This window comes from Rhinolophus hipposideros (genome assembly GCF_964194185.1).
Source record: "Rhinolophus hipposideros genome assembly, chromosome: 21".
NCBI lineage: Eukaryota > Metazoa > Chordata > Mammalia > Chiroptera > Rhinolophidae > Rhinolophus > Rhinolophus hipposideros.
The window spans coordinates 9,639,970-9,710,187 of record NC_138067.1 but is presented as its reverse complement, the minus strand read 5'-3'; the positions used below and the strand labels follow the sequence as shown (position 1 = coordinate 9,710,187).

Below are 70,218 nucleotides of genomic sequence, written 5' to 3'. Positions count from 1 at the left end.
TGTTTTTGTTTTGAAGTACAATGATTTCCAAATTACATTAAAATTTTTAAAAAGATTAAAAAATCATTATATATAGCATACTACAATTTGTGAGAAGGGGGGAGTTTGAGTCAACTTTACCCAGCTCTCAAGGACCCAGGAAACCCCAGACAGCATGTGGCTTACATAATCACACTTTTTCTATGGGTAACAAGTCCCATATATAATCAAATGCTTGCCTGCCTCACCACTTACACCTGTTGTGAAATGCGGTGGATGGTGGCCTGAGGGACCAAAGAGGCACCGACAGCCAGACTGATCAATTCTTCAGAATTGATGTTTTTTTTTTGTTTCTCCAATCATCTGGGTGCTTTCCTTGCAGACTGAGTTTCAGCCAAGGTAAACTTTGGGCTACCAACCAACACTCAAAAACTAAATCCCGTAAAGAAAACCAATAGTTGGGCAGCCAGTTTGCTTAGTATGGTTAGAGTGCGGTGCTTATAACAACAAGGTCACCAGTTTGATTCCCACATAGGCCAGTGAGCTGTGCCCTCCACAACTAGATTGAAAACAACGATTTGACATGGAGCTCATGGGTCCTGGAAAAACACACTGTCCTCCAATATTCCCCAATAAAACTTGAAAACAAAAAAACAAAAAAAACCCAATAGTTTACATCCTGGGTATGCCTGCAAAAAGTTTTTACAAAGTATCTGCACTTAATCCTTAGGACAACTCTGTGTAGAAGGCAGAGGAGAGATTCTGGGATGGCAAATTAGTGTCCTAGCTTTGTTACAGCTGTAAGAAAGACCCACAAACTGGGTGGATTAAAATGATGGAAATTTATTCTCTTATAATTCTGGAGGCCAGATGTCTGAAATCAAGGTGTCAGCAGCGCCGTGGTCCTTCTGAAACCTTTAGGGGAGGACCTTCTCTTCCCTCTTCCACTTCTAGTGGTTGCCGCCAATTCTCGGTGTTCTTGGCTTGTAGACATCATTCCAATCTCTGCCTCTCGTCACATGGTATACTTCCTGTGTGTCTCTACTTTCATATGCCCCTCTCCTCTCTTACAAAAACACCAGCCATACTGAATGAAGGGCCCATCTGCTCCAGCATGACCTCATCTTAACTAATCACATCTGCTCTGAACTTATTTCCAAATAAGGTCACATTCTGAGGGTCCAGGGGTTAAAACTTCAACATATCTTTTTTAGGCACACAATTCAATCCATAACAGAATGGCAAAAACACACTAAGAAGTTTTGCTGAATTTTCCTCAAAGGGGAAGAGGGTATGCGTGTTGGGGTGTAGGGAGACTGACCTGGCCCTGCATACAACTAGTCACCTCTGAGTCTGGCTGAGGAAAAAAGAAGCCACAGCACATTGTGAAACTTTCAAAGAACTTTCCCTTTTGCTCGTCTGCTTTTATCAAGACTACATTGCTCCTCATGCTCGTGCGTTATTTGAGGTTGATCATGCATGGGGCATACCTCCTACCTCATCTCATCCAACCCACGAGGCACACTTTGAAGGACAAAACATCATCCTCATTTTACAGGTGAGAAACTGAGGTCGTGGGAGATGAAATACAGACATACCTCATTGTATGGTGCGTTGTTTTATTGTGCTCTGCAGATACTGCGTTTTCATCAACATTGAGGCAAGACCCTCCACCAGCAAAACGGTTATGACTCACTGGGGGCTCAGATGATAGTTAGCATGTTTTAGCGATAAACTATTGTTTGATTAAGGCATGTACTTTTTTTTAGACACAATGCTATTACACATTTAATAGGCTATAGTATAGCATAAACATAACTTTTCTGTGCACCAGGAAACCAAAAAATGCATGTGACTCGCTGTATTGCAGTGGTCTGGAATGAAACCTGCAATATCTCTGAGGTATGCCTGTAGTTAGTCCATGGTCATCCAGCAAATACAAGGTGCTGACAGCCTCGGTCTGTCTGTTTCCCATGCTGGGCGCCAGTCAAGCTGGTGCCCTGCTTGGAGACAAGGCAGGTGGGCATAACCAATGGCCAGTTGGCACTGTCGTTCAGTAAGGTTTCAGGAAAGCACGCTGGATGGAGAGCTTGTGATGGGGAACCTGGATTTATCTTGAAGGCACCAGCTTTACTTCTCCCTGTATTCTCCAGCAGGAGACCAAGCCTAGTGCTTTCCTGGATTTATTGCTTCTTAGAGGAAAGGAAAAGCAATTTGGAGAGATGAGGCTCCAGGTTCTGGTGTAGGGTATACCCCACCTCCTGCCTCTCCCAGGTTTGTGAGACCAAGAAGTACAGGTTTTTAAACTGCTTTTTAAAGTCTACAGAACCCCCAACTTTTCAAAGAGGAAAAGTAAGAAGCTGACTTACAAAATGGAGGCAAATGGTGCTGAAGGGGGGTGAGGGGGTGCTCCCCCATCTCCCTAAATGGCCACCCCAGCAAACTCCAGGTGGCGGGGGACAGAGAAATGGCTGAAAAAGACATGGAAATGCAGAAAGCAAGTAACCAAACGACACCCATGTAGTCACCTATTATGAGGTTAAGATGTTCATTAGAAATAGTCTGTGAAGTTGGACATTAAGCAATTATTGTTAAAATGTTTCAAGTATGCTGATGGTATTGTGGTTATGATTTTTTCCCAGACTCCTTATCATTTTGTACATTCTGAAATATTTCGGTAGAGATGCTGTGATGTCCGGGGGGTGTGGTAGAGACAAAGCCCTGGGTCAGTGACTGTTGAAGTGTAAGGTGGTGGTTACGTGGGGCTGCGTTCTACCAAAACCAGCAAGTCCATATGGCTCCACCTAATTCTACTCCTTCTCCTTTTGTATCCGTTTGGAATTGTCCATAATAAAAAGTTTTTTTTTTTTTAGACTAAAAAGTCTGCGTTGTGCATAATAAGCAGCGTAAGTTCTGTAATTCTTTTAAAAGCAACTAAAAGTTGAAGCTCCGGGAGGTGACCGGAGCTTTGGAGGGTGAGGATGGGCAGGATGGGGAGCGCAGCCGGGATCGCAACCCCCAACCCGGTGACCCCGACTGCTTTCCCCTGCGGCTCACAACTCATCCTCCAAACTCCCGCAGGGTAGCAGGCTGCGCGCTGCCCGGGCCGCGGGCGCGCCATCTGTCCCCCGGGTCATCAGTCCGTCCACCGCGTCCACCCCGCAGCCGTTGGGACCTCCTCCTCCAGAGCCACGGGCACCCCTGCTCCCCACGCCGTTTGGCATTCGCACCCGCACCTTCCAGCGCGCCCCCTTTCTGGCCCGGCCGCCCCGCAGCCCCCTCTGCACTCACCCGCTGCGCTCCTCTTGCCTCACCGCACTCTGCACGAAACTGAAAGCAGGCGCCCAGAGCTGCCGAGCCAACGCTTGGAGACGGCAGCCGCTGCCGGGAAATCACGTGGATTGTAGGTGCCAGCCCTGGCGTGGGTGCAGCGCAGTGTGGACGAGGCGGGGTTGACCCACCCGCTACTCAGGGCTCGCGCCCAGGCGCCTCCTGGAGCTGGGCGGCTTTTGCCGACAGGACCCAGACACACGAGGGGTGGGATGGGGGGCGCGCTTGCCCCTTTCGTGGGTGCGCAACTGAGACAGAGGGGTGCGGGTTGGCTCTCCACAGAGCGCATATGGGAGGGGTTCAGGGAGCTTCAGGAGGACCCCGGGCTGAGTTCAACTGTCCTTGCCTCCTTGGACACTAGGAGGGATGGGACAGGATGGAAAAGAGGAGATGCTCTGTGCAGCAGGAGGAGACTGAGAACCAGTGGTCCTGTTTCCAGTCCTGCCTGCTCTTCAGGATGAAAGGAGTGTAGAAGGGGATAACAGTAACTGGTCTCATTAACAGCTCTTGGGCGTCTAACAGGTACCAAACACTATTTACCAATTCATCTCATCTTAGCTTCAAAACAACCCTAAAATGAAGGTGCAAGTATTACCCCATTTTGCACATGAACAAACTGAGGCTCAGATAAGAGAAAGGTGACAGAACTTGCCCAAGTCACACAAGGGACACGAGACAGCTCTCTGCCAAGCTCTACCCCAGCCCTGGCCTCCTGGCCATCTCTCCTGGTGCTAAAATAAAGGCCAGGCCCCTCAGGCATCTTCATGATGTGGCCCGGATCTCATCTCATGTCTCACTCTCCCCTCTCTGCTCTCCACTGCAGAAGTGCAGGGAGCAGGGGGCCCCAAGGAATCCCGAGGTCAGACCTTGCTATTGATCCTCTGAAAACCAGGAAAGTCCCCCAGCACTTGCGACTTTGGGGTCCCATGGGCACTTCCTCTTCGAGATTCTCCTTTATCCACATTCCCAACAACGACTTCCTGGTTGGTAGGGAATGAGCATGCACCAGGACTTTCCCACATAGCTCACTTCCTCCACCTCCAAAATGAAACCATCGTCAAAGCAAGGTAGGACTTCATCTGTGGCAGTTGGGGTTATCTGCATTTTCACATTTTACAAATAGCCTAGAATGGCACTACCCATCGACCAACAGCATCGGCACCACCCAGGCGGTATCTTGTTAGACATGCAGATTCTCAAGCCCCACCCTAGGCCTACCGAATCGGAAAGTCTGGAGGGGGGGGGGGGCTCCAGGAATCTGTGTTTTAACAATCCCTGCATGTGATTCTGACGCATGCCACAGTTTCAGACCCATAGCACTAGGTAACTTTCAAACAGCTTCTTGAGTTATGAGCTGTATAAGCACCTTCCCTAACCACCCATTTTGACTTCATAGCGCCAGGCACAATTAGTGATTAATAGTCTTCTGTTTGGCTACTTAGTTATTGTCTATCTCTGGCAATTACACGATAAGCTTCCTGAAGTCAGGAACCATACCAGTGTGGCCTGGAGTGAAAACTCAACAGATATTGTTGAAAATACATACATACACATACATATACCGACATAAAAGTGTCAGGGCACAGAAACTGTTGACTCTGGTGTAAATGTGACATGTATGACCCCAACAAGTATCCGTCTGGTTCTGAAGTTCTTTCTGTACCATGACCGCGTGGGCTCAGGCGACCCTCGAGGTCTCCTACTCTCTGCCATTTTAGTATGGGCTCAGTTTAATGCCTCCCCAATCCCACCATTCCATATCAGTGCCAACAATGGCATCTCTCCCACACCCTAACCCCAAAGACTTCTGTAGCTTCTCCTGCTTCCTTCTGGCCTTCAAGGCTCTATGATGCAATCTCAAGCTACTTCCTGGCCTGATCTGCAATTCCTTCACCCCAAAACAACCCCTCCGCTCAGCCACACTGGGGTTCCCGGGGCTCAGGTCCTATGGACATTCTTCCCCTGGCCAAGACACCCTCCCATGGCTCCCTTCCTGTCCTTTGAAACCCAGTTAAGACCACCTTCTAGAAGCACTCCAACACACAGAAGTCTTGGTTATCAGACTCCTAAAAAGTGCTTCTGTCCATACTTAGACTCAAAGCAAGAAGGGAACCCCTCCGGAGCCAGAAACAAGGAGGCACTCCAGGAGAAGTCAGGGGAGGGGGAGTGAAACAGGACATTCTAAGAGAGGGGTTACAGGTGTTTGCCCTGGATTGAATCTGGGGACAGAAAAGGTCATCAGTGGAAAAACTGGTGAAATTCAAATCAAGTTTGGAGTTTGGTTCAATATCAGTGTAGTAACGTTCATCTCTTAGTCATGACAAATGAACCGTGGCTATGAATGACTGTGAATTTTTTCTTTATACTTTTCTCTATTTCCCATAAAGTGCCTGCATTACTTTAGTTTTCATGCATTAAGAAGTACCGAAGATATGCAAAAGGCATTCGGCATAGTACTTATTAGCAATTCCTTATGTACAATGATTAAATCAAACAAGCTCCGAAACTAGCAAATTTTTTTTTTTAAGTTTGTCAGCAAATCTGGCCATTTGGATGGGAGGCTATTTATAGTATTTATCTTGCTTCATGTGAATATTCATAGGCGGAGGAATATCCATGTATTTGATGGTGGGGTGCCACCCCAGGTCCCATCGGGTTGTCCTGCAATATGCCCAGTGTACACGCACTGCCCTGCTTTTCTCAAACCCACACGATTCTGAATCAGGAAAGTCCTGTGTTCCCGAATGGATATGGACAGGGGGCTGTGGAACCTATGTAACAAACACCACGTCCTACCACCCAGCTTAAGAAATAAAATATTACTAAAACTGCCGAAACCCCCATGCGTGTCCTCCTACGATCACTAGTATCACCTGGTTTTAATCATCAGGACAGCCATGCGCTGGAAACAACCAATGGCAGCAGAGGTGGTGACGAGTATTTGGAGGTTCCAGAGCCCACCTGTGGGTTGGGTCCCACACTCCTTGCCTCCCTCCATACCCACCTTACCTCTTCAAAGGTGTATGCCACAACAAGTTGCCTGCCTGGGTGTGGGAAGGGGAATTACATCGTCACGGGAGAAGTGGCCATTACAGCCTTGTGCAGACAGGAGATCTTGAGCATCTTGAGGGAGTGGACAGTTACTTGGGCATGGTGGGTGGGGAAGCTGTGGAAAGCTGTGGGAAACATGCAGGGGTCTCCTGGCTAGGACAGGGAGCTATCAGAACAGCTGTGGCCACTTCCCCTGGAGATGGAAGGGATAAAGCCATCTTGGGGTTCCCACAGCTGGGAAAGGAAGCAGCAGCCTGGGGCAGTAGCTGGGGCCCAGGCTGGGCTCTGAGGCTTGAGCCAGCGGCCCCATCCAACCACTGATGGCTCTTGCTCTCTCTGGCCCTTGGTTTCTCTTCCCTGTGATAGTGAAGCAATCCTCTGTGCTGCCCACCCCTCAGGGTGTGGTAAACATGCCTTTCCTTAGCTTTTTGTGCCTTGTCTTCTTCATCTGCATAATGGGGATAATAATAGTACCTACCTCGAAGGGTTGCTGTGAGGATTAAATGAGATAATCCATGTAAAGGGTTTAGAACAGGACATGCTGCCTGGGAACCCTCCAAAACATACTGCTATTGCTTTTTTTAAAAACAATATTCATGGAATACCAACTAGGCTTCAGCCCTAAACGTGGTAGAGACCATGCCTATTGGGAGAGCCAAATAGAGATGGTCTCTATGTTCAGGAAGCTCAATGTTTATCAGATAATCCCAGACCTAAATGTAAAATGGCACCTGAGGAGTATTTTAAAGGAGAGATGCACCAGGCTGTGGTTTGAGAGCCTTTGCGAGGGAATCTGACCTAGTCGGGTACCGGGGAGGCTTTTCCTGAGGATGAGGCAGAATCAGATGGCGGAAGGGAGAGGGAGAGCATTCTGGGCACATGCAAAGTCCCTGTGGAGGGAGCATGGCCAATGCAGGAATGGGCAGGCAGCCAGGTTTTGGGGACTGTGGCCTGAGATGGCCTGGGCAGGTTTGTAAGACCAGAGATTTGCAGACTGTTGGGCTGAGCTCAAGGAGACCTCACCCCATCAAACAACCAACGGCTGTCTTACAGCAAACAGTTTCATTTAATACATAGCTGAGCTCAAACAAAAAGCAGGGACAATCCCAGATACTGGAGACAAAAAAGGGAACTGAGAGCCCAAACTGTAAGTAAGGTGGATGTGGGTCCAAACCACACCAGTCTGGGGTTTGAACACACTCAGAAGGAAAGGAGTATGAGGAGGAGACGAAATGAAGACATTCTCTTCTCAGAACGAAAACACCTCCTCTTGGTAAAAAGGAGATAAAACAACTTTACCCACCAAAGGAAGCCACAGGAGTGTTGGGTTGGGGGTGGGGAGATATAAATTGAAAACCCAAACCCATGCACATGCAGCTCCTAAGTATACATTCATATTGCTAGCCTGGTGCAGGACTTCCTGCGCTGAGAAATTAACCTAAAAATATGTCCAGAGTAGGCCATGTTGTAACCAGTGGGGTTCAAGGTACAAGCAAGGACAAAATTATTCTCTAAGGAAATGTAGAGAATACAGGGAGTGGAGTGTGTCCAAAGAAAGACAAAAGTCCACTAAAGATGAGCTTCCAAGTTACCACACATCAAACCACCAAGGAAATCATCCACCAGATGAGAGATCTAGGAACCATAACCAATAAGAAGATAAGCACCCCAAGGAATGGACATAATAGAACAACGTAGAAGAAACAACAAAGGAACTGATTTTCCAATGACTAAAGAAATGGAGCCATAATGAAATCATAGGCCTGGGGATAGGGGAGAGAACAGACTGGAAATTGAACTTAATAATAGAATTTGTAGAAATAAAAATTATTGATGTTAAGATGAAAAACGCAGGGAGTGAGTAAATAGAGTAGAGCTGTAAAAAGCAAGAGTGAATTGAAAGAGATATTTGAAGAAATGACCCAGAATTTAGCAGAGCTACAAACTATAAGAGAGCAACTAAGAGACAAATAACATGGGATGAGGAGGCCCAACATCTGTCTAATAGAAATTCAAGAAGTTAAGAATGGCAAAAATAAAAGACGGACAATCATTGGAGAGAGAGTGACTGAGAAATTTCCAGAGGTGATAAAAGACAGCAACCCTTAAACGGAACAATGACTCTGGGTCCAAAACAACTCGATTGAGAGGTAGATAGATAGGGGCCAGAAAGTGCAGGAGCCCATATCAGAGAATTTTGCCTTTATCCTAAGTCTCTTATCCTTGATGCGTTTTAAGCAGACATGTGAATGATGGATCAGTTTTGCTGCTTGAGGCTGCTGTGAGGACCAGCTTGTAGGGGATGTCAGGATACAAGGAGACCCACTGGGAAACTATAGATGGGTCCCCACAGAGATAACGGTAGGCTGGCCTCAGGTGGAGATGGAGACAGAGAAAAGGGGACCGACTCTAGGAGTATTGAGGGAATGAAATGGATAGGACTGTAATGGGGATGAGGGAGAAGAGAAGGTCAAGGGCACGCCAGGATTCTGAGCTGCAGACCTGGAGGGATAGAGATGTTCACAGCTGAATCCGTGGGCTGGAAAGGGTAGGCTGCAGTTCACAAGGGAAGAGGACCAAACTCTCTTGGAACAGGAGACACACATCAGGCAGGTGAGTGAGTCAGTAGGGCTGGGAGCAGGAAGACGAGGGAGGGGTTCTGTTGAGGGCACTGCCCAGTATTCTGGGAAGTAGGGGGCGAGGCTATTTGGAGAGGGAGGTGGGAGACAGACAGGAGGGAGCAGCTAGAAATTGGAAGGTGGGAGACACTGGGGTTGCCATTGCTGTGGGTGGGGAAGTAGGTTGACCAGAGAGCTGAGGGAGGCTCACAAGGAAAGGGTGAGGGTCTGTGAGGTAGAGAATCATGGATTCTTAGTGGAACCTGGCACTAAGGAGTGGATGATGGACATCATTACCACTGGACAGAGAAGGCCGAGGCGGGGACCTCCAAGGAGCCTGCCTGGGTTGGCTATGGAATTAGAAGGAACCAACAGTCACATCCTATCTCTGGGGCCCTCTGAGCCTGGGGTTGATCATGGGGTTCCAGCCCCCCACGAGTCCCTGTGGCCTGGCTAATGCCCATCCGGCAGGGGCATGGAGTGTCGTCCTTGGGGACATCAGGGCAGGTTCAAGCCCAACTCTGCCACTTCCTAACAGCTGTCTTGGTTGTAAGTAAGGATCATGAAAGTGCTTTACTCAGAGGGTTGTCAGAGGGTTGCAAAACGGAGGTAACAATAGGACACGGAATGAAGTAATATCCATAAAGCATCGAGCTCAGTGCCCCACACTTAGGAGCTTAGTGTAAGCTGTTGCTCTCAGTGTTATTAGCTATGTGGGGGTTTCTGAAACAAGAGCAGGACTGGGTGTGCGTGAGATAAAACCCAAGTTGGGGGTGGGCAGTTATCTCCTGAATTTCCTGGTTGGTGCAAAAGCCCACCAGGGTCTCCAGCGTTGCCTAAGAAGAGACGGAGAAAGGGTAGGGGTAGCAGGAAGGTCACTCCTCAGAAGGAAACTGCAGGGAGAGGGCAGGGTGTCTTCTGAAAACTTCTGTGGATGAAATTACTCTGGAGAAAGCTGGAGGCAGCCTGGACACCTGTGCTGTCCTTCCCAATTATCCCTACTGGGCCTCCGAGCCAGCTTCTGGAAGACTGTGAACACCATGTTTCCCGGAAAATAAGACCTACCCTGAAAATAAGCCCCAGTTAAAATCGTCAGCCAGACGAACGCATTTAGTATGTTATGATGATGTTCCAGAAGAAGATGACATGACTATATTGGAATAAATGTAGATTGTTGTACGTGAAAAAATAAGACATCCCCTGAAAATATGCCCTAATGTGTCTTTTGGAGTGAAAATTAATATAAGACCCGGTCTTATTTTAGGGGAAATACGCTGTAAGACCCAGTCTTATTATCGAGGAAACACAGTACTGGGATGCTAGTAGATATGAGTTTCTCTTTCCTTCCTAACCTTTCTGTGCCTCAGTTTGCACGTACGTAAGAATAGGAATAATAACAAAATCTACCTCCTAGGGTTGGTTGTGAGGATTTAAACAATTACCTCATACAAAGGGCTTGGAAAATTGCTCGGCACAGAGCAAGTTCTCAGTAACTGTTAGAGACGATTTTTTCCAGCCTTTTAGGTGAAGGGGTGAGATTCCCCCAGGTCTGGCTGCCCACACGCATGCCCTGTCTGGAGTTGACCCTGGAGGGGCAGCGGAAACACCACCCTCTCACACTCTTGGGGCTCACGCTAACAGGATGGGGCATGAGCAGAAATGGGAGCTACAGAGACTGTGTACTGACTCACACTCCCCTTGGATCAGTAACAGCTTCTGGAAAGATGTGTAGCAGTTAGGGGCATCGGGACACACTGCCAGAGTTACAGGCTGCAGAGTCCCCCAACACCACATGGGTCAGCCTTGGCCTCTGGGCAGTGTCCGTGTGCTGCCCAGGCCAAGCAGGAGCTTAGCCAGCTCTGCTCTCCCCCACCCCACAGACTTCCCAGGCTGGGCCTTCTTCGGTGGCCTCGAAACGCTCTGTGGGCATGGCCTGCCCTCCCCACTGAAGCCAATGCCTGGAGTCCAGCACCTTGCCTCCCCAGAAGGAGCAGGACACTTATTCAGCTGTGTGTTCATCTCAAAGTTGATAGACTGATCAACTTTCAACCTGCAAAGAGCTGAGGACCCAGAGGACCCTCATTCTGCCCTCAGCCCAGAGAAGGCCTGGGAGTGACAGGTCAGCCGAATGGGGACGCTTATCTGTAGGTGCACTTGGAGATCACAGATGCGTTCTGAATGGAGACATCGATGGATTTGTCTTCCATCAACTCTTCCCGGCAGCTGGCGATGGACAAGTGGCTGACCTAGACGCTGGGAGAACAAAGGAAAGTAAGGCAGAGCGTCGTGGGGCCTGGGAAGGGGCAAGGGGTGTTTTTGCCACATCTCCACTTCTGTCAGCCTGCCCTGCCAAGGGCCTAGAGTGGGCGAAACCTCATCCGTCCTCCTGGAGCTAAGAGTCCAGATGGAGGGTCATCCTCGCTGATGGGGCGATCCAGGAGTCCCAAGGAGCGAGGCTCCAGCTTTGCCTCTAGGACCGGCGATGGCGCCGTAGACAGGATAATGCTCACCCCCCCAAATGTCCACATCCTCACCCACACCACCTGTGAATGTGTTACCTTGTAGGCCAAAGGAACTTTGCAGATCTGATGAAGTTGAGGCCCTTGAGGCTCAAGATTTCCCCAGATTACCCAGGTGGGCCCAGTGTCAACGCAAGGGTGACTGACAGTGGAGGGGGGGGCCAAAGAGGAGTGTCAGAGGGAGATGTGACTAGGGAAGAAGATCAGAGAGACGCAACATTGGCGGCATTGAAGGTGGATAGAGAGGAAATGAGCCAATGGATGGAGGAAGCTTCTAGAAACTAGGAAAAGCAAGGAAACTGACTCTCTCTTAGAGCCTCTAGACAAAACACAGTGCTGCTGACATCTTCATTTTAACCCCGTGAGATTCTGACCTGTAAGACAGACTGGTGTGGTTTTAAGCCTCGACATTTGTGTTAATTTGTGACAGCAGCAAAAAGGAAACTGACACAGAGGGTTTCTCTGAGGAGGCGACACCGAGTAAAGTGTGCAAGAGCTGAGCAGGATGGATGGGAGTTTGGAGGGGGTCAGTGGGAGGCTCTTCCACTCAGGACGGTGGTCTCAGCCAGACCGAGGCAAGCCGTGAACGCAGGTGAGGAATCAGGCCTTGGGTGTCAGGGGTGGGCACGATCAGATGTGAGTCTCAGTGAAGCCCCGGAAGCAAAGACCAGAGGGCAGAAGCTAGAGCAAGGAGGTAGGAGGTTGCTGGAACACGTGTACTCTGGATGCATTGCTGGGCCAGCTGCAGCCTGCAGAATATGACACAGAAGCAGCTACAGTGTCCCAAGTAGCCACCGTGTGACAAGGGCTGTGCTGAGGGTTTGCCTGCATTTCTTAGTTTGATCCTCACAACCACCCCTGTGAGGTGGTCACTATTATTGTACCCACTGAACAGAGAGGACATGGCTCAGAACACTGACGAGGCTTAAAAGGCTTTCGCAAAGCTGGGATTTGATCCCAGGTCTGTCCCAACCCAGATGCTGTACATAAGCCATGGTCATAGGCTGTGCCAGCAAGGAGAATCCAGGTGTACCTGTTATTTCCCTCTCTGTTCTGTTCAATTCTATTCTAGTCCTTTTTGAGAGACTTGTAGAAAGAATTCTCATTGCACCCATTACTCAGCTTCACCCAATATCAATCACGGCCAATCATATTTGATCTCTACTCCACCTATGTCTGTTTTGGATATCAGTTACATAGCAATGAAATCTATTCCATGGCCATCTGGGCTTAGGGAATTATTAAGGATAATAATAGAAGATTTATTAAGGATAATACGTCTTTTCACTTCAGGCATCTTTGCCATCTCTGACCTCTGTAACGTAGGTCTAGGATGGCTCATTTTAAGAAAGGGAACTGAAGCCCAAGGCCACACAGAGAGTGAAAGGCTGGGGCAGCCCCACTGGACCTGGGACACCCCTACTTGAACCCCTGTGACAGGAGATTCTCCCCAGAAGACAAAGCGGCATTCTAGCATCACCGCCGCCCTCTAGTGGCTATAAAACGTTTACACTGACTCCAGCACCAGGTGACCCGTGTAAAGCAGGATCTACTATATTGAGCCCGGTTTGTGGGGCCTGCGGAGGAGGAGGCTGGTTTTTGGGAAAAGATAAGGTCCGTAAAGAGTGCCTTTACAACCCCTGGGGCCTCAGACAGACACACAGACTCCCACGGCTCCCATGCAGCCAGAGGGGGCCAGAGAGTGAATGTGTTTCAGGGACCAAGCTTTGTGCCAAGACCTGGGTTTTGGCCCCTGAGCCGGGCTCACTGTGTGACCTCCAGGCTGCTTAAGCTCTATGAGCTCACGTTTCCTCGTTTGGTAAGCAGGGCTGTCAGGGGGAATGTGATGGATGTAAAATGAGACAGTGTTTGTAAAGGTTCCTGGCCCTCAGCAAACCTTCAGCCCAAGTCAAGTCAGGAGGAGATCCATTTTGCCAAGAAACCTTTCTCCCTTGCCTCCCTTTACCCCAAATAAGACCCCCATCTGCCTAGGGCAGTGGAAAAGGGTCCTGTCAAGGCCTGAATCTTACTGGGGCTGTTGGAGTTATTGATATACTCCAATAAATGCCCACGGGGCACTTGTGGGGGCGTTGAAGAAGCGTGGCTGTGAGGAAGGGGTGGGGAATAGGAGTACCAGGCTTCTGCCCCTGGTACCAAGTCAGGTGGACAGGCCTGAATTCTCTGGGGGTGAGGGATGTGGGGACAGAGCCCCACAGAGCAGTTTCCAGGCTTTCGGCCTCACATACAAAAGTACTGGCTCAGGTAGTAAATGGCCATCACCTGTGATTGCATGGCCATCAGCTGTGGCTAGTTGGCCGTCAGCTGTAACCAATGAGCCATTGGCCACTAATATAACTGCTGTGGCTACGCTAGCAGAGAGAAATGGGGGGCTAGCAAGAAGATGATGGCTGGCAAGCGTGGACTGCTGTTAGGACGGTGTGTTGCAGATTATGTAGATCCTGCTTCCTGTGTCTCCAGCCCAGCCGCCAGCGAGAATATAGTGGTTTGATTCCCCTATCTGTGGCTCCGTGGGTGTGCCTGTTTGGCTTCACCATATCCTGCGTTCTTATGTGGGAAGCGGTTGCTGAGACCCCGCCGGACACCACTCCCTGTGCCCTTATTGCATTGAGCAAGAAGCTGAGGCCCTGAGAAGGGAGGGGAGCTGGCCAAGGCCACACAGCAGTCAGTGACAGAGTCTCCCCAGCCTGGAATAATCCCCACCATAGAATGACCCCCAACATCAAATATACACTGACTTCCTAGCTTCACCCCTTAACCTGACCCTCCAACCTGGCTCTGCTCTGAACCTTAACGTGAACCCCAGGCAAACACAAACCCCTACATGTGGCTGTTTGTGTCCCCATAGGGACCTACTCACCAAAGAGCCTGACCATGGAGGTGAGGTCAGGAGTGGGTGAGGATAGCTAGGCTCCACCCATCTCACCACCAGCACTCCCCTGTCTCTGGGCTGAGGTGTGGCAGCCTTGCGCCAGAGTAGGCTCTGGCCCGTGAGGCTCCTGCTCAGTGGGTGCCCTCAAAAGGAGCCCTGGGTGAACAGGCAAGAAAAGCCTGCACAGAGCCGTGGCGGTGGTACTTACACCCTGGGAGAGCAGGCTTGCTAATGCGTCTTTAGGGCGGGCCGCAGGGCCAGGGTCAGGAGAGAGGCGGCAAGCATGGTTCTTGGGCAGCAGAGGCCTGGAGCTTGCCTATGGGCATCCGCCGGCCCCCACGTGGCATAAAGCACTTCCAGGGCAGCAGAGTCTTCCCTGATTGCTGCAGCCCCTCAGGCCTCCTTTGTTTCAGAGTCGGACATTTAACCAGCATACCCCAACTTCCGCTCCTCTCCCCTGACCATCCGCATCATTTTACCATCTCCTACTTATCTGGATAATTGCTTCTTTAATGCTTAACAAAAAAAAATGTATTCTTTCTTTTCACTTAAATAAATGTATCTAAGAATAAACTTCATCGCTTACTTGCCATAGATAGAAAGAGACCAAAAGATAATGGCAATGAGATAAAGACATTAAATCTTGCCAGATACTGCTTGAGAATGACCCTAAGTTGGAGGCCTGCTGTTGCATATCAATTAAAACTCAGCTTAAAAAGGAAGAGGGCTTCGTGGGTGTTAAAGATACTCTAGCATCAAGCCTTCCTCTTGCCGGAACTTGGAATACCGGGGAATTCCACGGTGTTAATGCTGCATCTGTGGGCCACGCAACCGCATCTTGCACCCCCACGAGGTATGTGTCTCCCACTTGGGGATCTTCTGGTTCAGAGATCACTGCCTTTAGCCTCCCTATTCCCTTACTGTATTGAGCAAGAGGCTGAAGCCCAGAAAGGGGAGGGGCGCTGTCCAAGGCCACACAGCAGCCAGTGACAGAGCCTCCCCATCCTGGGCTTTCTTCACCCGCAATGTGGGTGCTCAAGCCTTGGGACATTGACCAGCCCTCTCCCAGCACTGTTGCCTTCCTTAGAGGTTCCAAAACCCTCACCATCACTAACAGTCTGTCTTTGGGGCAGGATAAGGTGAGGGGCTCATAAGGAAAATACCCCCGGCCCCTTCAAGTGTTCTTTGCTGTGACCGTTGCCCAGAATCAGAATTTTGTGGATGTCTGGACTCAGCCTTTGCCTGGTATGCACTAAGTCACCTAAGTTCCCATATCCTTAACTTCCAGAAGGAAGAGAGACAGGAGAACAACTCTGAGTGAGTGCTTATCACACCCAGGCCACGCTGCACACCCACCACACAGTGGCCCCTGGAGATCTGTTGACAGGTGAACAAACACAGGGAGGGAGGTGCAGGCACTCACCTGACACCCTACAGATGCAACTGGAGAAGTCTGGGGTACCTAAGTCCAGGGGGGCAGGAGGCCTGGGGAAACGCTGAGAGAGTGGAGTACAGACCTCCATTGAAACCAAGCCCACATCCTAAGATAGTGACAGAAGCGGGGCTGATAATAATGACCATGGCTCTGAGTGCCAAGGTCTCAGTCTTTGTGTTAGTTTCTACCCGACCCTCTATAATATGCCATTCTTGACCACCTGTCTTTGTCTTCCCCTGCCATTCTGAGTTCTTGTCTGTACCAGTCATTGGACATAGCACCGTCTACCATGGATGAACTCTTGAGCTGTTCAAATTTTAATATTAATCTATTAAGTTTTAAAATATAAAATGGGTACCTGCATAGTCAAGATAATATAAAGGAAATCAAATCACTTGTTAGTCCTTCCACCCTGAAACAATCTTATTTTGGGGAGTGGCGAGGGGGTCTTTCCTTTAGCAAGCCTTTTATTCCTCTGCACATTTCTTCATTCAACAAATATTCACGGAGCATCTATTCAATAGATGACCTCAGGCAGGGATACAGTGGTAGGGGAACCAGATAGCCGCTGGCCCCTCCTCTCACAGGCCCATATTGTGGTGGGAGATAGAGCAACGGTCTGAGGCTCAAGTATTGTGGTCTCACCCCCACGTCTCAGAACGAGGAGGCGATGTGACTATTTGCTAAATAATAAAATCCACTGTTCATTGAGCTCTTCTTATGGGCCTGCTGGACTGTGAGCTCCTTGAGCCAGAATCGTAGCTGCATTGTATCCTGATGTATAATAGTAGGTGCTTGCCACATGGTTCACAGCAGTCTTTCCAGGTAAGGAATGAAGGTTGCTTCCTGGGAGATGCAAAGAAGGAAACTCAAAGAATTTTGGGGATCTCGAGAAGAACTCAGTATTTCAGGTAACGTGTGGTGGCAACTCCTTGCCTTGGCTTTTCTGGCCTTGATAGTCTTTTTAAGTCAATCTGAAGATTCCTTATGAAAAACTCCAGCAAAACAGATTTCAAAGAGCCTTTGCAGTTAATTACTATTCTTACTGGGTTTATATAAATAATCAGGCCAAGTTTATTGAAACTAGACTTATTTTGCACATAAATTAGTCTTAATTTGGCTATCTTTGGTAATAAAAATGGGATGATTTTAGAGAGAAAATCAGTAGAAATTTCAGTAGAAATTATAAATACCTTTGTAGACGTTAGATTTTAATGTTGTTCATTGTCTTTGAATTTTTTTTCCTACTTATAAACTGGACCGGATCCTGAATTTTTCTAGTTTTCTTAAATATTTGGTGGCAACCCTCCAAAAAACATTTTCATTTTCCCATCCTTTGACTTGGAATCATTCAGCACTAAAATTGCTCTTTCCCCAAAGCCATGCAGGTTAACGTAAGACAGCTTGATACAGACTTCAGAGAAATCACCACGGCAGCTCATCTACGGACAATCTTTGTGCCTGTTGCAGAAAGATCGCCCAGAGACATTCCAGCAGCAGACCAGGAGAATCTATCAGACTAACTGCCTGCCTTCAGTCCATCTGAAGATGATCCAAGACAGACATCTAGAAATCTCCTTGACTGCCTGCCTTCAGAACTCAGAAGCCGAGGTTATAGTCTGCTCCAATCATTAGCCATTGTTTTTCTTTTGTTTCCATAGCAATGCCTCCTATTAAATGCCTCATTGCATGTACCATACCAGCATCACCACCTCCTGAAACGAAACACAACTTTAACTGAACTGAACTTTTCTCAGGACTGAGACTGGTTTAATGAGATACAGAACGATCTACCAACACAACTTTTGGAATGTAAAACTTCCAGGGAAGTTTCAGAGGAGGGAACTGTGGGGGTTCAGAGGTAGTCACCCCAAGGTATGCCACTGTGGTATGCAGACTGTTTTGGGCTAAAGGCAACTTTAGCCATAGGCCCAAGAGAAACTTCTGCCCCTCCCTTAACTACACAGAAGAACTTGAATTAGGGGACTTGCCCATAATAAGAGATTATCAAAGGTAACCTTTTTTGACCTATCTATAGGGCAGGACAAACTTCTATTTACTAAGTAAGCTCTGTTCTTCTTATCACCCTGCAAGGACACTTTGAAGTCCCCAAGGCACCTTACCTCATCCCTGGCTCAGAATGTCTTGTATACCTCAATTCCCCTTTCCATCTCTGAACCTCTCCTGCATGTGGGGTCTCTGACTCATGTCCACGGGGTTCCCACATACATGTATGTAATAAATGTGGTTATTTTCTCTTGCAAAAAAAAAAAAAGGCCTTAGTATGAACCCTTAATCGTCACTTTCATAAATCATCAAGTTTGTCAGGATTCCTGCTTTTTGGCAGGAGGGGCAAATCTCATCTCTGCGTTTTTGCTTTTGCTGAGACCCTTCTCTCCAGCTCCTCAGACTCCTTCCATTAATTCTGACCCACTTAGTCACTCGAAAAACTTGAAAATCTCCAATCCCAAGTCATTTCTCCCTTCAAGCAAAGACTGGCGTCATAGCTTGTCAATAATTACTGCCTTCCTTGTTCTGGAGGTAGTTATTTGAAACTATACCATTTAACTCCTTACATAATTATCTTAGTTGGCTTTTTAAAACACAACCACACATAAAATACCTTTGTATCTACCCAGCATCTTGTTATGGATTGTTCAATGAATGTTTATTTGATGTAATGATGTTTCCAATAATGATTAATTTAAATGATCACAGCCATGATACAAGACGTTGATTTACCATATTTTGCCGTGTATAATGCACATTTTTGCCCAAATTTGTGAGGGAAAAATAAGGATGCATATTATACACAGGTAGTACTAATTGGGTATCTATATAAATGTTTGTAATTCCTTTATTTGTTTATGAGTTAAAAGTGTAACTCTAGAAATCAATAACGATATCCCTGTGCAAACCAGTACCCTGGAATGCAATAATCGGTTTTGTTTAACTTATGACAAACTTGCAATGACAAGGAGTTCTCGGCCTCTGTGATGCAAATATCATAAATTTGTTACTGGTACGAACTTCTTGTACCTTGTATTTGTTCTTGTGTTTTGTGATCATTTGTTACATAAAATTTATTGTACCATAATATGTTAAAAAAATAAATGATAAAAATTCCTTTATAATACAAAAAACAAGTACCTAAATGTAAACAAATAAAAATTTGAATTAAAAAATTAAAATGGGGGCGGCCAGATAACTCAGTTGGTTGGAGTGTGAGCTCTCAACAATAAGGTTGCCGGTTCAATTCCTGCACGGGATGGTGGGCTGTGCCCCCTGCAACTAGATTAAAAGGACAGCAACTTGACTTGGAGTTGATGGGTCCTGGGGAAAAAGACAGTTCCCCAATAAAGTCCTGGAAATACACACTGTTCCCACAATAAAGTCCTATTCCCCTTCCCCAATAAAATCTAAAAAAAAAAATTAAAATGATTTTTTTTCTTGAAAGTTTGGGCTGAAAATGTGGGTGTGCATTATACATGGGAGCGCATCATACCCGGAAAAATATGGTACTTTGTCCAAAACAGCACCATTCAGGCCTTGAGCATTCTACCTATAACATTATTCATGTGAAAAATACACAGAACTTTGCTTTTAAGATTAGTCTCAAAACTAGTAACTAAAGAAAGGATTAGAACCACAAAAGTAAGCCCAGCTTACAAAAGCACAACATTTGAGGAGGTAAAAAAAAAATTCCTTAGCATTGCCAAGGTGGAAGATACTTAATGCCACTAAATTTAAATTTGCGGAATTTAACTTTGATGGGCTACTATGTAAACCAGTACTGTTTAAATCAGGAAATGGGGCAAACTTAAGTATATTCTTAGTAAATTAAAACTTTCATGGCCTTACCTTATCACTCTTCAGTAATACAAATCGGCCTTTTATAAAAAGAAGCAGAGCATTCAGGTTACTTAAAAATCAGCAACTATTGAGGCTCTAGCGACAATGGACACGGAGTGAACTGGTAAGAGTCGCTGCTGGGATCATTCATAGTAAAACTTTATTGAACAGAAACCCCAGCAAAGGTTTTCACCTCTGCAAAGTTCTCCTTGGTTTAAAGTAAAGCACTGCATTTGAAAAAGCAATTATACAGAAGTCTTTCCTAGAAAAGTCCTGCTAAAACATGTCTAGCAATTTCATTTGATTATATAAAGTAGTACACTTAGTGTAATTTGAACATTCCAACAGGAATCAAATCGTACCAGCAGAACCATTTCTGCATCTATGACATCTATGTACAAACATACATGCAGACACACACATCTGGAAAAGTTCCTCAGGCATAAACATGCGACACTAATACCTTCTACTTACAATGCCTATTAAACTACATACAGTATATATTAAAGCTCTTCAGAATAAAGACATGAGAAGCCTTGGGCATTTTTTGTTCATCAATTTGTATAACGGCTTCACGTCTTACTTTCTGCTTTTGCTTGATCACAAAAGCATATCCTCCTCCTTGTTGGTTCTTTTACTAATCCTGTGCCATTGCGACATCCAGGTGAGGAAATCTAGCTGGAGTCAAATGATCCAGTCCACGCCTATCAAAGCCTCCAGCAGCCAGAGAGCAAATGGCATCAGTTTGCTATGGCTGGGGGCCCTTCTGGAAGAAGAGAGGCAAAGAAAGTCTTGAAGACGAGCCAGGCTGTGCTCATAAATGAAGGGCTGGTCTGCTCACCATCCAGTACGTCCCTGTCTGGAGGGAGCTGATTTGGGTCTTCAATTTCAGGATCAGGGCCTTCCTATAGGCAATTAGACACAATGAGAAAACAATTAGAACCGTGATATACACCAAATGATGTCAGGCAGTGGCAGAGTAAACCCTTCGGCCATTGCGTCCGATGCGAAGCAGCCAGGCAGGCAGGCCCCCAGGGCTGGATGGAGTTCTTTCCTGCGTAGCACAACTGCGCTGCTGACATTCTCACCGCTTAGATTTCCAGCAGCAAATATCAGAACAAATGAAGTAACCAGATCTGCAACTATTATTAAATGAGTAATTAAGTTAACCTCTTCATTAAATATGGATACTCTTCTAATTTTGGCAGTGTTGAGTTCAAAAAAACTAAAAATGGAAACCCAGGGTTCTAAAATCAGACACTAGGGTGCCAATGTATATTATAAAACAATACCCTTTAGAAGTATGCATTAAACTGCCTCATAAAAATTCTATTTCTGTGTGTAATTTCCAGGAAATCTATTCTGTGAGACATGCTTATGCTCTTAATAGTAACTATCCGTTAGCAGTTTCCATGGTCTAACACATTCTTTTAGACCAAGGAATACTTAAAATAGTGAGTTTAAAAAAATCATCATTTACATATGCCACAATACAAATTGCCACAGCCACAGGACAAAAATACCTGATAGATGATGCCATGACACATTTCATGCTTTAAAAACAGCTACTGTTCTAAGAATAGATTTGGAAAACACAAAAAAAGCAAAAAAAAAAAAAAAATCACGTGAAATATTTAGCCTAATAAAAATGGTAAACCACGACACCAGATCGTTCAATGAGGCGAGAGCCTAGCACCTCACGTGAAGCGTGCTGGACTGCACCGGAATAACATACCTGTAAGTTATTGTTGGGGTCCTGATGTACAGCTTCATGAACAGGACCATCATTCGGGAAGTTCTGAATTGGCCGCTGTCTAAACGGAAACCACCCAACGTGATGCCTTCAAAGGAAGCACATAAAAGTCCATCTTAGCTAACATCACGGTGAGATTTACTCGAGAATTGAAGGCCCCCCTCGTTGGCCTCCTCCAATCGGAGCAGCACCCTGACTAGAAGCTCACGGCAAGGCCCGTCGCAGACACCCTCTATCACACCATCTCCTGGACTTTCTCACTGGCCTGTCAGGCTCTGAAGGCAGAGGCTGTGTTTCATTCACCATTGTACATTCAGCAACATACACCGCACCTGCCATGTAGTACGTGCTCCCTAAGTGCTTGAATCATGTAAAGCATAATTTGTAGTAAAGGAGGGAAAAGAGGAAAACAAAATCATCTGCTTACAGGTACATGACCACGGTGGCCCCCATAACCATGAGGAATCTGCTCAAGGAGGAGTAGAAGTAGAGGATACTGAGAAAAACGGAAAACGTAGCTGCCGAATAGATCCAATCCAACCAATCTCGATTTATCTCATCATCTTCTTCCACGATAGGGCCGCCTTGTGCGTTCATCCGCAAATTTTGGTTGGCCCCAGGATTCACCACCACTTGAGGAGCAGCATTCTGATTGGCTGGCTGGTTTTCAGCTGGAAACTGGTTGTGAATAGGGGCTGGAGCAGGTGCAGAGACCACAGGTATCTCTTGTGCACTTGGTGAAGGAACAAAAGTCCCCGATGCAGCAGTGGCCGCTAAACTAAAATAGACATGACAGAGGCAGATACGTACTGTGAGAACAAAGCTCCGTGAAGACTGTGGTTTACATCACAGGTCACCAATCTACTCAGGCTCTTCTACAGTTAAGGATTGTAAGTAGGTACATACAAACTTAAGTTTTCTTTAACTTAGTGAAGAACTTCTCTACTAACAGTCATATCTATACATGGCTTTTCTGCTCCTGAGAGAATCCACATGATAAATTTCATCTGGAATTAAACAAGGCTACTATAACAGTATGGTGCAGAAGCAAACTAAAATTTTCACAAAACTTTAAAGATACCACATGTTGAAAAGAAAGTAACACATTCTTAAATGAAGCCATCAAACTATGTATCAGAGATAAGCACCCCTGCATAAGCATACAATTAGGTGGAAGTTACATTTCTACTCTGCCCCAGCCATAGAACCAGACAGAGCAGGGCTCTGCAGAAAGGGATCAAAACAGTCATCCCTGCATCCCTGCCTTTATAGGTAACAGGATGGGATTCTCCTCAGCTCCCAGGACCCTTCCCCCACCACACATGGCAGGGAAGAACTCACTATTGCATGTAGTACTGCCGAGCGTAGATCTGCTGGAACCAGGAGAGCTGCAGCCACCCATAGGTTGTGTAGCCTGAGAAACCAGGCCCCAGGCCCTGCAATGCCAGCTGGGTAGCTTCTGGCCTATGAAAGATTTTTTAAAATACTCATTTTGAGTTGGTTTAGTATGAATAAGTGAAAACTAAATTTAAATTACAATCACGAGTTCAAATCAAAGCGACAGAAGAATGGGCTTTACGATGGTCACACACAGACGAGCGTGTGATGCAGCTGTGAGCACAAGCACAGAGCTGGCTGACCGAGCCCTCCTCCCATGGCCCAGACCCCATGGGAACACCAGAGCCGTGCACAGCGCTGGCTGTCACCACGCCATCGCGGCGGGTGCGCAGAGAAGCAGTCTGAGTGGCTTCCCATCCCATTTATGACTTGCCAAGTCTCACTGAAGGTCTCAACTCACTGTTCATCCTATTTAGGAAGCAGCTCAGAAAAGCCACATTTCTCCCAAAGCCTCTCCTGAAGGAAACTGCCCGCTCCTCCCAATACCCACTTCTCCCCTGCCTCTGCATCTTAAATGTCTATGGCGGGGTGGGTGTGTGTGGCACCATCCATGCATGCTTGCTGACCACTTGTGCCCTGCACAGGTGCTGGGCTGTTACCTCCCTGTTTCCCAACAATGTCGTGTGGAGGGAGCTCTATCCCCGTTTATGGAGGGGAAACTGAGTGCAGCTCAGGGAAGACAAGAGATTTATCTGCACAGGTCACTGAGCTAGTTAAGCAGCAGGGCTGGATTTGAGAGCTGTTTGTTTGACCCCAAATTCATTCTACTATACCATGCCACACAGCCTTAAACTGCCCAGCGGTGGGGGTGGGGGAGGAGGCAGGGCCTGTGGGACTCTTCAGTGGCTTTGTGGGCCTTACACGGTGAAGTCCTTAGGCAGCACTTCACAAAAGTGAAACTAACAGAATTGCCAGAAGATCAGGAGTTGGTTACGTGGTCATTTCTGCTGGTCACCTCATTTCCTTAACCAAAGTTGTATGTACCGGCTGCTCGATAAATATTTGTTGAATGATCAACAAGTTTTATGACCGTGAAATTCACACAGATATGGGCCCAGAATAAAGGAAGCAGTTTTAAGTGTTTCTATCCAATAAGGAATCCACTTATTACCCAATTTACATGCTGACAGTCTATTAATCAAATTCCATACCTAGAGTATTTCTAAAACAGTATTTCAGTACAAGTAGGTCTTACTATGATACTGTTTTTGATCATTTAAAAAATTACAGTGCATTGAAATGAGAAGACAACAAAGTGCTTTTATTAGCTCTCATGATGATGGCACTGCAATACGCCAAGTAACGAAAAGGTTTTTACAGTTATTTACTGAAGCATGTCCGGCGGACATGACATGATGTCTGGGAATTACTTTTAAATACTCTAGGGAAAAAAGTGACGGGGCAATAGATGAAATGCGCATGGCAAAACATTGATCGGTTATGTGCTGATTCGTGTACAGTTCCCTCTACTTTTGTGTATATTTGAAATTTCCACTAATTAAAAAAGAAAACAAGAAACTCTTCATTCTTCAAACTGGCTTTATCAACAATCAAGTATTAAAAACTACTAGGAAAAGGAAGGCAGGGGAATTAGGGAGTTACAGAATTTCAACTTGTCATTAATACATTATTTTTTCCCATAGGAACTTTCATAATAAAGTGTTCCAAGAGCTACAAAATCCAAACATTAGAGCATTTAGTCACTTCCGGCTTTTGCTCTCAAGAAAAGCTCTAATCATTCTAAAGAAATGACCTTTTTTCCTCGCCACCAACACAGCCTTTGGCAGAGCATTTCTTAAACAGTCTCTTCACCTTTGGTCACCCGCTGTCACGACAAAGCCCAAAGCTGCTCAGAAGAGCAGCTGCAGGATGCTTTAATAGCTGTTTTTTCTGCAGCAGCACTAACCTGCTACCATGAGGCCAGCACATGCGAAGCATGTCATGTAGGAGGGGAAACGCCTACATTTTCAATACATGTGTCTCCCACTTTTTTATATGTTCCTAAAATATTGACCGTGTAGTAAGAAAACTTAAATACATAGAAGATTTTTAAAGTGAAACCCTTACAAAACAATACTTAGTACATTTTAAAGTTCTATGACTATATAGTATAAACACACCTTATTCTTAAATTGACACAAACGATGCACATTCAAGTTGTATAAACCTGGTTCTTTACTGTAACACTCACCTTGAGATGTTCTCCCATCCAGCGGGAGAAAGGTTTCGAAGAAGCTCCCTTGGCCTTAAACCATCACTTGAGGAATCCCCAGGGTACTGTCCCTGATTACAACCAGCGGGCTGCTCTGTGGGTTCAGCAACCTACGTAAGTGTAATGTGAACAAAGAACAAAGGGTGTGATGCAACTGGCTGAAATCAAGCTAAAAGAATTATTTTGCTGTGAATAACTTATGTCCCCCACCCCCACCTCTGAACTCAACAAAATTAAACAGATGCAATGTTATGTAAAACATATTCTGAAATTTCTTCAACACAATTTCAATATATATTTCAACATATGTTTCATTGATATTTTTTCCTAGAGTAAAGATGCTGTAGTTTCATTAAAATCTTTCAGCGACGTTACCATGGGTGAAAAAGCTTCCTGATAATGCTCAGTATACCTTATGGGGCTCCATTTACTAAATCAAGAAATTAAATCTGACCAACAAGATTCATAAATACAACCCAGCCAGCAACCTAAAGGGAAGAATTTTCTATGCTATGTGCAGATGTCTCAGAATGTAATGCAGAGGTAATGTAAATTTAGAGTGTCTCACCACATTTATTAATGCTGCATGTTTATTTGAATCAACACTGTGAAATGAAAAATTAATGGTTTTGACTGTTAAATATAAATCTTTAGAGGTCACTCCATAGAGACTGGCCTTTTCCTATCCAACTAACTAAATAAGTAATCACAGTGAAAATTTCCAAAGAAAATATATTCACTTCTTCCCTCTTTATAAAAATTAGTGGTTGCTAAATTCCACAAAAATCATTTTAGAATGCCCAGTTAGTTCAGTGATCTGGATACACAGGAACGGTAGGTCACATCTCACCCCAGAAGACAGGGTGATGTAGACAGAGCTCCGCTTTCCCACCATAACACTGACCGAGCCGTCTCCTACTATTACCTAGAGTGAACTCTCACTTGTATGGATACCAGTTTCTAATTCCTGATTCTCGCTGGGGAAGAAACAAAATGTTACTTGATAAAGAAGCTTAAAATCTCTCTTAAGAGTTTTATCCAACTTCCTTTATTCCTATCTCGAGAGTCTGAATGACACAGATTATTCTCATCATGACAAAGCGGACATACCTGTGCACTGGTTTCGGGCATTTTTGCAGGAGTCTTCACATTGCACACCAGGTGTAGAACATGCCGCTTTTCCTGCTAAAAGTGATACGGAGCAACTTTAGGGCCTGAGTGCAACCTGGCAAGAGCTTACAAACATTCAAACATTAACATGGAAGTGACGTACCTTTGGAAGCAAGTCCCTGAGACACTGGTTATCCAACAGCAGCTTCCCAGAATAAATTAACCTCTGGTCCTCTGGACGCTTATCATGGAAAGAAAGAGTAGCATAGGTCAGCGTTTAACCCCTACAAGTTCCCAAACACGAAAGACACTGTTTTATACAAATCATTTAAATATGTGTGCTTTTGCCCCAGCGTCACAGGAAAACATTTTTTTCAAAGGCCTCATCTACAAAACTTTTATTTATAAAGCATTTGAATTTAAACTGGTCTCTCACATGCAAATAAATTTAGATGCAAATTATCTCCAGTCCACAAAACCTACAGCTACCGACCTGAAGTAACTCCCAGGGAAACTGCTTTCTGCCGCTAAAAACACAGATTTCATTTGGGGCTCCTATAGCAATTAACTTCAAAACCAGTTTGGTCTCAAAGTACTCCCAAGGTCAGCCTTCACCAAAACCACCTAAAACTGGCCCAAAATAACATGAAGCAATTTTAAACTTCAGCCCTCGGAGAGACATTTCCCGACATACAAATGCAGTTATAGAGGACGTGGTGTGTGGGTAACATTTCCACAGCAACGCTGTGAGATTCTGTACCCTTATTTCAAGGGGGGAGAGTCAGAAATTGAGTTGTCCAAAGTCACCAGCTGCTACAGAGTCCAGATTCCAATCTCCTCCATTCCAATGATTTTAAAACCACAGGGACTCCACACTTTTCTGTAAATCTCACTTTTAAGATCTATTTTTAATTTCTTTAAAAACTTTACTTAGAAATAACCACCTCAAATGATATATAACCAAAGGCACTACACTGAAGATCACCACCAACTTGTCAAACTACTCGTGCCAGAATGCAAAACTCAGAAGAAAACTGCTCCTGCCAAGTAGCCTGAGATGACAAAGCAAGCTGTTTAAAACAAACAAAACATAACTGTGTCTATTTACATGCACAAACCCGGAGTTTTACAGCTCTGCAACTAACACAAATTGCAGAACTGTATTGGGTGCTGTGTTCACCACTGTTCTCGCTGACTGACTTCATCGGTAAATGCTGTGCACATGATTTTGTAAAATGCTATTGAAGAGGTGGGTCCTGTATCACACGAGCATGCAAGTTCCACGCCGGAAAAGGTTCAAACACCATAGTGGTCCGAGACTTAAATTGTCTTCCTCGTTAAAAGACTGAATTGACGCTCTGTGTCTTTCTCCAGGGGCTCATTGATAAAAATTAAATATGTTAAGCAAACTAATATAAAGTAAGGCTTCTCACATTAGAAAACAAATGGGTATTCTCCAGCTATAACAGTACATACCTGGGGACACCTTTTGTTTACAACTTTATTTATATTTATTTATTTGGGCCTTCAGACTTCATAGGAGTGATGTTTCTCACTCGAGGAAGACCTTAGGAAAACTCTCCTCTAAAACATTGCCTTTTACCAAATGCCGCAACTAGAGACGACACCTGCTTGGCCAATTTGGGCACCGAGCAGCCATTCTTACAGCAACCCCACCGCCTCCTTACTTGGCAGCAGCGATGGAGAAACCGCAGAGTCCCCAGGTGAATGCACATAAGTAAAAAAGCAAACTCCAAAAGACAACTCAGAAGGAAAAGTCACTTCTACATTCAACATTAAACACACGTGGAACAAAAACACCCTGACCCGTGCACTATCACATACTGCAACTCTTTAGATAAGAGGGAACAATTTCACAATCTTTGCGGGCCCTGATGCCCTCTCCTGTTTGATGGAGAATTGTACTTGTGGGCAGGAGAGAACACGGCTAACACTTACATAACATTAGGGTAGAAAGTAAATACAGTCCGGCTCCCGGCCGCCATCACGTGGTGGGCAGCGGGCGGGGCTGAGGGCGATACTGACAAACATGTCAACCAAAACAAAGCGAGGAAGTCCGCGAAATGGAGGAAGCCAAGTCGTCAGACCAGGACTCGGGGCTCCTTCCGCCTGCGTCTCAGCCGCTCTTGGCCGGCCAGGGCGCGGCGCCTCCCCGGGGCTGAGCAGAGCTGGTGGAGCGCGCACCGCCGGGAGGGGCCCGGGGCGGCGGGGCCGGGGCGGGGCAGAGCCGCGTCTCGCTCCTGGGTGTGGGGCCCAGGCACACGCTCCCGGGCGCGCACCGCGTGTCTCTCGCCAGCGGCCTGCGGCTGGCCCCTGCCCGGTCCTCGCCGCAACGCGAGGCTACCTTCAGAAAACTCATTTTGCGGCACTGGTGTCTTATTTCTATGCGTTGGAGGCAATCCCCATCAGGGACACCCAGCTGCCCTGTCGTTTTGGGGGACACTGAGCGTTGAAGGGGGAAATGACTCGCCCAAGGTCAAACCGCCGTGTCAGCGGCTCGTCCGAGGCTGGGGGCCGGGAGGGGTCTGGCGAGGCGGGGCGGGGGGCACCAGCCCGGGGGTTGGAGGACTCGGCAGGCGAGACGACAGGGCGAGGCAGGCCGTCAGGAAGGCGGGCGATGGCAGCCTGCGACACGGGGACCACCACGGGGCCAGGACAGGAGTTGCCTTTGGCGGCCGGGCAAGAAGGGGAAGTCCACAGCCCCGGAGGAGGTGACCTGATGAGGACGCGCGGTCGGGGAGGCCGGGAAAGGGAGAGGCCGTAGGATAAGGGGAAGCAGACGTGGCATCCCGAGGGGGACGAGGAGGGGGTTGGGGAGGTGACAGCCGGGGCGAGGAGGGCGCTGGCAGCGGGAGTCGGGGGCCCCTCTCACCGGGCGCTCGGGGTAAACGCGGCTCAGGTGGGCCTTCAGGTGGCCCACGCTCCAGCTGCGATCGCCGCTCAGCTCCAAGTCGCGGTGGCGCTGGTTGGGGCTCTTAACCAGCAGCGTGACGGGCTCGGCCTCCATGTCCGCTGAGCGGTGGGCTCGGCTGCGCTCCGAGAAGCCAGGCAGGCGGCGTCGCTGCCGCCCGCAAGCTCGGCGATTACAGTTTGCGTCTCTGGGGCGCGCGCCCCCGCCTCCGGTGCCTTTTATAGGAACCCCGCGCCCCAGCTTTGCAGACAGAACCCTCTGTGGCTGCCGCCCATTGGCTGATGCGGGGGCCACTGCCCCGACGTGGCCCAATCGGAGGCCGGATCCGTGGGCAGAGGGGCGGGCGGAGCACGTGGGCGCGGCTGATGCAACCCGCCGCCGTTGCGTCACTTCACGTCGCGGCTGAGGTCCCGGAGCCGGGGTCAGGCGGCCATAGGTGGGTGCCCTGCGGCCAGCTGGGACCTTCAGTCCCGAGGAACGTAGATTGCGCCCTAGCTCGGGTGCCTAAGGCACCTTAGGGAAGATCATCCCGGCCGACTCCGGGATTGGCAGCCTCTGCAAATTGTTTCCTCACAAAGCAGCACCACGCCCCTTTTGACCCCAGGCGTCAACACCCATGTTGTGTCTCTTCCCTCCGGGGGGACGTCAGGCCCCGCCCCCCCCACCCCCACCCCGGCCTCGGCTCCGAGGACACCGGGGCTGACCCTGTCTCGGAGTCCACCGGGAAGGGCTCCCTCGAAGGGCAGGGCGAGGGAGGAACGGGGCGGTGCTTCCCGGGCGGAGGACGCAGGCGGCCCAGCTGCTGCTGCCAGTTCGTGCGGCCTCAGACGTGAACGTTACACCCCCGAGGTGCACCCTCGAGGGGGGGACACCACAGCCCAGCGGACGCCCGGAGCCCCCGGGAAAGGGCCCCACTGTCTGGGCTACTAACGACGCCTCCTTTCCGTGGGGGCGGAGGAGAGGCGGGCACGGGGCTCACATCGCGTTTTCTAAACGTAAAACCACAAAGCCCTCTCGGAAGTGGACTCTCCTTCCCTCCCTTCTGCAGGGAGAAGGTCTTAAAGAGCCTGGAGTGCCATCGTGCTGGCCCATCTCGTTCCAGTCCCGCTGGGCCACCTGCTTTCCCAGGCGTGGCAGGCGCTGGTGGCCAGGGCGGGCGGGTGGTGGGCGCAGGGCCACCCACCGGCGCCGAAGGACCGGCCGCGTCGTCTCGCGCACCCGCAGGCTCGCGTCTGAGATCGGGGTGCGGGCCGGGGCGGCTCCTCCTTCTGGCCGGAGGAGAACCTGCGCCGCCCCTTCCTCGCTCCGGTGGTTTGTCGGAGCCTTTGGGCTCCTCCGTGTGCAGCGGCGTCACCCCCCCTCTGCCTCCACGGGCGCGTGTCCTTCTCCCCGGGTGGCTGCCTCCCCGAGGTTTTCCCTCTATGCACGTCTGTCTCCGTGTCCCAGTGTCTCCCGTTTTTAGTAGGATATCGCTCATGTTGGATTAGGGCCCACTCCAATGACATCGTAACTTGGATCATCTGCAAAGACCCCATTTCCCAGCATGGCCAAATTCATAGGGACTGGGGGTTAGGGCTTCGGCATCTTTGGGGAGAACATGACTCCACCCATAGCTGTTGGCCTGAACAGGACGCAGAACATGGGGTGGCTGCTTTTCAGCTGACTTGCTACGAAGAAGGGAGGTGGAGGGCTTTGGAGATAATTTGTCCCGACACTCAGTTCTCTGGGATTGTGTTTTTTTTGTCACCGAGGACAGCTGTGTTTCTTTTCGTCAGGGCTGGCTTCATGGGCGTAGCTCCCACCCTTGGTTTAATGCTCTGCCGTCAACATCTGAAAATTCTTAATACATTTTGAACAGGAGTTCCTGCGTTTTCACTTTTCGTGGGGTCGCACAAATTATGTCGCTGGTCCTGCGTTTCACACATCAGGACAGAAGAAAATGACTGATTATGATCTAGTGGTCTTGCAACTAGAAGCTGACCAGTGGGGCCAGGCCAGGTAAAACAGTCAGAGGCCTTACAGGGAACAGCCAGGACAACGGCTTCATGGGGAGATTAAGTGTGCCACGTAGCGTGGTGTCCTCTAGCCTGCAGTGACAAGCGTCAGGGCCCCTTAAGACAGCACATCCATGTCCACTTGGCAGTAAGAGAGTAAAGGGGTGTTGTTGTTGTTGTTTTCCTAGGGAAACAATCCAATTTCTGTGATTCCCTGTTGGGTTATGTCCCGACGACAGAGCCCCTTTTAAAGACTGTACTGATTTTACCTAAAGCACATTTAGAAAAATATTAAATTCAAGTCAACAAAAGTGCCAGGAATAGAAAGATAAACATGAGTGACTCTGCTCTCAGTGACCTTACAAACGTAATGCGGGTGATAAGACAATACAAAAATACAGAAATAAAAGACAACCCAAAAGTCTCTTACATTTCTGAAGGACTTATGATCATATCAAGGAATCACATAGAGGCAGGAGGAGACAAGGGCAAGACAGAAAACTTGATGGAAGAGGTAGAATTTGAGCTGAACTTTGACAGATTGGTGGAATTTGAATAAATATAATAATGGCAGCAATTATTGATTACGCCCACTAGGGTACGTGTACATAGAACTTGTATGGGCAAGTATAGCTCAGTGGTCAAAATCATGGACCCAGAGGCAGACTACCTGTTTTCAAATCCAGCTTTTCACTCTTATGAACTATGTGACCTTAATCAATTATTTAAACTGTACCTAATTTTCCTTTTCTGTAAAACTGGAATAATAATAGTATACATTTCATATGAGGCTTATTATTATGAGGCTTAAATGATATAACATTTCTAAAGGTCTCAAGACAGATCCAGACACTTAGTAAGTGCTCAAGAAATGTTAGCCATTAATATTTAGGGAATCGTTCTAAGTCCAGCCCCGTGGTTCCTGAATATGGCTGTGATACCGAATCACCGAGGGCACTCTTTTTTTAAGTGAAGATTCCTATGACACCAAGTATTGGCAAAGATATGGAGCCATTGGAACACTCTTACGTGGCTGGTAAGAGTGTAAAATGGTACAACGCCTGTGAAAATCAGTACGGCGGTTTCTCTTAAACACATACACCTACCCTACAACCCAGCCATCATACTCATAGGGATTTACCCAAAAGAAATGAAAGACTGCACGAGAATGCTGATGGCCGCTTTATTCACAATAGCACAAAACACTGGGAACAATCCAGGTGTCCATCACTAGGAGGCTGGAGAAACAAACTAGACTGTAGCCATACAGTGTAATGCTCAGTAATAAAAAGGAACAAACTACCGACATGTGCAGGAACATGAATGAACCTCAAAACTATGCTGAGTAGAAGGACCAGACAAACAGCATACATATTATATGACTCCATTCACATGAAACTGTAAAGTAAGCAAAATGAATGTATGGTGACAGAAAACAATGAGTGCTTGTCTGGGGGTGGGGTTGGCAGAGACTGACATGGAAGACGCAGCCCATAGTGTGCGGCAGTTGTCTGCACGGTTCATAGAACCAATTGTGAGCTTCTCTTTCCAACACTGCTTTCAGGGACAGCACGCCGCTAGCTTCACATTGGCCATGGCGGGAATATTAACTCCAGAGATGAGCAAAGACTGTATATAAAGCCGAGCTTTTCCCCCAGGGAATCAGTTGTTAAACTTTTACCAACACAACACTGGGCGTGAAGGGAATTTCTGGGTTTGTGAAATGTTCTGTCTTGATGGGGTGTGGGTTACACGGTCATAGGCATTTGTCAAAATGGATCTGTACACTTAAGATTTGTGCATTTCGCTACGTATACATTATACCTGAACTAAATGTGTAAAAAATAATAAGATGGGTGTCTGGGTCCCATTTCAAGCCTACCAAACAGAGGCTGATGCATACAAGTTGGTACTGGTTCAAGGGCCAGGTTTGGAAACAACTAGTCAAGTGTGACAGTAAGTACATGTTTTATTTTTAAATAAGGATGATGTCGGTGAGAGGTAAGACTAGAAAGAATTCTTGGGACCAGCTCAGGAAAGACTTTGCATGGTCACCCTTGAGTGTTTGGGCCTTATTTGTGGGCAATGGGAGGTTTGTGACCAGAAGATGGGACATGATCAGAATCAGCATGGATTTGCATCATTACAGAGTCTGGGTTTGAGTGGGAGAGACTTGGGGCCAGGAGACCCGACTTCAAGAGGAAATGTAGACCAGCGCTAGAATAGCCCAAAAACGGAAAAGTGAAAAAAAAAAAAAAGACATTGCAGAAATAAAGCAGGAGAGAAAGGGGCTTGGGAACACAGATTGGTTCATGGCTGAGGCCCACGTACGCTCAGAGCCCACATTTCCCCATCACAGCTACCTGTCCTCCCTCATCTAAATAATCCGATTGCAGGCCAGCATTTTACTTTAAAGAGAAAAAAAAATTCATTTACTTGAAGTTTCATAGTATCTTTTAATGAGCACAGAATCTTTCCTGTACTCTACTAGAATTTTGATTGTGTGTTAGTTTCTTTTTTACCCTTGCGAAACACCCAGCTTCCCCAAGCTGGTTTTAGACTAGACCTAGCACTTAGGAATAGAGGCTTACAACTATAGAAATCATTTATAAGAACATTTTTGTAAAAATGGTGGGATTTTAAATTTTCTCCATGAATTTAATCCTGCTTGCTCAGCCCTCCTATTCAACTCCGGGTTTCTTCTGTTAACCAGCCCTCCAAACATGTCCACTCATCCCTCTGACCCTCTCATCTTTGACCTGGTCAGGTCAGTCTTTCCCTCCGGAGGCCACACCAATCACTCAGGTCTGCAGGAACTCCTGCCGGGGGCTGGTTCTTTGGGAACAGTCTCCAGCCCCCTCCCCCTGCACTTTGCCCTGTTTCCCAAAACCTCCTCACATTCACCAACCCCACCTTTCTCCAAGACTGGACAATTGAACATCCCCCGTTTTATTCTGTGACTTTCTTACAAGCTGACATGAACATCACTAGTCCTTTCTTGCCACTGTCATTCATCTGTGTGACATTCTGCTGTCTGGCCTCCCAGCCAGGTGGTTCTTCTCAAGGCTCTCTCCACATGGTATTTTTAGGAACTAAATGTGTTGTGGCTCCTTTTCAGGAAGGGCGCTTATGGTGTGGGTGTGGATATGCTTCAGCTTTTGGTCACAGGATTAACCCTCACGTCAAGTGGGGAATTACAATAAAGACAAAGGCTGGGCTTTCCTGGGCCCCATTTTGGTGAACGCTTTTGAAATTGGCAGCATTTTTTTCTGACATCTTGAGCTATATAGAGCTACAAGGGAAACCTGGCTGCTTTGCATGTGCTTGGGGGCCTTCCAGCCAGGTGGTTCTTCTGGAACATTCCAGCTGGTCTCATCCCTGTGAAACTCACTTCTCCCTTGCCACACAAGAGATGGCAGGCAGGTATGTAAAGGGGATTCCAGTCCAAACGGGGCTTTCCATGTACTAGTGAGGCCACAGCTTTCTGCCTGGGAGGTGGAGCTCAGAGAGCCTACTGGATGAAAAATGGGCTGTACTGTACTTACTGTAAAGGCACAACAAGTCTGGGGAGGAACTAAAGGAGGATAGGAAATTTGGAGGGGAAAATCGGGAGCTAACTGGGCAGTGGATCCAGGGGAGATAAGTGAGGAGTGCCGGCTGCCCTGGCAGGTGTGGCTGTTGGCTGGGGCCAGGCTCTGGCCATGATGGCCCACCCCTCTGAGGGTCAGATTTCCACACACAGTGCAAAAGAGCGACGACACAGATAATACTTCCCACCACTGAAACTCATGAACATGGAGCATTTTATCATCCAAAGGCAGAGAGAGCCACACCGTGGACTGAAATGTCTTACTGTCCTCATGCCCAATAGGCCCAGCAATGACTTGGAGAGCCTTTCAGAGCCCCTGATCACACAGCAGGGCAGTAGGAAGAGGTGTGCCAAGGGATGAGGGGACTGAAGAACGTGTTGTCCACCCCACCCCCAGCACCCACAATATCGACCAGCCATGCATGGGCCAAACTCAGTCATCCGCTGGCCAGCTGGCTAGTAACACCTGTTCTGGTCCAATTGTTTCATTTCATAGACTGAGGCCCAGAGAGGATAAGGGGTGTATCTGAGGTCACACAGCCAGTTTTGGGGGGAGACAAACTCAAATCTGGTTCTCCTGGTGGTTACCCAGTGGCTCTTTCCACTTAACCTCTCCACCTCTCAGTTTGAGGCAAGATTGAAAATACTGGGAGACCTTTATAAAAACTAAAGAAAACGGGTTCCCTGTGAGTCTGCACTCATGTAAGAGAAGCAAAGGGAAAATAAGTGTCTCCTGAAAATATTCTTGTAGAAATCTAGCCACATAATCTGCAGAACCAGCGGAAGCTCAGAGAAAAGTTCAATCCAGGGTTGAAAAAACAATACAGTTAGTTTTTTCCAAAAACACTCAGCAGAGTTGAAAAGCAATGTGTTCCTACACAAATAAATTCTGTTGAACGAGCGAATATATTTTTTATTCATTTCATTGTTTTGACCTCACTGTTAACTCTTTTTTTTCCCCAAAGCTATCATCATTGTTAAACATTCAGTTTCCAAAAAAGAAAAACTCAGTTTCCAACATAGTGAAAACTTTGTGTTTTTTGTTTTAAATGCCCGAAAGACCAAAGCATTTTCTGTTCTTGGATCAAGGTCTCCCAGAGGTCTGGAAAGGGAGCACTCATTTGCCAGGAAATGGCTTTCCATGTGGTTTTAGAAAGGCAAGCATTCCCTGATTGAGTTGGGGGAGAGGGAGGATTGGTCTCAGGTCTACTGAATGGCTCAGAGCCAGGCCCCCTTCTGAGGTCCCTGGAGAGCAGACAAGCCGTCCCCAAAGAACTCAGCGAGGCTCTGAGTGTCTCTCAGCACGTCCTCATGAGCACAGAGAGCAGTGGGGTTTGTGACACCCTGGGGCCCAGGGCCTTTGGTCACTGCAGTGGCATGGCCCACTAAATGCTGAAGTCCTTTGGGTCCTAACCCTTAGAAAGAGATTTTTGCCTTTATGACTAGGTAGGCGCTTCAGTGGGCTTGGAGGGGGCTGATAAGATTCAAAGATGCCTGGTTCCTCAGGCCACCCCTGTACTACTGGAAAAGGCCCCGCCAGCTGTGTCTGCCAACGACTCACCCTTGTGTTGCGTGGGTACGTCTAGAGCTAAAATGTCCTTTCAGGGAGCCTCACCCATTGGCACTGACACCTCTTAATGTTCTTTCTGCTCTTGCATCCAAGCTTGGTTGGTGCAAGCTCTCTCGGGGTGTTCAATCTACAGGAACCTGAAACCTTTACATGAGCAAGGGCCATCTTCCTCAGATTCTCTCTCAACTCCGACCCCCATCTTACGACACCCACTCCACAGTCCCCTCTGCCACTTGCTGTGTTTCTACCTCTTACCAGTGGCTTCTTCTCCCCTGTCCTTTCACCCAGCCTTGAGCTGGGTATGGAGCTCTCTGATTCTTTGCCCAGTCTTGACATCTTTATACCCCTTCTCTGCCTTCTCCATTCCTGACTCACCAAACCTCCATCCTCTATCCCCAACCAAATCTGAAATTGAACACCCTTCCAAGAGACTCCCTAAATCTTGTCCCTTCTTTGAAGCTCTTTCTTAGCATTAATATGCCTCCTTGAGTGTTTTTTTAGTTCCCTTTTCTTCCCTTGGGAAGAGGGAGAAATGACAGTGAGGCCAGTCAGGACCTTTCTCCACATCAGCAGGACTCCCTGCTGTGCAGGAGAAAAAGGCAGGGCACAAAGGAAAGTCTAAGCTGTAGTTTTCAAACCATGGGTCACTACCCATTAGGGGGTCCCAAGCTCATTTTAGTGGATTGCAACCAAAATTCAAAGGAGAAAAAGAGCGAGAACAGAAAATATCAGCGCATGTTGCCCCTAGTAATGATACCGATTGCTTTGTGACACTTTTGTTTCAGTGTGTGTTTGCTCTAAGTCTCAATATGAAATATATTTCTTATTGTGGGTTGCAGCACAAAAAAGTTAGAAAGTCCCTGGTCTACCAGAGAACCAGCCAAAACACTGAAGACACATTATTACTAAAAGTGAAGAGAGAGAGACGTGGTTAAAGAAATTTGCATTATTACGGAGGTTCCAAGAATCCTGCATTCCTCCTTTAAGGGCTACCGGGTGTGTGTGTGTGTGTGTGTGTGTGTGTGTGTGTGTGTGTGTGTGTTGCAGGGGGCACCCCTTCCCCTGACCTGAGGAGGAGGGAGGCATGGTGAGGGAGTACTCCAGGGAAGTGTGTAGAAACTGCTAAGATACACACCCAGCACTCTGACTCAAACTTATATATAAATCAAAGACTAGGATCTTAATTTGTTGTAATCAAGATCAAAAGAAAATAAAAGGAATGCCAGAGCATTTTCCACACAACGGCAAATGCTGCTTCTCCAGCCCATAAAACAAAGCCCAGAGGACGTGTTCAGTGAGAGTGGGGTCCTACCAAAGTTTGGAAATCGATCAGCTTTCTCAATCGGATCATCAAAGGCTACGGCTTAAAGTGCAGCAGGGCATGCATGAGTCTCATCCTGTGGAGAGGTGGACGTCCCATGCACCCTCGGCTTCGGGCAGGCCTGGCCAAGCTTGGAGTTACTGGCAGTAAAAGGTGAGCACGTTTTCCTGGTTTCCTCGGATCAGGATGACTGGAGGTCTGAGGTCCTGGGATAGTGTCTCCAGCCAGGCCATGTACAGCGAGCTCGGACACTTCCCCTTCCTCCCTATGGGCAAGGTGCTGCGACACAGGAAGAAGAGGCAGGCGAGCAATTACCGAGAGGCCTTCCGCCCACAGCCCAGCTCATGGTTTGCTTTCTGAACAGCAACTCTGTTGAGTGACCACTTCTTCCCAGCCACCCTAAGAATGACCTCTTGCTCTCCTTAAAAGCATGGTTCCAAACGTACCTTCAGTCACGAAGCATTTCTGAGCAAAGCCGTGGCCTGGAGGGAGGCCCCCGTGATCTGGCCCATACCAGCCTCCCCTCCTACCACCCTCAGCCTTCTTCACACCCCTACAGCTGCAGTGGCTTTCTTACTATCCCTGAAAAATTGGCAAGCTTGGTCCTGCCCCAGGGCCTTTGCACCTGATCTTTCTCCACCCAGAAGGCAGCGCCTCCAGCTCTTCACCTGGTTGGCTCCTTTGAATTACTCAGAACTCGGCTCAAGTGTACCTCCTTCTCTCATCACTCCCTCCAGAGCAGACCCCCCCTCTCTCTATCATCTCACCCTGTTTTATGATCTTCACAGCATTTCACACTCTCAAAATCCTCGTTTCATTTATTTGTTGTCCGTCTCCTTCGACTAACACGTATGTTCACTCACAAGCAGGCCAGGTCTGTCTTGTTCACCACCTTTTCCCCTCTGCCTAGGACACAGTCTGACACAGTCAAGATGTTAAGTGGGTGATCCCACCCATCAGGCCACTCGAATGAAGCAAGCCAGCCTTGCCTCTCCAGCTACACACCTGCCAGTGGCCACACGTGATATGTTCCCCCGGTTCAGCTGAGTGTCCTTGTCCTGCCTCCTGGCCTGTATGTAAGGCCCTTGGAGCAGGGCCCTTGGGCCCTGCCTCCGCCCTTGCTTTGGGAGGGCCCCTTGCCTGAACTGCAATGCTGTGCAAATAACGAGATGCCTTGGGGAGGCTGTCCAGCCATATTTCCATGGCTGTTTCAGGCAGTGACTTTTCCACCACCTTGAAATTCCAAAAATGCATCGCAGTAACCACAGCTGCCTTGCTCTTGGCTCAGAGAGAAGCCAGCATCTCACAAAGCCAGCTGGAGTTACAGGAAGTTGGGGCACCAGCACCCGACATGGGCCTGTACTTTGTTTTCCCAAAGTACGTCCCCAGGTATTATTTCTCCTGAACTTAAAAGCAACCCTAGGGAAAGGGTAGGGCCCCCAGCACTGCCCTCTCCCCCAGCTGGGGAAACCCAAGCAGAAAGGAGGGTGCTGTGTGGCACTGGGCTTCAGAACATGGCAATAGCGTCAGAACAACCGTGTGAGTCATAGCGTCGCCACTTCCTCAGCCCTGTGGCTTTGCCAGATGGCTCATTGTCCCTGAGCCTCAGTTTTCTCTTCTGTAAAGGGAGGGCGCACATAGTTCCCTCCTAGCATGTTCGTGAGCTCTGCAGAAGATAAGCACACAAAGGGCAGCACACCGCCTGCCACCTAGCAAGCACTTTAGTACCCTTACCACTTGTCATTATTTACCACATGAGACAACCAAGCTGATGAGTGGCAGAGCTGGGACTCGAACCAACATCCTCGGATCTCACGCCCCAGCTGCCTCTGCTCGCTGCAACCCCCACCTCCTCAGAGAAGGTGAATTAGGGTCCCGAAACAGCTATGCCTTATTTAAAATTCCATCCTCAAAGCTTCACTTGGGACAACACTACCCTCCTTTAAAAAGCAAGGACCTCAGGATTGGGGAAGGCAGGTGGGGACAAGGACATTTCATTGAGTGTCTCCTTAGTTAGAATGTGTTTGTGTCTGGTGACTTTCCAGGGGAAAAGGAAGTGGGTACATTGAAACCAAACTTCCTGATTTAACAGTTATGCCAAAGGCTGATAACACCCTCTGATAACTACTACATCATTTTCAGGGACTGAATTCAAAAATTTCCAAAGTCACGAGAGGACTGGTGGCTGCATTATCAGGGGCGGGGGACACCCATCACTCCTGCTGTGGCCTTTTAAGCTTCAGTGAGAAATTCCCTCCCCCAGAAGAGCCTGTCCACTTTGGACAGGCGCCCTTGACACTCACTCCCAGCGCCAGCCAACAACTCTCCACTCCTGCTCACAGGGTGTGCGTGCTTTAAACTACTCATCTTTAGAAATAAAACCACTCCAGCACAAAGGAACTTTTTGTCCAGAATTGCATCGCTTAGCCCCAAAGAAAAGCAGCCTGGGATCTCACCGAGATGCAAATTGTCACCCTGTGTCAGAACCTTCGCCACAGCTCCAAAACCCCATCCATCAGGGCTCAACAGCTGTGACATCGGGGCAGGCTGCTAACTCGTCTGAGACTCAATGTCCTTATCCCCAAAGGTGGGGGGGAGGGGTAAAAATAGACTCACTTGATAGAGTTTTGAAAATGAACAAGGCCCAATGTTTTCAGTGTCAGAGAGGCTCAATCAATAAAACGCAACGTGGATGACTGTTAGTTTGATTATTACTATTTGGTTTTGAGGAAGAAGTCTTTAGAGAAAAAAGAGTGATCTAGGCCCCAAAATAAGACCAGAAATACGGTTGTTAATTCAGGCAAAGCTTGTGGGGCTGGTTACAAGGCTGGTTCCTCAGCTGTGCAGGTTAAGCTGAACTCAAACTTGCCATTAATCAGATAAACTGCTGAATAGTAAGCAGCCAATGACCAAATTCTGCCTCCAGCCTTCTCTAGAAAACGGTTCTGGTATGCTCTCCAAATGCTGGCAAATGTCATTTTGTCTTGTCACCGATGCTTTGGAAGGACTTTTGTTTCCTCAGAATTTCTGGAATGCAAGTTTCTGGACTCTACCCCAGACCCTGATCTGGGAGGAATGGAGGAATTTGCCATTTTCCACAGTCTCCTGGTGTTCTCATGAAGGTGACCCTCAAAGTGAACTTTTAGAAGTAGGGGGTGGGGGAGTCAGCAGTCTCAGGTTGGAGATTAGTGATGCAAAAATGCAGCTGCCATGCCCTCCCTCCCAGAGACTTTGGGCAACAGCTGTAGCTGCCACCATGGGGTGGGGACGCTGTGTGCAGGCCTCTCCTCTATGGTGACTTGGGCTCATTGTTATTTGTATCAGCTAATCCCACAAAGGCTGGTGGGCAGCCTTTGGCTTTCCCAATGAAGTCTGCGGGGTAGGGGAGTAGAAGGGGAGACATACCAGTAGGTGGTCATCTCCAAAGATGAAATTCCTCCTCTTATGTCTTGAGAGCCTGACTCATTATAGTGGCAAAGAAAATTAGAATCATAACATGTTAGGGGGAAAGAGAATTTAATTTAACTCTTTTCTATAATCAGGGAAACTGAGGCTCAGAGTAGGGTTACGTGCCCAAGGTCACACAGTGGGATAATAGCAGCAACAAAATGAAAGCCTACTGTGGACAGAGATGGCACTCGTGAGGAGGTGGTGTGGCACGTCCATGCACCCAAGGTGGTACTCCCAGGTACCACACCTAAGGAAGGGCAGGGGAGCCATCCCAGGATGAGCTGACCCAGTCTTCACCCAGGCCAACCTTGAACTAGGGACATTCTCTGCAGGATATTGGCCTGAGACTTGGAGATAAATCCAGCCCTTTTCCTTATCACAGTTTCCACGGCAAAGAAAACATGAAGCATTTTCTTTGTACAAAACATGATCTCCTTAAAAGCCACAGGAGGGCTGGCCCGGTGGCTCAGGCGATTAGAGCTCCATGCTCCTAACTCCGAAGGTTACCGGTTTGCTTCCCACATGGGCCAGTGGGCTCTCAACCACAAGGTTGCCGGTTTAATTCGTCAAGTCCCACAAAGGATGGTGGGCTGTGCCCCCTGCAACTAGCAACGGCAACTGGACCTGGAGCTGAGCTGCGCCCTCCACAACTAAGACTGAAAGGACAACAACTTGACTTGGAAAAAAGTCCTGGAAGTACACACTGTTCCCTAATAAAGTCCTGTTCCCCTTCCCCAATAAAATTAAAAAAAAAAAAAAAAAAGCCACAGGAAGCAGTTTCAGGCAGAGCCAGCTTCAAAGCATGCAACTGCACATCTGCACAACCCTGTACTTAGAAGGGCCCCAGTCTGGGTTTACTGCTCTGCTGTCACCCTCTTGACATTCTTAATAAGTTTTGAACAAGGGGCCCCACATTTTCATTTCGCAGGGGGCCTCACAAATTGTGTGCTCTGTCCTGGTTTCAGGGTAGGTAAAAAACAGGTTCCGCAGGCTTCTTGGCTGTCCTGTGCAATTCCCAGGTGACTAGCCTCAGGAAATGTAAGAAAGGCCAGTATTTGCTCCCATTCCCTCTCAGCTGGCCTCTCTGGGAGAGGGGATGCAGGCACTGCTGCCATGTTCTCCCTCCTGACCTCTGAGAGAGTAGAGCCATTGCGAGACACTCTCTGTGCCACTGCCACCTTCCACTTCCTCAGCGTTGGCCAACACCCACCAACGGCGGCTCATTACAGGACACAGGCAACAGCATGGGAAGCCTGAGGCTCGGATAGGCGCGCAGCCTGGAGCAGCTGAGCTGGAGATGCCAGGCTTGACACCCACATCAACTATGGGTGACCAATGGCCCAAGAGGGCGGGGTGATTCCCAAACAACTAGGAATCGATTTTCTTCTGGAATGATCTGGGTCCCCTTTGAGAAGCCCAGGAAAAGGTGACAAATAAGGGGAAAGCAGTGGTGCGTGACGTCGGTGAGGCCTGGGACATGTGAAACCCTCGACCTCTGCCAGCTGGCACTGACAAGAGAAAATGCTAGGATGTCCTAAATGAAAGTAGAGCAGGCCAGAGAGTCCAAGGAAGAGACAAGAAGGGGTTAATCAGTGAATAACTGCAGGGCAAAACCAACAAAAGACTGCCCCCCCCAGTGGATGTTGGGATTTTGGATTAACTTCCAGGAGGCCAGTTGTATGATCGTCTAAAAGAGGAAACAGCCAGGCGCCAGCGAGCCCCAGGAGCTTCTGCTCATTTGCAGATGAACTTTCCAATCCGCTGCCCACAGCCAACCACAGGAGTGACGCTGCTTCCCTGTGGACCCTGTGCCTCGCTTCACCTTCTCCCGCCCCCTTTGTCTCCAGCCAGTGTGGATTCTTTCCAAACAGTGTACACGTCTCTCCCCACTGCGCGACGTGCAAAACGTTCAGCAACTCCAGGCCCCGGACGTGCTGGCTTTGCCACTGCTGCTGGCAGTTTAGACTCCATGCCCCAGGATCTGCTCTTCTTTTCTTTTCCTTCTTTTTTTTTTGCTATCAATGGTCCAATAAACCCTTTCTTTTGAAATGGCTTTTAGCCATGGAAGTTCACATTGTTGTTTAACAGCTCTCAGGTGAGAAAGTGAGGCAGAAGCAGTGCTGAAAAGCCACTGGGGTTGTGTTTATCTGCCTTTTGGGCCTTTCTGTCTCCCAGGGGAAGGTGCGGGTCCCCAGCTGGTGGCCACCCTCTCCCAGAGCTGACACCCTTGGCCTCTGGGACGGGCTTCTCCTCTGACCCGGCGCTACTTACATGACGACGAGAGCGGCGTCTCGGGAGTAATCCAACAGAATCTCATTGAGCCTCACCTGCCGCAGAGACTGGGGTGAGGAAAAACCACGTGGTCACTTTCCACATCCTTGGGAACAGTCCCCGCCAAGCCCAGGGGCCTCTTTCAACATTTCTAACAGGATGTGTGCATTGTTCCCTCTCAATTATCATAGACTCTCCTGCCTCCTAGAAGGAAGGGGACCCTCATAGTAAGTGAGTGTCAAGCTCACCTCCCCGCGAAGCCCTCCTTGGTCGTCCTCGCCTGACCTTGTTACCATGACCAGCAGGACAGTTGGGGGACAGAGCACCTTATGTGCCGTTGGGAGAGCTGACAGAGAGAACCTGAGCCAGGCACGCTGACTCCTGGGGGGCACTGTCTTCCTCTATAAAATGAGTATGAGAATATCCCAGGGAATTTCAGGAAGCTGGAGTGAGGTAACCTATACAAAAGCACAGAGTGGAGGCCTGGCTGGGAAGGCTTGATAAAGTGCATCCGGTGGAGCAGGGCTGGGACACACACTCCTCCCCCTTCATAACAAGGTACGCGAGAACCTTTGCACAGATGCTTTATTTAGCTTTTTCCAAGGAGCTGGGCAGCTGTGCCTGCCCACTGGGGTGGGGCCTCAAGGCTGACAGATCAGGGAACTCCCTAAACTTGTGTGGGGTTGGGCTGCGGGAGAGACTCCCTCCTACTCCAAGGCCTGTCTCCAAATTGTTCAGCAATGATTGACACTCAGGTTCTGGTAGTGGACGGACACCTCATTTGAGAGAATGGAAAACTGAAGGCAAGTGAGTTAAGCTAGAGCTTCCGACCTCACACTACTGACATTTTGGGTGGAAGAGTGTTTCTTTGTGGGAACTGTCCTGTGGGCTGTTGGTTTAGCAGCCTACCAGACCTCTATGCACTAAGTGACAGTGCAATCCCACCCTCCAGTGGTGACAACCAAAAATGTCTCCAGGGGTTGCCAAATGTCCTCTGAGGGGCAAAATTGCCTCCTAGAGGAGAACCACTGACCTGGGGCACAAAGAGAACAGAACTGTGATCCCCTGGTTCCCCAAACTGCTATTTCTACTACAAAATGGCCACGGCAGCCACCACTGTCCTTTAGCTCTTATTAAAGCCCTGAGATGCCATCTGGGAACGGTCGGCCATGGCTTTGGGCCGCATCTGGGCTGGGGTCTACAGGCTCAGGGGAGAAGACCAGGCAGCTTTGTGGGCCCACAGGACACATTCTACCTTGGCCTTAAACACCTGTTTCATGAGTCCTAGGCACAGAGGAATGGGGGAAGAGAGGGAGAAGGACGCCAGGAAGTCCATCGCCATGGCCAGGGTGACTCAAAGTGGGCAGGAGGACCAGGCTCTCATGCCAAGAATGGCTCTGAGTTCCACAACCCGCAGGTGGTTACTGGTCAGACTGAGCATTTGTGGCTTGAGGATACCTCAGAGGCTGGGTGCAGGGGAGGGGAGGGGGCCGAGGGTGTTCAGGAAGCTCAGGACAGAAGGGCTCCAGGTCCCGATCCCGGAAGCACCTGTCCCCCTCCGCCCACCCCAGCAAGGCCCTTCTCCCTCCTGTACCTTGACTCTATTCTTGTTAATCTCCTCATCTGAGATCTTCCAGGGGCAGTCCCGCCTCATCTCTGTGATAGTGGCCTCATCCTTGAAGCCATCATTCAGGCGGAAAGGTGCAATCATGTCCTCAAACCTCTTGGTGCTAGGAACAGAGAGAGCAGGTGAGACCAGATGAGTTGGCCCAGTTTCCAGGGGAATAAGGTCCCCAGGGGGAGATGAAGGTGGGTGCCACAGGGACATACTTTTCCGTCTGAAACCCATTCTGACACTGCCCTTGACATCAAAGCAGCTTCCGTGTTGAACTTGGCACTGATGGTACTTCCAGGAGTCATCCACAACGACTGACCTGGGACCCACCTCCACCCACCCGTCTGTTCCCAGGTATGTACTGAGCACTCTTCTGTGCCGGGCTTGGTGCTACACAACAGTGAACAAGCCTAAGAATGTCCCCCATCCTCATGGAGCGCACGATCTGCTGAGTGATGAAGAGGATCAGGCATTTTACGAAGGCACTGGGATGGGGACTACCAGGGGTGGGGAGGGCCTCTGGACCGGAAGGATTCCTGTCCTTCCGAAGCCAGCCATGCACACAGCAAGAGGTGCTGGAGCAAACAGAACGGAAGGTGCACAGGACCTGAGCAGAAGCGTGCTTGGTCTGCTCGAGGAGCTGTGTGGCTGGAGCAAGGTGCGTGCAGGGGAGAGTGGGGGGAGGCAGGGACAGACAGGTTGAGGGATCCAGGTCAGGCAGGCCTTCATTATTTGTCCTGAGTGAGACAGGAAGCTGCGGAAGGGTGTTCTGTGGGATCTCACTTCCATTATTAGACAGAAATTCTCAAGAGAAGAGGGTCCAAGGCTGAACCCCCAGGAAGCCAACGAGTGTTGGGTAAAGATGGAAGGAGGCAGCAAAGGAAAATGAAAGAAGACCACTGAGGTAGGAGGGAACCAGTAGACGGTGGCACCTTGGGAGCCAAAAGAAGAAATGTTTCAAGAAGGATAGCTGAAAGGCAGAGAGGTGAGGACACACGTGGCTCTGTGCAGGGCAAAGGTCACTGATGACGCTGGCGAGAGTGATTCCAGTGGAGGAGTGGGGTGGAAGCCAGACTGGAGAAGGCCGGAGAAGGAAGGGTGGGGAGGAAGTGGCGACAGAGTGAACCACTTCTTTGGAGAAGTTTGACAAGGGAGGGGAGAAAATGGTCCAGGCGGAAGCAGGGCCAAAGGAGGTGGTTTGAAAGAAAAGAGATGCCGGGTGGGGTCTGTGTGCCCCTCCCTGTCCTGCCCACCCAGAAGGTCTTCCCCATCTCTCTATATCGGTGGCCTTTCTCAAGGCTTTGCTCCTCCACCAACAGACGACCCTCTTCTCGTTTGCATTCTGGTCCATCCCTGCTATTCTGATAGCTCTTGACGTCCTGCACTGAGCCAGGGTAAGCCCTGGAGGGCAGGGTTGCAGATTACTCATCTCTGCCGCTGCAGCTCCAAGCAGAGCCCTGAGCAAATGGTAGGAGTCAATGTACCCATCCCCATGAAATAGTTCCTTTCTACCCATCTTGATTTTCTTTCCTCTCCAGGTAATGGGAGACATAAGGGAAAAGGGGGAAGAGACCAGGACCAACCTTACTTTATGAAGGAAATAGAGTCCTGGAAAAGCTCATGTACGTACATTGATTTCCATCAAGCAAATCCTATTGGAAGCATCTGATTTTAAGAATATGAAATTGAATCATGGGCAGAGTACATGACCCCCCCATTGAGCCCTGCTACAGTTCACACCAGGGTTTGCATAAAGTGTGCACACTGCCTTTGCACGGGGGAAGAAGGGACATTTTTGCCCAGACAGGTCAACATTCTCCCCACTCCAAACCCACCATGGCTGAATGGTGCATGGTGGGTAATGCACCATGTTATAATGTGTTAATATAGCATCAGGGCCTTTCCATCTTCCATTGGCTCCAGTATCTTTCAGCCCACGAAGGGGATGAGCCTTTGCTGCAGCCCCTGCAGAAGGAGTTGACCTCCAGCTGTTTTGGTGCATTTCACTCTGCCACCCCCGGCCATGGCCAACTGTACCAATGGTAGCCAAGAAATAGGATTTCCAGGAACCTCTACCTTGGCCTAGCAGAAAGGGATAAGCTGGGCCAGACACATTCCTTTTTCAGGAACTTAAATTAGGCAATACCTGGCAAGGGAAGCAGTTTGCACAGAAAAATCAGAATGCAGAGCTCAGAAGCCACACGAGTAGGCAAAAGCCACAACTCCAGCATTTATTGGACACTGACTCTGGGCTGGGCACTGTGTTAAGCACTTCACATAGATTGTCTCTAAGGTGGGTGGTTCTCAAAGTGGGGTGCCTGGACCAGCACTGAGAGCTTGTTAGAAATGCAGGTTCTCAGGCCCTACCCCAGACCTACTGGCTCAGAATCTTGGAAGTGGGACCCAGGGAGCTGTGTTTTCACAAGCACTCCAGGTGATTCTGGTGCATGCCAAGTTTTGGGAACCACTACTTTATGAAAACACTCCGGGGTTGGAGAAAATTTACAAAACCAGTCACCTTTGGAGGTAAAATCAGCCTTTTATGAGTAGCCAGCAGCCTAGGCTTGTAAAGTATGTAACCAGAGATGCCTTTGTCCCCCAGGTCTCTGTGTGTGTGAAGGGGGTGGGAGTGAGGGCAGAGGGAATCTTGTGGATGAAACACCAGCCTCTGCTCAAGTGACAGAACAGCCATGACCTTCACCAGTAAGAGCTTAAAAACACTTGATCTAAGAAAGGTATCAATGTCAACTTTCATCAGCCTCTAGCGCAGGTGTGTTTCTGGCAAAGATCAGAGCTCTAATGTGCAAAGGAAGAAACACAAACATGAAACTAAACAGCTGCAAACTCCGACCCTTCCTCTTCCTTTCCATGAGCCCAGTCTAGGCAGGGGGCGGGAAGGACAGTGCCTCTGCCCTTGGCTCACCAGAAAGGGGCGACAGGCACACAGCTGGCCCTTCTGCCTGGAACCCCCAATACAGAGAACTCACTGCTCAGCCCGAGGCTTCTGGTTGATGTCGGGAAGAACATGAACTTCGTGGAATCCCAGTCGGAACTTGCTTAGCAGAGAAATGATGCTGGAAGACAAGAGATTTTTTAAAAATGCATTCATTCATTCAATTAATTTTCATGGTAGTGAGCAAAACAAATTAAATCCTGCCCTCATGGAGTTTACATTCTAAGCTGGGAGGGGGGCAGATGATAAACGAATATTGATAAGGTAGGTCAGCTGATGACAAGTGGCATGGAAAAGTAATTGACTACTATTCCCCAAGTCTCTGGGGCCATCTTTGTATTAGCACACCTCCCATTTTAACGGGTCTGCACATCTGATCTTGTTACAATGCAGATTCTGACTCAGCTGGTCTGGGATGGTGCTCGGGATTCTGCATTTCTGACAAGCTTCCAGGTGATTCGATGCTGCTGGTCCATGGACCACACTTGGAGAGACAAGGGTCTAAGGGATGGGAAGGTGAACTGCAGGATATCAAAGGGTGGCTGAGGAAGCAAAGATAACACGTTTGCAATAAGTATACAACCAGGAGTCACAAGCCAGATGGTGCTGACTGCATCCAACGGGGAATAAAATGCCAACTGTGGTTTGTAGCAGTCTAGGAAGGTTTCACAGAGGAGGTGGCAATCTGCCTGGACGGTGCATGGTGGGTAAGATTGTTATAGGCCAAAGCGGGTGAGGCAAGGTGTCCACATTGAATCACCCAAGGAGCTTTGTAAATAGTACACCTGCCTTTGTCCTAGCTCCCTGTTGTGTCGAATCCCTGAGTGGAATACGGCTTTGGGCATACCCCAGTTCTAGTTGGCAGGGAGGAGGGAAGTCCAAATGAGTGAAGGCATGGGGTACAGGGAGTGGAGCTGCAGCAGTGAGGGGTTGGGGGAGGGGAAGGACCAGGCTGGGGCTGGCCATCAAGCGACTGCTGATTCCTGAACTTGGGAGTGAAATTAGGAAAGCAGGGCTGTGGGCAGACGGCTTGGTGTGCAGCACAGAGGTGGCAGGCCTGGGCAGAGCCTGGGCAGAAGGCAATGCAGGCCTGGCTTCCAAGTCACGAGGAGGACCCGGTCAAGAGACAGAGGGACGCGGAGGAGCTTTCACAACCTTCACGTGGCAGACACCCTATGGCCCCCCAGTGCCATGGCCTTGAGCCAAACTACACCTGTTAAGCCCTGCTTCCATTCAGAGCTGGAACAGGAAACTGAGGCTGATCTGTTGTTGGGAGACCACAGAGAAGCTGGCTGCTGCTTTTCCCAAGCATCCCTTGCTGGGCATTGCTGAGGAGGGCCTTCCGGTGGAGAAGTTCTCAACAGGGGTGAGGACAACCAGATGAGGTTGTTGGGTCGCCCTGAACGCACACAGGAGGTGACTGAGGGGGTCGTGGGGATTTGGCCCTGGCATAGGACTAGGGTGGCACAGACCACGGGGTCCTGACCAAAGACTGGGCAGAGTTCTTTCTCTTTGGCTAATTAACTGCACCACCTTGGGTGGCTACCCCATCTTCCTGAGCCTGTCTGCCCGCACTAGCAAGCCTCCATCCTACCACCTTCGACCTTACTTGACCTTTCCCTAAAGAAACAATTACCCAGTTTTAGGCACACATGTGCCACCTGCCTGACTCTTGCCACCTCTACACCTGTGTACCGGTCTTACCATTTACTTCCTTTTCAGCTCAAATCAACTGACACTCTGGCTTAGATATATCTCAAAAGGAAATTTCATGCCACAACTTTAAATAGAAAACCAACCTCTCTTGCCAGAAAGAGGTAACCAATAAAACCCAAGTAAATAAACCAAAATGTCACTAACTTCTGGCTGAATGCCATCATCCGCCACGCCTCCAGCCAGGCCCACTCTCTCTTGCTTACATATATTAGCATGGGTTCCCCAGCAGAGAGCCCTTTTCCTGCACAATCAGCCACACAGTTGGAAGAGAATTAAAAGTCGCTTATCCAGTAGGATTTGCTGTCCCATCTCCTGGCCACTAAAGGCACCTCTTGTCTCATCAGGCATGGCAACCCAAGCATGGGGGGTGTTGCCCCAAGGATTCTAAGCTCTGCCTCATTTCTCTAGTGGAAGGGCCTTCTCCATCCTTCATTTCACACGGGTATCTCCCTTGAGCAGATTTCTGGTTTTAAAATGTAACACCCCTCCCTGTCACGGCTGGGACTAGGGTGTCTGCACCCCCCTTTAGGGGCACAAGACACCAACAGAACAGAAACCTGCTCCTTTCCAGAACTTCCTCACCATGGTGTGACTGGGAAAGAGCTGAGCCACCTGTGATGGGGGCGGAGACTGAAGGGAGCTGGGATGGCCCTGGTCCCCACCCGTGCTCCCCACTTACGCCTTCCTCTCCTGGTCCATCCTGTTGATCTGGCCCCCCACGAACACTCGGATCCTGCATTTGCTCCATCTCTTCTTGCGGCGGAGAAGGTAGGGGATGAGGAGGGTGAGGCCTGGCAAGGAGGTTCCCCATAAATCAAGAGGAAAATGCTCTCAGGGTAGAGGGCTCTGTGTGCTCTCACCCCTTCCCCTCTCTGGCTCTCAGTTTACCCATCTGTATGAGCATGCTGACTAAACCAGAGTAGCACACAGGGCTCTGGGGCCAGGGTTTATTTGGTCTGCATGAAGTTTTTAAAGAAGTGAGCTGGCATTTAATAATTGGGGAATTTCACATGAAAATCAGGATCTCTGGCATTTTTTGAAGATTGAAATTTGACCAGTGGATGGGAGCCGTTGTCCCTCCATCATCTCTCTATACAAGGTCAAGGACTGGCTGTCACTTACGACTGCGTAACCCTGGACAAATTACCTCACCACTCTGTGCCTCAGTTTCCTTATTTGTAAAGAGGGTTAATCATAGTTCCTACCTGGGGATTGCATTAGGTTAACCCACGCAAAACATTTAGTGTCAAGCATATAGTAAGTGCCCAGTCACATTACCGATTATTCATAGGACATATTCTATTGGAGTAGAAACATTTTCTCTCTGTCTAGGATGCTATCAGAGGTGGGAACAGTAAAGCTGAGACTCATACATTTTAAGAAAAATGGGAGAGAGCGCATTTCTTTGGGAAGTGAAGAATTTCTAAGCTTTCCTGTGCACCAGCCCATCTCCCCTGTTTATGTCATATGCTGTGACGCCTAAGGCCTGTCCAATCTGTAGGTTCCATCTCTTGTTGACCTCAGATCCTCTCCTAAAAATCCCCACTTTACAGCTGAAAAACTGGAGGTCAAGAGAGTGGCCCAGCCAGGGTCCCCCAAGCCCAGTGGGGGTCCAGGGGCTCCATCCCCATGTGTGGGCACTGGGTCCCATCAGAGGCCTTGTCCAGGGCATCGAGGAAGGGCAGGCTAAGGGACAAAGAGTCACGGAGGGAAGAAGGCCTGGAGGCGAGGGGGTGTCCCAGGGGAACGGACCTCCATCGTCGAATAGCCAGTAGATGTCGATGGTCTTCTTGCCCTGCTCTGACTGGAAGATGGTGCTGGCTTGCTCTTCCTGCACCAGGGTCTCGGGGTCCACTGCAGGAACAGAGGGGTCGGTCACCTCAGAGCACAGCACAGTCACATGTCTGAGTCTGTCTGAGAACAGCCAGCTGCCCTGTGAGGCGGACTCGCTGTCTGTCACTGGGGCCATGCACACGGCGGCCTGAAGCACCGTGCTGAGGGCTCACACAGAGGGTGGGGGTGTGGCCCAGAGCACCACCCACGGGCCCTGTGACGCCACGACTCTGATTTGCCCCTCACAGATGTCCCCAGCCCCCCGCACTGCAGGTTCCTCTTCCTCTCAGAATACTGGGGGAAAACACTGAAGGAGAACCCTGCCCCTTCCCTGAAATTTGAGCAGGGCCAGAGGGCGTTGGAGGGAGTGGGACAAAGGCCCCATGGGGTGGGTTCCCACGATGCCCAATGCCCGCACTCAGAGTGTCCCAGCAGGGCTGCAGTCTTTCATCCTGCCCAAGCCCCCACCCCACCTCACCGTTACCCAACCCCAGGGGCCCCAGGCGCCTTCTGCCCTTAACCAAGTTCCCTCGTGGCCCCCGCTAGCTGCCACACAGGGTGAGAATGGGGCGGTGACTGACGTGTGCCCGAGATGGAGGGCCTGGACCTGCTGGCGCTGGCGTCCTTGCTGTCCTCCGCCGGGTCAAACACAGGGTTAACTGCAAGGGAGGGGCAGCTGGGTTCCAGTCTGGCCTCACCTGGGCACTTCCAGTTCCTCCTCTTCCGGGCTTTCCCTCCCATAGGAGGAAGGAAGTCCCAGCACCTCACCTTCCACCGAGCTGGCCCCGCCTCCCTCTGGACCTGACTCTTCCCGCTCAGCCCCACCAAGCTTCCTTCTGCTCCTTACACAGGGCACCCTTGGTCACCTCAGTCCTCGGTGGTGGGTGCTCCCCGAGCCACAAGCAACTTTCCCGAGCACCCCCTTCTCAGCAAAAGTCCCCACCCTCAGAGAGACCTTCCTGACCTGTGCCCTGTGTCAGTGTCACTGTCTGAAGTGACTCACAGGTCCACTGTTTCCCAACAGAACATCAGCTCCCTGGGAGCAGACTCAGTTTCTTCCCTGCCGTAGCCCCAGGGCCTAGACCTGCCTGGTTGCTGCTCTGTAAGTACTGCCTGCGTGAATAGTCACTGAACTGCTCTGTGCCAGGCATGCCCTTGGCACTCAGTGACTGATGAGCAAGACCTGGGCCCTGCCTGCAAGACACACGGCGTCCACACCTTACAGTTCTCGGGCAACCCCATTTGTTTTCATACATGCTGTTCCTTTCACACCTCTAAATATTACTAATTCAGAGTCTGCATGTTCATTTGTGACTTTAAATGTTAAATCTATCCGTACTTGGTGCTCCAGCAATGGTCTTGGAGACCAAAACAACCAGTTTTCATGGCCTTTATATGTATTTTCACATTCCAGTGTCTTTATGTGGGCATTCTCCTCTCTCCTCTTTTCCTTTTCCCTCTCTATTAGAACTTCCTTACCCCCTCTGGTTACAAAACCACTGATCGTGATTCAGGGAGCTCTGAGTTCCGGTTCTGCCGCCAGCTGGAAGCATGACCTTCACCCGATCACTTCCCCTTTCTGGGCCTCAGTTTCTCCATTTGGAAACCTGATGAGCTCTAAGGAGCCATCAAAAGCTGACTTTCTAGGAGTCTGCGACCTTCCTCACTCATTTCCCCCTCTCTTCCCTCCATCACTGGAAAAAAGTTGGGTTCTGGAACTTTCTAGGATCCTGTTCTGGTTTTTGACAGGAGTGCTGAGCACATGGGGTGTGTACTTACTGTGCGCCTGCATCACCTCCGAAATGTTGAGCCCTTCCCGCATCCTCATGACACACACACCGTAGTTGAAATCAAAAGCATCACTGGAAAGAGAGGAAGTGGAGTGAGGCTCCTCTCAGCCCCAGCCCCCAGGAGAACAGATATCTGAGCTGTGCCTGCCTCTCCCACCCCCTTTCTCCTCTCGGGGCCTCAGGCCCCACCTGTGAAAAGTGCAGGCAGAACTGGAGAGTCCCCAGAGCTTCTAGCTCTGCGGTCCGAGGCACTGTGTGTCCTGTGGACCCTGTACTCAGGGGGAAACTGAGTCAGGCTGGTCTTTGAGCCAGGCCCTGTCCTCCTGATACATTTGGATAATCCTCACAACTCTTCCAACAGAGGTGGGGATGGGGATAATTATCCCCATTTTATAGACACAAAAGCTGAATTTGGGGAAGTGGTTTGCCCATGATCACACGCTAAGTGGCCAGCTGGGATTAGAATTAAAAAGCTGAGACTATAAATCCTGCCCGAGGGCAGGCACGCACACAGGAACAGCCTCGCTCAAGAAGGCAGCAGTAGGTTGTCTCTATGGAATGTCTAGAAGATTCCTGCTGCCGAAGTGTATTTACTGCCCGGTTGACACCGTGCCCGAGCGCCCCCCATTAGGGCTGATCTAACAGGCTAAGCATTGTCCTTCCTGGACTTCTTTAGTTACACATCTCTGGGACAGGGACCTTTTAGGCCCTGTCATGTGGGAGGCTTGGAATGTTGGAGCTGGGGGAGAGGACAGCAGGTGTCCCATCACCTCCTTTGTTAGAGGCAGCTGAGAGGCACTGCTCAGAGCCATACAACAGCAGACCTGGAAGCAAGTCCGAGGTCCCTGACACTCAGCCACATGTCCTTTAGATGCCACTGCACACTTCTTCTCAGTACCACATCAATGCAGAAAAGCAACTGAGAGAAGCACTTTCTGGAACTTGCACATTAAGAGCTGAAGGAGAAAGAGTTTGAAGTTAACCCTGAAAGCCCCAGGGAGTTTATCTCCTTGTCACATTCCCCACGTTTATCGCCTCTTCAGGGGCCTGGATCCACTTCTCACTTAGTCGTAGCTCTCAGCTCTCAAGCTGGCTATCTGCAGATCTTCTGCAGCCCACAAAAGAGCACAAGGTTTTCACCTAAGAACGCATATTTTCAACTTCTCTGAAAAACTAGATCTGGCAACACTGGGCCCACATTTCTGTCTGGGCACAACTGGCCAGAGCCAAGTAACAGCCGCTCTCTCCAGTTTGCCACAGTCCCCACTGCTCCCTATCGTCCCACACCTGGGCCACTTTGCTCTTTGTTACCTGCCTGATCCCTGCCGATCTTCATGTCCATGACCCATAGGTCAGGGTGGGGAGCCCCCAGTCTGTCTGTTTCTTCTTCAACTTTGAACCAGTGACTCAGTTTCTTATGGCGTCACTGCTTCCCCTTCACTTCCCAAGGCCCAGGAAACCCCACAAGCCCACATGGACAGAGCCCAGGCCCTGCCTCCCCCGTGCCCTCACTCACTGCAGAATGCTGATGTACTCCTCCACCGTGGCCGGGTGGGCCGACTGCCAGTTCTTCTTGAACCCGACCACCAGAATGTTGGGCTTCATTCTCCCGAGACCTGCGGCCTGCCGGGGAGGTGGGGGTTGAGGGATCAGGTCTCACACCCCATCGGGGCCCTGTTCTGTGCCTGGGGTGGGGCTCTCTGTCAGCCCCAGCTGCCCTCTCCCACATGTGGTGAGGGCCCAGGAAATACATGCCCCAGCTTAGGGTCCTGTCTGTCTGGACACACGCATGAGGAAGGTGAAGCTACAGCCATAGTCACACCCTGTGGCCTCTCCAAGCCTGGGCCAACGACTGGACTGTCCCATTAGTTCTGGATTGTCCCAGCTCCTGCTTCTCTCGTGAGTTATTTCTCATAACAAGGGACTTGAATTTGGATGTCAAGCTGGGAGTATTCCTGGGTCATCTGATCCACACATCTTTGATAATTCTCTCTTTGTTTAATGTTTTAAATTTTAAAAAATATTTTGAAGTGAAAGTCACATAACAGAATTAGCCATTTTAAAATGTATAATTCAGTGGCATTCAGTACATTCACATGCGTTTTAACCATCACCTCTATTGACTCCCAAAATATTTTTATAACCCCAAAAGGAGACCCTGTATACCCTTCTTTTTTTAAGTTTTGAGAAATATTTCGAGCTATTAAAAAGGATTCCCGTATGTTGACTCAGAATTAACCATTGTTATCTTATCCATGCATCCCATTTTACAGATGAAAAAACTGAGCAGCAAAATGAATTGCCTGGTGGAATGTTCTACAACTTGACCTGAGTTGTGATTTCACACCATTGAGTAGCATCTGTGTATATAAACATTTATCAAACTATATGCTTAATTTTTTCACTTTGCTCTTTATAAATTATATCTTTAAAAAAACAAACAAGGTATGCCTAAGGTCACACAGCCCCCACAGGCCTCCAACTCCGTTTCCCCAGGTCCTAGGAGCTCCAAGAAAGTGCCCTGAAGCAGCATATCTGGGGAGGTGAAAAAGGTGGGACTCCTGTTGCAGCAAAAAAGGGCTTCAACTCGCCCCTCAGGATGTCCTGCCTTCCAGGTCATCACACCAAGTAATAAGGCCCGTGGCGAGGCCCCCAACCTGCATCAGAATCTGAACCCCACTGCGGAGGTCCTCGGCAATGACGTCCGAGTAGAAGGCTTTAATCTTCCTCTTGTTTAGCCACTTGGTGTGCCCGTTGGCGATGAGCCGGAGCTCAGGCATCCTCTGTTTGCGGGGTCCCTGTGGGTGTGGGGGGGCAGGTGACATCAGGGGCTGCGTATGCCCTCTGGCCTGAGACTCAGCCTCCCTCCTGCCCTAGGCTGCCCCACAGGCTCAGCAATACCTGGTTTCCTTTACGGAGTAAGGGGAGGGAAAGGGTGGGGGGATGTCCTCGAACCCCAAGGTTTCTGCAGGAGGACAGCCCTGCCCCACCTCCAGGGGCCACTTACGATGAGCACGTGGCCACAGATCATCAGGCTGAGGTTCCTGGTGAAGGTGCCCACAAAATCTACCAGGGCTGGGCGGAAGTTGGGGGGCCCTGTGAGCACCAGACACTGGGGGCTGAGGAGGGGAAGGAAAAAAAACATGAGCCATCAGGACAGGGCACATGAGGGTCTGGATGCCAACTCAGGTGCCCCACAATTTCCATACCTCCCGGGTCTCCCTTGCTAGACAGGTGAACCACTGTGTGGCCTCCAGCCTTTGGGCCTCGTCTTCCCATCCGTGACTCAAGGGAGACTTTTGGGGCCTTTCCAGCTCCTGTGGTGGCCACCACACTGGGTCTCCCTTGTCCTTTTGCTCAGGCCACCAAACGCTCCATTTGGGCAAACCACCCTTCTCGCTACTCCACCTAGGGTCCCTGCCCTGCCCGGCCCGGCATGGTGCTGGGAAGAACAAAGATAGGTAGTGGGACGCCCACCATTTACGAGCTCACTGTGTCACCTGGGTGGGTGACTCAGCGTGTGGGTCAAGAGGTAGCCGAGGATTGTGGTCAAGGGCCACTACCAGGCTCAGTTAGAGCCAGACAAAATTGGCCACTTCCAGCTGTGTGACGTGGGGTCAGTTACTTAACCTCTCTGTGCCTCAGTGTTCCTATCTGTAAATGGGGTTAGTAATTTCATACACCTCCAAGGGTTGTGGTGGGACAGTGTAAGGCATTGCGCGCTGTAATTCAACATGGATAGACACCGCTGATGATTAGCATTACGATCTGGGGGGAAGTGGGTCATGGGCATACAGTTCTCCTCACTAAGGGGGAATCAGCTTTGATGAGTGGCCAGGAAAGGCTCGTCACAGTCAACGTCATGAATCGTCGTAATGGGAATTACAACACCAGATCACCGCGATGGAGCCCTTTGCGTTTCGAAGAGCATATTCTGCTGTGAAAACTGAGGTACAGAGTGGTCATTCGACTTGCTTGGTCCCCTTGGGGTGATGTGAACCCTGGTTCCCTGACAACAAGGTGGTTCTCTCTCTGAGTTGTGGGGAGGGGTGTGTGACCAGCCTGGGCCTGCCCGTGTCAGGTGACAGGTCTGAGCCTGGAGCCCAGTAGAAGGCTTTGATCTTCCTCTTGTTTAGCCTTGTTTAGCCCCCCAGAACAGGGCCGTGGAGGCCCGAGGTCCCAGGCGGGCCCAGAAGCTGAGCTTACCGGTAGTTCTTGATGTGGTCCTCGACTTCGTTGAGGCCCACCGAGTAGTTCAGGGCCAGGTTGTAGGAGCCGGCCTGTACGGAGGAGCCCCAGTTCACCTCTGGGGGGTGTGGAGCGCAACATTAGCAATCATGGCGGGGAAGCAGACGTGCAGAGGGGAGGGATGTCGGCCTTCCTTAGGAACCGAGCACCCACGGGCGCAGGGCCACCTGGCAGGCGAACAGCCTGTTCATCTGTTCCTGACATACCATGTGGCTCAGATTTAACGGTGATACATCAAGGTATTCAACTGGACAGAAAACTTCTCTTCCCTTGACAAACAGACCTTCACGATGACCTAGAAGGCCGGGTTCGAATGTCGAATTCTAGGCTTCCCGGGAGTTCTACAGTCCCCAGGTCACTGTCACCCAGCATCCTTGCCTGCGTGCAGGTAGACCCCCTGTCCCTGTGTCCATGCCCGGTCCACCTGCCCTTCAGTCGCCAACCCTTGACCACAGCTCAGGTCTAGCTGTGCGCACCAGGAGCTGGCCACTCTCAGGAGGTTAGACCTGGGCAGGCAATTCCTCATGGATGCCAGGGGCTACTCTAGAAGTAGAGATGGGGGCTCTGAGCGGGTACATTCCCACAGACTCCTTTTCCCACAGGGAGGGACAAGGCTGGAGGGCCAGAGTGGGGCCCTTGAGAGCAGAGCCTGATGCAGGCTCTTTAGCTGGGCTGCAGGGCCGGACGGCCTGCTTGGTGGGCTAAGGGGGAGAAGGGGGCGCCTGAGCCCCTCAGCAACTTGAAACTGCACACCTGGCTTCTTGTAGATCACGTAGAGCAGGAGGAAGAGGACCACACCAATGGCGATGAGCGCTGCCCACCAGGTGAGAAGAAACATGATGACCACAGAGATGACCGCCCCAAACAGTGCTGCCCACTTGCTGTAGTATCGGAACGAGGGTCTCCACCCTGGGTGGGGACACAGGTCAGGGGCACATTCAGCACTCAGGTGCTTCCTTTTGGGCCAGTGCTGCTGGGCAGGGCCTTGGGTCAATGCTAGCCGTGTCCACCCACCCCTTCTGCCTCCTGGGGCTGGGTCTGCAGGCTCCGGGAGGACCACATGCCGGCCGTGGCTGGCATTCTGCCATGTTGACAGGCTACACCAAGGAGGGGGCATCCAGCGCCAGCCAAATATGGCTGCAAGACATCCAGCGTCAGCAATAGCACGGGCTCGCACGGCTGGTGCAGAACCAAGGGGGTAAAATGGAGGGGGAAGATGGGATTCTGCCTGCAGGCCACACGGGGGCCTCCACGAATGACAGCTGCTCCTTGGCACAGCTCTGGGGCGCCACAGTCCCTGGTCCATGGAAAAGGCAGTCTGGCGACCCGCCCATTGGCAATTTGGGGCTAATTAGAAAAAGTCTTCCTCAACACTCTTTACTGCCATTAGCCAGAAATTTTTCATAATAAACATGCAAATCTTTAATATCTGTGAGTAGCACCCCCTAGAGTTGTGCAATGGGCAACTTGCAACAACCCTGTCTGGGACGTTGGCCAATTCTCTTCTTTCTCTTAGGAGTCAGACTCCTGACTCCTGTAACATAAGTGGAGGAAGAAGGCACAGAAAAATCTCTGCACACTCTAAGCAGTACATGAATCCATGTACAGTGTACATTGTAAGTGCTTGATAATGGATAGCTATTATTATTGTTGTTATCATTGGAATGATGCCTTTAATTGATTTTGATGTGAGAGGTGACTTTGGTTTGCCCACCTGCCTCTATGCCTTCCACTCCCCATCTTCATATCCCAGTTCTGGGTGCCACCTCCCACGGAGGGGTGAGGCGTTGCTTACCGGGCGAGTTGGTGATGGAGGCGTGGAAGCAGCTGAAGTTGATGAGGGCGTAGGAGCACAGGAAGAAGTTGGAAATGATGGGGGCAATGGTATTGAGCTCAGCTTCAGGGACCCAGGGAGAAAGAGGACAGTATGTTAGGCAACTTTGCCAAGAAGCCGCCTGGCACCCTCACTCATAGGGTGGGGGACCCCAGACAGGCCACCGAGGCTCAATGGGTCTCAACCTTCTCATCTATGAAATGGGTCCATCATTTTGTGAAGCTGAAAGGGCCGATGTTTTGTAAACTATAAACTGCAGCTTTTAAAAAGACAGAGAGCAGTGCGAGAGTAGACCCCATCAGGCGATGGCATAACCAAGGACAGTGGCTATCACAGTTTTTTGTGACCACAAATTATAGTAAGAAATACATTTTACAATGTGACCCAGGACACATGTTTTTATCTGAAACCCTGAGACCATATCACGGTTCCACCCGGAGTGGAAACCCACTCAAGAACTGGCTCGTTCTCTTCCCTGTCTCACTGTGCACCTCCCCTGCCACTTCCCTGCCACCCCCAGACACACTTTTGCATGTGAGTCCTTGTTTCAGTGCCTGCTTCTGGGGGACCCCAAAATAAGACAAGCACCTCTTCTCTGTACATGATTCCACATGATAGACACAAGAACCCTGCCCCAGAGCTTCATGGTCCTCAGTCTGAAGTCCAGTCAGAACCCCCTGGATAAAGGGACATCAAATCCGAGACGGTGGATTGCAAGGTGAGCGGGAAACAGAGATGGTCGAGGACACCGGGCCTGACTAGACGTTTCCATCTCCTGGGTGTGGCCCTGCCACCTCCCTATCTGGTTCAGGATCCAGGAGCGTCCAGTGTCTGGAAAGTTATCCCTGAGTGGAAGTGACTAGATTGCTAGGGTGAGTCTCATGGGTTGGTGACACCAGCCCGAGTGGCAGGGACTTGGCTGTGACAGGACCACAGAACCACTAGTAGCCGACCCTGTTCTACCCCTGCACAGGGAGCAGGGCCAGGGGGTCATCATGCCATGGCATGGCCACTGCCCTTGCTTGGAGGGGCCACCTCTCTCCTAGTGAGTTCTGCCTCGTTGGCTAAGCAAGCAGAAAGCAGCGGGGAGTATGCACATGTGAGTGTGTGCATATATGAACGCATACATGTGTGCACATGTGTGTGCGTGTATACCGCAGGTTCTTCCTGCCCATCTGGGGCACACCTCTTATTTACTGCTCCCATTTTGTAGATGAGGAAACTGAGGCTCATGGAGGTGAAGTGATTTGTCCAAGGTCACACAGCTGGCATATGGCAAAGCCAGGGTAGAAGGTCATCTAACTAACTGATTAGTTGGGATCTTTCTCCTAGGGCATCCCCTACCTTGAAGACCAAGGGATCTATCAGCCCAAAGTGTAAGAAATGAGGTTTATCTAGTTTAAACACCTACAGAGAGCTTGATCCAGCTGTTTGCATCAGTTCCCAAGGAGGGACCAGTTAGCTTGTCCCATGCTCCAAAGGTGTCCTGGGGGCTAATTCAGACCTGGGAGGGAAGGGGTCCCAGCAGCCAGGACATGGGAACACAGAACCAAGGGAAGCAGGTGGGGTTCCTCCTAACAAAATAGGATTGTGCACCTGCCTGGCATGGTATGGGAGCCACCCCGTCTGGAGCTGGGGGCAGGGAGAGGGACCACGTGACCTCCCAAGTTTTCCAGCTAGGGCCTCAAGCATTCAAGAGTTATTCGCCAAGTGCCTACTCCCTGCCAGGCTTGGCTGGGTACTGGGCATGGAGGTGAGCAGAAGGGAGAGAAGCCCCGCCCCTGTCCCTCATGGCCCCTCTGTGCCCTGGCAGCCTCTTACCAATGATGATGAATGCCACGGCGATGGCGTAGGCCAGCAGGTAGCCCCGCACCGGCTCCTGGTTCTTGCCATAGCCCTTGCCGAAGAAGCCGATCAGAGGGTACAGCTGGTCCTTGCACAGGCACTGTGGGGGCAGGACACTGCGCTCACCCACTGGCTGGGCCCTGTCCCCTCCCCTGTAGCCACCTGAACACCAGTCTGGGCATGCTCCCTCCCGATCTCCGATCTCCCGCAGGGCACTGCCCCATCTGGGTCCTGGCTTCCGTCTCTGTTGAGTGGGAGGGATCTCCCCGCCCTCCCCATCTCACCAGGAAGACGGTGAAAGGGCAAAATGAGAGGAGTCAATGGTGGAAATGCAGACAGGAGAGGCTGGTGGAAAACGCAAGTGTTCTTCAAGCACCCCACAGAAGGCGGCGGCTTCCTGCAGGAGTTCCCTCATGCCCTCTTGTCCTCCAGCCTAGATGTGCTTGTCATGGGACACCGCCAGCCTTTGTGGCAGTCGCCTGGGCCTCCTCCATACCACCCACTCCCCTTCTGCAGTCTCACCTGGAAGACTTTGGCGGCAGAGACGAGGCAGGCCAGGGCAGAGGAGAGGGTGGCCCCAAAGATGCCGGCCGTGATCAGGGGTGCGAAGCCCGACACCATGCTCATGGTCTGCAGGGACATGGGGTCAGGTCCCGCATGCGGAAGCAATGGGCCTGGAGTCCCCACCCGGGGCACCTCAGTCCCCTCTGAGGCAAGAATGGGGTGCTGACGCCTCCACCTGCATCCTCCCTTGTCACCCAGGAATCCCAGTACCCACCGAGGCAGAGACTGGGCCCATGGGGCCCCGCCTGAGCCAGAAACTCCTTCCCCCCAGTCTGGGTCCCAGCCCCCCAAACCAAGTGTTTCCCAGTCTGTTCCATCCTTGGCTGGCCCCTCCGGGGCTGTGTACCTGGTAGTAATTGATGAGGCCATAGCGGCAGCTGTGTTGCTGGGAGCACTCGGTGAAGTTCCAACCATAGCCGCAGGCCAGCCCTTCGCAGGTGCCCAAACCGGGGGTCACTGTGTCATTCAGGACCCCCGAGGCATCACGAACCACGCAGGAGCCTGAGGAGGAAGGAGGGCATGGGCCCCATGTGAGCAGCTTTCCTCACAAGGTGTTTCCTGGAGCAACAGCACCTGTGAGGATCTCAGTGAGAAGCAAGCGCCAACAGCCTTGGGAAGGTCACTGAACCTCTCTGAGCCCTTGTTTTCTCCTCTGTAGAATGGTGGAAATGACAATGTGTGGATTAAATATGATAAGGCAGGTAAAGCGTTGGGCACCTGGTAAGTCAGTTGCTAGTATCATCATTATTGTTATTATTCCTTTAGTCGGAGCATGATTTGTCCTGTAGGAGTCTCACACCCTTGAACCTATAACCTTAGGTTTGAAGGGCCTGAGGAACCTGGTCTGAGCACCCTCCATCTCCACCACACATTACTCCACCCTCACGAAGATGTTCTAGTCACCACAAATATGCCTCCAAACCTCTACTTCCTGGGTATGCCAAGTCCTTCCAGCCCAGCTCTCCCTGTTAGAGAGCCACACCCCACCCTGTGACCCCCTCCAGTGGTCTGGGCCGGCTATTTACCGATGGTGGCTGAGATGGCCAGGTAGGAGACAGTGGTCCAGAAAATGGCCATGAGTGTTCCCTTGGGAATGGCGACAGCAGGGTCCTGGGGGAGGGAAGGAGAGAGGGAGGGCATCAGGCAGTCTCTGGGCCTCCTTCTAGGCTTCCCCAAGGGTAATGTTTGTAAAGAAAGAGGCACTGTACTAGCCACAAGGTAAAAATGACCATGGCCTTGACAACCAGTCCTTAGTATGTCCTTTGTGCTGGGCACTGTTCTAAGCACTTTACTTAAATCAGCACGTTGGATTCTTACTCCCTTCCCTGCCATGCGGGGACTGTTAGCCCCATTTTACAGTTGGGGAAGCTGAGGACAGAGAGGTTTTAAGGGACCTGCATGAAGTCTCTGTGAACAGGAGCTGCTCTTCTGTGGAGGACATGCTGTCCCACGAATGGGCAGAGGGTGGATCCAGGAGGGAAGGACTCCTTTAGGGCTTGACGGCATTTAGGACAGAGCAAGGGTACCCTCCTCATCCAGCTCCGAGACAGCTGTCTGGCCTTTACGCCTGAACAGTGGGCCAGTTGTAACCTAAGAAGCTTGATGAAGCATCTAGATAAATCCCCAGGCTACATCTATGTCTGAGCACTAGCCTGATCTCAGCAGGGGCCTCAGGGCAGGTGGACCAAGCCTCTGCTGGCCGCTCCCCAGAAAAGGGAGAGGGGCAGGGGAAACACGGCTGCTCTCCAATCTCCAGGCTCCACTGTGCCCCATCCGGGCTCACCCAGTTAGAGCCGGGCTGGAGTTCAAGACTGTCTCCACTGCACAATTGTTAATTCATTTAAGAAAATGCTTCAAGCAGCACTTTCCGAGTGGACTAAAGAGGGAGGAGGGTAAGGGTTTCCAGCACTGAGCCAGGCTCCTCGCCATCCAACCCACGTGCGCACAATCTCCTTTGAGCCCCCTGCCAGCAAGGGCCCCACCAGCTTTCTCGTTTTCCAAAGCCCAGCTCCAGCCCCTCCTCTGCCCAGAGGTTCTGCTGGAGCCTCTGCTGACATCTGTCTCTCCTCCCCCACTTTACAGCACTTTGGACATCTGCTCTCACACTTCCCATTTACTATAGTTTACCACCAGTCACTCAACAAACATGTACAGCGCACGTGGGACTGTACATGGGAAAAGGGAACACAGAGGAAGGCCTCAGTTATCCAGATGCAGGGGGACAGAGACGTAAGTGGGCCGACACATTATGCTAGGGAACCGTGATTGACAGAAAGACTGGGAGACATATAAACATTGAGGTGTTATTTGAAAGAGGAACAGAACTTTGTGAGGTGAAGAAATAAGGGGCGGGGGTCCCGGACAGCAGTGGCGAAGGCACGGAGGAGGGGGCACAGGTAGCACCGTGAACTCTTCGGGCAGGGATCTGGGAGCGGCAGCCCTGGGCTGGGGTCTCGCATGCCGGGCCACGTAGCCTGCCTGCAGCAAGGTGGTGGAGGGTCCTCTAAGGCCTAGAGTGCAGCTGCTGCCCACCAACAACCACAGAACTGAGTCGAGCGAGTGGCAGTGGCTTGGATTGAGTTGAGTTGGACAGGACTGGATTTTAGAAGCTCTGGCCCCATGGCCTCAGTGCCCAGGGGGAGATCCTGGTAGGACAGGGCCGGGGAACAGGAGGGAGGAGCGCGCCGCTTACCTTGAGGTCCCCGGAGATGTTGGCCCCTGCCAGGATGCCCGTGGCTGAGGGAAAGAAGATGGAGAACATCCCGAAGAAGCTGCCATCCGCGCCCCGCCAGGCGGGCACCAAGTTCTGGACAAAAATGTCCCCTGGAAAACCAAGGCCTGAGTCAGGGCTTCCTGGAAGGCTTGGTCCTTTCACTGGGCCCAGCCAGGCAGGCAGGGGGCACTGCTGCCAGCTCCTGGCCATGGAGTCGGGGGGTCCATCCTTGCAGTACCCACAGAATGGGCCAGATGGGTGGGTAGACTGTCCCTGTCCTCAAAGCCACGGGCAGGGACCCCAACCTGTACATACCCCGGTAGCTGAAGAAACCTTTGGAGGCCTTGTCCTCAGATGGGGGGATCAGTGTCCCCACCAAATAGTTGGCAAAAGAGACCATGATAACCAGGAAGAACAGCACTTGGGCCTATGGGCAAAGGAGCTCGATGTCAGACGGTCTGGCCCCACCTGCTCAGGGGACCTCAGCAGGGAAGAACCTGCCCACGGTCCCTCGCTCTCTCATTCATCGCCCACCACGCTGCAGGCTCTCTCCCAGGACGTGACGATATCGCAAAGCTCTTATCTTGTGGATAAACAAGGAACATGAATCTAGAGTAAGAACAGGGGTGTGATGGGACTGGGTTGGGGGCTACTTTAGCAGGGTGGCCTGGGAACGTGTCTTCAGGGACCGAAAGGAGGAGGACGACTGGGGCAGAAGCACTCAAGGAGCAGCGAGGAGGTCGGCATAGTCGGTGGGGGTCAGAGCGAGGGGGAGAGAGGAGCGGCGGTGGGGGCCAGATCTGGCCAGGTCCGCCAACCGCAGCCCAACATCTCTCTGTCCCCCATTTCATAGTGCCAACCCTCTGATTGTTGGCTGGAAAGGGTTCAAATGAAGGCCATGCTCCCCCAGCGCCCCTGCAGCTAGGTGTGGCCATGGGACCAGTTCCAGCCGATGGAATGGGAGCAGAGGGATATGTGCAACTTCCAGGCTGTACTGGAAAAAGAAAAGGAAGGGGGAAGTCTCTCCTTTCCACCTCTTTCGTTTTCCTGCTGACTGGAGCCTGGACATGGCGGTGGTGGCCATCATGGGCCAGGTGGATGAGAGCCGCCCCTAGGGATGGAGAGGCCACAGGATGGAAAGGGTCTGGGTGCCTGAGCCCTGGGAGCCAGGGACACCTGGGCTGTTAGATGAGAGAGACACGAATGACTCTAGTTTAAGGCCCCTTCCTTAGAGTCTCTTTGTCACAGCAGCAGAACGTAAAGCCTAATCCACAGAAGAGGAGGAGATCAGTCCCGGGACCAGGTCTAGCAACTCCCGCTTCTCCCCCGGCCCACAACCACAGCCTCTCTCCAACAGTGTCTCCTCACCTTGGACTCCCATTCCATGCCAGCCAGGGAAATGGCCAGCAGCACGGTGACAGTGACCACGCCAATGATGCGGATGTCATTAGTGGGGTCCACGATGGGGGTGCCGTACTCCTAGGGGAGGGGAACAGGCCAGGCTGTGTGCTGCCCTCTGAACAAACCCCCACCCCACCAGACTCCTCAACCTGGTTTCACCTCACAGGTGAATCTGGATGCCCCCTCACAGGAAAATACAAACTCAAATACCTCTGTCAACAGACCCCCCAAAGCAGCTGCTGCAGGGGCCTGGACAATTTGGCCCTAAAGGCAACATGCACCCCTGAAAGGGACTTCTGAGGATGGCCTTTCTTTGATGAGAGCATCATGGCCACCCATGGCGATCAGACTGTGGCCTTGATTTCTGATGGGGTAGTTGGGCAAAGGGGCAGAAAGGCCGGGCACAGGAGGGGTGATGGAGGACGAGGTAGGCTGCGGGCTCCCTCTGCCCAGGGTCCAGCGCCGGCCTCACCTGGAGCAGGTCCCGCACGGTCTCCGCAAAACCCACAGTGTGCATGGCCACACCCACAGCATTGGCAAAAGCAAAAATGAGGCCAATGGAGCCGCCTAGCTCTGGGCCAAGACTCCGGGAGATGAGGAAGTAGGTGCCACCTATTGGGGACAGAGCCAGGAGCCATGAAATCAGAGGAGTCAGCTAGCTGGGATGGACGTGGGGCATGCAGAAGTTGAGGCTGGGAGAGGGTGACCACAAGACCCATGGGGCCCCCAGCCCAGGAGATAAGCCAGGCCATCCAATGGGTGTGCAGAGTGCCCAAAGCCCTCACCTGGAACCAAAGCAGCAGCCTGGGGTGTCCCGCTTTTGGTGGTGGGGGGTGGGGAGCCATTCAGAGACCCATTCTCAGGGTGAAGACTGGGGAGCCTACATGAGCGGGTCCTTGGTGGTGGGGTGGGGAAAGGCAGCAGTAGGGGTGGGGCGGGGCCCACCTGACTTGACCTTGCCGTTGGTGGAGATGGCCGAGATGGACAGGCCCGTGATGGAAGTCACCAACACCGAGAGCAGGATGATGATCCAGGTCAGGACTGTGGGGTGGGTGGGGATGTGATTACCCCAAAACTCAGTCGGGGCCTTTCCCAGGCGAGGAGCCACATAAAGAACCTGAGTCAGCCACCTGAGTCACCATGTGAATTCAGTCACTTCCCTTTTCTGAGCCTCAGTTTTCTCATCTGAAAAAAATGGGTCTCTGGTCCATTCTGAATAGGCAGGGACCTGATGAGCCAACATGTAAAGGATCTTTGGGTATGGATGGGAAGGTACTGTTACCATTCATGAGCACCTCTGGGTGCCAAATCCTGTGCTGTTTACATGTATAATAGAAACCCCACAATAGGTCTGAGAGGTAGGGATAACTCACCCCCATTTTACCAATGAGGAAATCAAGGCTCAGAGAGGTTAAGAAACTTGTCCAAGGTCACGCAGCATGGCACAGAGCTAGCATCTGAACCCTGGTCTGTCCAGATTGTGAGTTCCTAACCCAGGTGCTCTGCAGTAGAAATTGGCTCCAAGAGGTTAAATGACCTACTGAGATCAAACAGAGCCAGGGACAGCCCTCATGCCTACGGACTCCAGGACTCCATGTGGCGTGCTCCTCTGCCTCACCACCCTGACCTCTGTCACTGCAAGGGCCTGTGGTCTCTGCAGCCCAAGTTCAAGACTGAACCTGTGGGGCTTTGGAAGACCAGAACTCGACCATGCCTTCCCCTTTCCCCCCAGGAGCGGCACTCACCAATGCCCGCCTGGGCTGTAATCCAGGGGAGCCGCAGGTAGAGGATCACGCCCCAGATATTGAGCATGCAACGAATCTGGGAGGAGAGGGGGGTCAGAGGCCACCTGAGTGGGCCAGGTACCCCAAGGTACCACAGTCCCTGTCCCTAGTCATGGTATGGCATCAGGAGCTTAGGCTCAGGGGACATCTGGGTCCTTACCCACTTCAGGGGGCTCCCACGTCAGTGGCCCTCTGGTTCTGTGGGGCAAGGAGGAGAGGGAACCTAGAGACCCACCTGCCCCTCCCACATACCTTCCTGCCCTCCCATAGAGGTCTGAGGATGGGCTGTAAGCATTATCACCCCCCCTCCACTCCAAGCCCAGGATTCTATGTCTGGGAGCCCAACATATGGCTTCAGTGGCCAGCCGTTGGCCCAGGGCCTGGCATTTACAGGAAGCTAGCAAATGCCAGCTGAGTCAATGCCCCACATACAGGCAGAAATCAGACCTCAGGTTGCTGTGACTTCAGCTTCCAAATTTAAAGCAAAGCCAGAGGCCTCCGCTGAGGCTAAAATTCCCAATGGAAGGGGTTGGTGTGGTCACTGGCCCCAGCCAAGACTGATGGGGCATATGGGAGATTTCTAAGGCCCTCGGTCTGCTCTGAATGGGCAACGCCAGGCTCTGGCCACCACAGTCCAGGAAGGAGGTCCAGAATCTGAAATGAGCCTCTGGGGTGGGGGGGGGAGAGAGGAGCTCACTGTTCAGATGGAGAAACAGAGGCACAGCTAGCAGGCAGTTGGCAGATTTAAGGTCAGAAACCAGGCCGCCTGCCTCCCAGAGCAGGGCTAACGCTTTCTCCTAGATCCCATGCAATCTCCTCTGTTAAGTCCCATAATGTCTTTGAAAGCCAAGTTCACTCGATTCTTTGCTGTCTGGGAACTTAGTGGCGCTCTGCACTGCAGCAAACCTTCCTTCCCCTTGCCATCATGGAGATTGAGAAAAACAGTTTTTGGATTTGTGTGTTTAGTGCTGCCCCCTGGTGGCGTTTTTGGGAAACAGTTTCTTCTGGTAACTCCAAGGCAGGCGTTAATCCCAGCACTTTACATCTATTAACTTAATGCTTTCATTTCACAGATGAGCAAACTGAGGCACAAAGTCATAGGACGAATGAGTAGCCAAAAAGAGATCTGCCTCAGGACCAGGTCTCAGTCTGGGGAGGGGTAAATGGAGGTCAGGAAGTGCAAAACCAGAGAAAATTTGATGTCACTATACAGACGGGGAAACTGAGACCCCAGCTGGGCCTTGGATCTGCCCTGGCCACTAAGGTCTGAGAGTCAGAGCTGAGCCTGGATGGAGGTCTGTCTCCCCAGCCAACTCCCATCCCCGGACCTCCCATCCACACCCCGCTCACCATCACCCCCTTGACCCAGCCAAAGCGCACGGGCTCCCCAGCGTTCTTCTCACTGCTGATGCCTGCCTCGTCCTCCACCAGCCCATCCGTCATCTCATGGCTGGGCCGGCTGTCAAAGGCCAGGGCGTGCAAGTGGCTGCCTTCCTGCTGGGAGCCCAGAGGCCACAGTTCATAACGATCCAGCTCCCAGCCCTCCACCCTCACAATCCCGCCTTTCAGGCAGCAAACCCAGAAAGCCTCCTCCCTGATGCAGACCTCCCTTAATTTCCTCTCCCCTAGCTCTTTCAGGTGTGTGCAATCTCTGTTCTCATATTTTCACGGCTTGGATGCTCATTACCTCTCTAGGCTGCCCTAGATTGATTGATTGGGTTACCAGTGACTAGACAGTAAGCATTACAACATGTGCCCAGAGTTTTATAGCTCCCATGTCTACATTTCATTTGGGCCTCTCAACGCAGAAGGAAGACACTTATCCCCATGGTACAGATGACAAAGCAGAGGCTCAGAGAAGTTAGGTAACTGGGTCAAGGTCACACAGCAGGGAAGTAGCCAGGCTTCTAAGACAGTGCTTACCTTCAGGAAGGAGTGCAGGTCGGCCAGCGTGGGCCGGACCTTCCGGGGCTCGCCGGGCAGGGCGCTGTTGGCATAGTGCTCATAAGCCGGCACCACATCAATGGTGTTGTAACCAAAGGTTCGCATGTACAAGGTGCTGCCATGGGTCAGGTGGCTGTGGTCATAGGCAGCTGGTGGTGGGGGCTCATCGCCCCCCAGCAGCGTGCTGATGGTGAAACGCCCGCTGCACAGAGTAGGGTCCCCGGGTGTCTCTGATACAGCCAGCTCTGCCATTGTGGTTCTGGGTGTCAGGGGAGGGGGCCCGGGTCGGCGGGGACACGCAGAGTGGCTTTATAGGCTGGGCCTGCAGCAAGGAGGAGGCAGGGAGGTTGGCCCAAACCGCCCACAGCTGGTGAGCAGGGTCCCTGGACAGGGTGGGAGGCAGAGCACGTGCCCACTGCTGTCCTGCCCACCATTTGATCGCTGAGATAGCCGCCCGTCTGGGACCAAGAGGGCTGGCCTGGCTCACAGCCAGACACAGAGTGGAGAAGGGGGGAGCCACGCCTAGTCCCTGGGTCGTGGAGAGGCTCTTCTGAGTCTAGGGGCAGCAGACATCTGCAGCCAGGACGCCAGGAGATAGCAGTCACCAGGGGGACCCTTAGCGACCCTGTAAAGGACCGCAGAGATAGCCTGATGAGGTTCAAAAACCTCTCACTTTATTTTTCATGTATTTAGTATTTTTGAAT

General features: G+C 50.4%; 2 protein-coding genes across 3 annotated transcripts; both read right to left on the bottom strand.

The window, feature by feature from the left end:
- Positions 1 to 17,561: 17,561 nt before the first annotated feature.
- Positions 17,562 to 29,816, bottom strand: HERPUD1 (homocysteine inducible ER protein with ubiquitin like domain 1). The gene is made up of 8 exons (XM_081032292.1): positions 29,041 to 29,816; positions 26,311 to 26,388; positions 26,148 to 26,222; positions 25,017 to 25,147; positions 22,769 to 22,891; positions 21,855 to 22,205; positions 21,410 to 21,515; positions 17,562 to 20,579 (listed from the first exon to the last, which is right to left on the bottom strand). Exons 1-8 carry the CDS (start codon positions 29,173 to 29,175, stop codon positions 20,415 to 20,417), a joined length of 1,164 nt encoding a protein of 387 aa, XP_080888418.1. The 5' UTR covers positions 29,176 to 29,816; the 3' UTR covers positions 17,562 to 20,414.
- A 2,427-nt stretch (positions 29,817 to 32,243) lies between these two features.
- On the bottom strand, positions 32,244 to 69,803 carry SLC12A3 (solute carrier family 12 member 3). 2 transcript variants are annotated; one of them, XM_081032291.1, is made up of 26 exons: positions 69,494 to 69,803; positions 68,921 to 69,064; positions 67,532 to 67,607; positions 66,732 to 66,827; positions 66,259 to 66,398; positions 65,754 to 65,864; positions 64,701 to 64,812; positions 64,365 to 64,495; positions 62,698 to 62,782; positions 62,019 to 62,173; positions 61,631 to 61,738; positions 61,085 to 61,208; positions 59,225 to 59,326; positions 58,183 to 58,338; positions 57,388 to 57,487; positions 56,189 to 56,300; positions 55,839 to 55,979; positions 54,698 to 54,804; positions 53,171 to 53,253; positions 51,973 to 52,050; positions 51,311 to 51,412; positions 50,238 to 50,349; positions 47,877 to 47,963; positions 44,869 to 45,004; positions 43,275 to 43,342; positions 32,244 to 37,832 (listed from the first exon to the last, which is right to left on the bottom strand). In XM_081032291.1, exons 1-26 carry the CDS (start codon positions 69,764 to 69,766, stop codon positions 37,691 to 37,693), a joined length of 3,081 nt encoding a protein of 1,026 aa, XP_080888417.1. In that variant the 5' UTR covers positions 69,767 to 69,803; the 3' UTR covers positions 32,244 to 37,690. The 2 variants fall into 2 exon arrangements, with proteins under 2 accessions (XP_080888417.1, XP_080888416.1); XM_081032290.1 differs by having other exon boundaries at positions 68,921 to 69,067; positions 69,494 to 69,790.
- Between the last annotated feature and the right edge of the window lie 415 nt (positions 69,804 to 70,218).

What these genes read in the sequence shown, in the direction of transcription:
- SLC12A3 (XM_081032290.1), bottom strand. Translation starts at nt 69,766, where the DNA reads ATGGCAGAGCTGGCTGTATCAGAGACACCCGGGGACCCTACTCTGTGC. An exon ending in GCTGGGTCAAGGGGGTGATG is followed by an intron (nt 67,608 to 68,920) that starts GTGAGCGGGGTG and finishes CTCTCCTCCCAG; the next exon opens with ATTCGTTGCATGCTCAATAT. An exon ending in GACGCCGCTCTCGTCGTCAT is followed by an intron (nt 37,833 to 43,274) that starts GTAAGTAGCGCC and finishes CCTGTGTCGCAG; the next exon opens with CACCTTGCCCATAGGGAGGA.
- HERPUD1 (XM_081032292.1), bottom strand. Translation starts at nt 29,175, where the DNA reads ATGGAGGCCGAGCCCGTCACGCTGCTGGTTAAGAGCCCCAACCAGCGC. An exon ending in GCCACCGTGGTCATGTACCT is followed by an intron (nt 21,516 to 21,854) that starts GTAAGCAGATGA and finishes CTTCCTTTGAAG; the next exon opens with GCATCACGTTGGGTGGTTTC. An exon ending in ACCCCAACAATAACTTACAG is followed by an intron (nt 20,580 to 21,409) that starts GTATGTTATTCC and finishes AATTGCCTATAG; the next exon opens with GAAGGCCCTGATCCTGAAAT.